The sequence below is a fragment of the Juglans regia genome, chromosome 11 (genome assembly GCF_001411555.2).
Source record: "Juglans regia cultivar Chandler chromosome 11, Walnut 2.0, whole genome shotgun sequence".
Lineage (NCBI taxonomy): Eukaryota > Viridiplantae > Streptophyta > Magnoliopsida > Fagales > Juglandaceae > Juglans > Juglans regia.
The window spans coordinates 2557776-2613373 of record NC_049911.1 but is presented as its reverse complement, the minus strand read 5'-3'; the positions used below and the strand labels follow the sequence as shown (position 1 = coordinate 2613373).

Genomic DNA, 55598 nt, shown 5'->3' with positions numbered 1-55598 from the left:
TAAATTTACAATCGATATCTAATTTAATTTAGAATTTAAAAATATTCAAATTTAAATTAATATATTCAATGCATTTAAAGTGATGGGGCATATGTTGTACTGGACGATAATACTGGAAAGATAGCTGCTATTATATTTGATGAAGTAGCATAAGAGGCATTTAGTTGTTCAGTAGTTGAGTTGATAAAAAATTCTGGAGAGGTATCTTTTAAAACTTTTATTCAAAAATTGAGTTTGATTATAATAAGTTAATTAAAAACAAAATTATGTTTTAATTAATTATGTAAAGCTATTCATTTTTTTTTTTTTTTTGGTAGGAACATCAACCATATATTAAAAGCATTGCAGAAAAATTATCAACAAAAATCTGGAAGATTCAAGTTTATGCAGATCCAGAGAAACTGAAGGAGAAAAAAAATAAGCATTTTAATGTCCTCTCTATCGAAGTAATGCAAAATGAGAGAAATGCTGGATCATCATCTTATAATCAAAATTATCTCAAATAACTTTCATAAGACTATGGACGACGTTTATTTATAAGATCATGATATAGTTTCTATTAATACTCTTCATTTACTTGTGATGTTAATTTATACGAAATAAACATTACATTGTTATTTAATTAAACCAAAAAATAATATCCTTATTAATAAAAAAATAATTCTTAAAAAAATTAAAATATAAACTAAGCAAGTGCATTGCACGTTACTTTTACTTAGTATATATTATATATATATATATATATATGTATGTATATGCATGCAATTAGAATGATTATCATAAGCGTAGGTAACAACCAGCTGGAATATTATTAGATGGGAATTAATATTGCAAGAACTAGCAATTATTAGCGATATATTATCATGTAGCTAGATCAGATTACATATGCAGCAAGTAGTACTTCTTAATTCTAAGCCCTGATCACCTGTTTGGATGCGCTTAATTCAACATGCTCGATCGATCGGAGTTAGATGTGCACTAACAATTAAAAGTTCAAATAATATAGCCAACACCCACCTAATTGTCTTGTCCTTTCCTTGATTTAAAAGATTGCATATTTAATTGAAACGGCATGCCATATCTTGGCCGGCCATGTTATTTACCTTAAAATAAAAAATTGCAAATTAACAAAGACCGACCTACTACATTTGCAACTGAGAACAGCGTGTCCACATATCTTGACACAGTTTTGGAGGATTACATAAAGATATACAGTTTATGGTTTTATTAAAAATGATATTTACAATAGTAAAATGCGTAATCAGGGTCTATATTAAAAAAAAATCAAATTTTTAATAATAAATTTTACTATTTTTAAAAAAAGTTATACAATTGTTATAACATTTCTTTACACTTGTTGAGTTCCAACAAATTGACAGCTACGAATAGAGTACGTGGGTTATGCCAAAGTCCTTGGCCTGATTGGCATAGAAAAACTCTACTCAACATCTAGTTCTTGGATCGCACTCCACACTCCTGATGTGGCGAATCCTATTCCTTACCGATTCATTAGTTTCTTCAAGATTTTGACTTCTTTCCCGCTACTCACACTTCTCTCCCTCTCCATCACCCCGAAAATGAGCCCTACCCTCACCCTAGCCAGCGACGCCCCTTAGCATGCCTACGCCACTCACCCTAGCCAACGAAGCTCCTCAGCAAACTGACACCCCTCATCCCAGCTACAGTTCTCTCTCTCTCAACCCAAATCTGCCTCCAGACATCGCGGGCCAAACTAGATCTCTCGCATGGACACCAAGTCACCAACCCAGATCGTATGGTAACACCATTTTTTCGAAAAGGTTAATTTTGGATAGATCTCATGTAATTTCTTTGCACATACGAAGGTGCAAAAGCTGTGAGGAAGCCTTGGAGGTGTTCATGAAGGAAGCCTGCTTCTTCTTCTTTTCTTTCTTTTTTTTTTTTTTTTGTTTTTTTTTAGGTGGGGGCCAAAAGCAAGAGGAAGTCATTCTTGAAGCAGAGTTTTGATGGAGGTTTTGGAAAAAAAGATGACTTCTGATTGAGGATTTACAAAGGAGGCGGCAATGGATCCACATCCTAGGGGGTTTTCGAGTTCCATTGATGCAATCCAATTGGACAATCAATCTTTTTCGGTTCTTTCTAATCAAAATCCTGTTTTTGGACCCAGATTCATCCACAACAATTTCTAGTATAAAATCATTCCACAAACTGAAGAACAAAAGATTTATGTTCATAAGCCATAAATTAGAAAGAACAAAGGATTACAATTTCTAGAAATTGCGACTGACTGTGTTGATTTATCTGGTTGATTTATCTGTGATTTCTAATATACAACTGATTTGCAAAAAAAATTACACGAGGCCAAAATTAATCTACACGTCCCAATCCAACGAGAGCTGGTTGAATTTCATCCAAATTCAATTTAGCTACCTATTTTTCTTCCACTGATTTACTTTCGTTGGTAGTTGTCAAATCTTGAATTTTTCTAAAATTTATGAAGAAGTGAAGAAAAACATGTGCGGGAGATGAACCTTCTGGACAAAGAACCAAAACACACATTTATTTTTTATTTTTTAAGAAAGAAAAAAAAGCTACATAGACTAGAGTGCGGAGGTTGCGTGAGCAATGGACAATTGGGTAGGCTAGCAAAACCCATTGGCATAACCCCAATCTCCAAATTGGAAGTCGGAGTTTAAAACCCCACTCTCCCAAATGTTAAAAAAAAATGATAGTTATCTTCGGTTAATTTGAGAGAAAAAATTGATTGGAGTGGTAATGGTAGATGAGTGAGATGACGGAACAGAAGCCATGGCTAACGCATGCTCTAATCATAGCCATTAACACTTGATGCTCCACACACATACAAAGGGAGCGAGAGAGGTTTTCCTTTCTATTCCAGTAAACAGAAACTCAAAACATATCAAACCACAAACAGAACAGAACAGAGAAACTTTATATACAGATAGAACAGCTACCACACATGAACTACAACCTCTACAAGAACACAGCTCTCAACGGTCGGATAATACACAAGATCTACCTACATAAACAACCACGCATCAGCCGCATACCTCCCCCATTTAGCTAACACCATACACACATAGCAGCATACCAAAAGTACATAAAAGATCAAAGTCCCAACATTTTTTTTTCTGACATTGGTCTAGGAAAGACACTCATATCTCACACATCATAAGGAGGAGGGCTTCTGGTTCGAGCTTTACTCGCCTTCTCGTACACATCCGAGGTCGACCTTCTTCGAAATCGAAACGAGTCTCTACCTCCTAAATAAAACACCAATCAGTGACATGTTACAAAACGAAATAACATACATAACGTTACCCCCATGTCTACAAAAGCAACATATAGATCTTGCAAGATAAGGCGTCCATCTTACCAAAGTTTATAAGGTAATTCTTTTACAACAAAATATTTCATATAAATAAATTTATAAATTAACATAATTTCTATTACTTTATGATAAAAATAATTTCATGTCAATGTATTATTTATTGAAGTTATTAAGACATCAAAGACTCCCACAAGACCCGCTGTCGTGACAAATGCAACTCCACACAATGTTTTAGACTCCATTATTTGCATTATAAAATAAACCACAACTTGGCAATAGTGACTTGCATCAACCCTAGTTAAATAACACAACCCAACCATGGAAAATGCATTATTGGGAGTTGACGTGGACATTTATGTCATTTTACCAACCAGCTAAGAAACTTCACAAAACCACCATTATTATTCCAACGTTACTACACCCACCTAAGGTTGCACGATCTATTCATCCATTAACAAGTACACACACCCATAAAAATGACAAAATTACCCTGTTGGATATTTCTAGACCATCCCGCCATGATTATCTCCGCTTTATTCGGAGAGATCAGGATCTTGTTCAGGGTCATATTTGTCATTTAACGAGGATGGGAGAACAAAAAGTACTGGAAGTCTGAAGCTATCGCTTACCGGAAAAAGGCGACACCGGGGTGGTAGATCCGGCTGGCGAGACCGGAGGCGACCCGTTTTGGTACCCGGGTGGGTTTATTATCATGATGCTGCGCGTAACTCTTATAGCCTCATCCGACGAATCCTCACCGTATGACCTCGCATTTCCTCCATCAGATTCTGAGCAACACCAACCAAGAAACGCGCAATTAACATAAATATCCATGCGTCAGATACTCAACGCCGTCGGATTAAAGAACATCAAATTTTGGTTATGATACACCTCGTTTTCATTAAGCATATGTACGTTTCGGCATGCTTTAAAACGCGCCGGGCTCATGATCCCGAAAGATAGATACGCTTCTAAAATTCTAAAAGTAGCAGTTCAAAGAATTGTTGGATGAGAGTGCTTCATCAAAACAGTACTAATTTTGGCAAAGTCAAATTCAAAGCATATAAGTTCCTGATAATCGATTAGAATTATATTCATTTCGATGACTTTGGTTTAGTTCGTTATTAGGACGGAAGGAAGATGACGATATAGCCTCCACTAAATTACGCCGCCGGCTAAGAATAGCAAAACACTGCGTACCCTTGCCGGATCCAGATCGGAAGGAAAACGCAGAGTGCTTCCGGAGCTTCCCGAGACCTTCATCCGGCCGCGGACCGGCGATTGTGTCGTCCCACAGCTGGTCGAGTAGGCCCATAGCGCACGCTAGCTAACAGCCGCTTGGCGTTTGTAAGAGACTCCGATGCTCGGAATAGAGGAAATGGGCTATAGATAGAGGGTGATATTTAAGGAAGGTAGGCGTTATAGGTCGAGCAAGTATGAGAAAAAGAATGCGATCGGAACCGTCGATTCGGATCTGGTGGAAATGAATGACTTGGCAAGTAGATCGACGAGCACGTATTGAGAGATAAGATCGAGTTGACAGGTGGCCCCTGAAGAGTCTGAAAACTTAATGGAAAAGAAAATGGGTGTCACGTGCCTTTCAAAGAAAATGGGAGACGTCTGAATTTGCAAGTTATTTAAGTTCATCTCAGTTCATCTCAACTCATCTCATTATTATTCAGTAATTTTAACTCATAAATCTCACTACTATTTACAACTCATCTCATTACTATTCACAATTTATCTCAACTCATCTCAAGTAATCTTCGAATCTAAACGTCTCCTAATGAAAAAGAAAATGGGTGTCACGTGCCTTTCAAAGAGATGTGAGACGCAATGTCACGTGATGAGTCTGTTTTAACATGGAAAGTCGAGAATGCCTCTTTCTTTATCCAAATCACAAGAAAATAAAAGTTGCAATGAAATTACAAAAAGGGACCAGGGCCTAGACTCTACTCGAGTTTTAAAAGCAAGCCGCCATGTTAGAGATAAGTCGAATCAGTCGTCGCGATAAACAGATCAAACGTCGTGACATCTTAGCCAATGCTTTTAAAAGAATTGTCGTTGTCATAATTAATAACATAATTATATTTTCCTTTTTATTAGTTGGGAAAACAATGGAATTTCCTTCCTTTAAAACGTCTCCATTCTTTGACGCTATAGATCTTTTGGTAATTATATTAACTTATGTTCCAATTTTCTATGAATGTGAATATAGAAAGATAGTCACATGGTGTGTCGTATAGTCGTTTTGAAAAAAATAAATAAATATAAAATTTACATGAAAAGAAATTAATTTTTTAATAATAAATTCTACTCTTTTTCAAAGTGCCTGCACGGCATTTACGTATTTCACGACTGTATATAACATTATTCTTTTAATAAATGAGTAATATTATGACATCTTTTTCAAATTTGCAACAAATTAAATGGTGTTTTATACAACACCGTTTCATCAATCCATCGTGATCATTTTTCAATTAATTACATTCTCCCAAATCACAATATTTAACTGTGACTTTATCTCCTCAGTATCCAAATTAAATTTCTCACTTGAAATCATATATGAGTCGATAGTGGTAAAAGGTGCCGATAGTTTGGACAAATCATTGCAATTTTTTTTTTTTTCTTCTTTTATATATTTTTTAAACATCTTTAAATATTTAAAAAAAATACATAAATTCACTAATAACCATTCCTTTAACCATTAAGAAAAAAATTAAAAAAAAATAATCGATTCAACTAATCGGTTGAACCATTGGTTCATTTAGCAGTTCTCATCATATATAATCCCTATATTATAAAACTTTCCAAAAAAAGAACCATTTATATAACTCATATACTAACCCTTAAACGAAATTAAACAAATATATATATATATATTAAAAAAAAAACAGAGAGAGAAAAGACAATACATAAGTCGCTATACCATCCTTGATCTAGATCTGTCTCCCAAATAAAGAAATAGATAGAACAAACTTAGTGGCAAAAACTTAGGAAGTTGAAAACAATGCTCCCTATTTTCTCTAGTTTTTTCTTTAATTTTTTTTTTGATTTTGTGTGCATTTTTTTTAAAGTAAGACGAAATGACAATTTGTTGTTCTCTAAAGCCTAGCGACCACTACGAGTCTCATCGCAAGATTTTCAAGATACTGATCCTTCAAACAAGCGAATAATCTCGTCAAACAGAACGACGTGTGAGCCACAAGTGCAGTAAAAAAAGAAATGAAAAAAAAAAAACGATTGCATATAATCATTTTCAAAACAGAACATATACTGATATTCATCATTTTGATACAATCATCAGACTCTGTTTGGTGATACCGAAATGTTGCAATGTCTTGTAAGCATTGCTCGTCTAGACGGTGCTCTCAGTTTTTTAAATGGTGTTAAAATATTTTTCTTTACAAATCTGCAACAAATTTAAACGGTGTTTTATAATTTGTATTATGTTTTAAACCATTTTAAACATCATACAACGCCACAATCCTATACAACGCGTATAGGACACTAGTCCAATTCCTTGGATAAAATAATTTTCAAGTGCTTAAATTTTTAGGAAACTTCATTCAACCCATCTATAAAAATAATATGTATTTTTTAATGAAATGTCATGGGATACTTTCTAACTTAAGTTTGGATAGTGAGTTGAAAGTTAAAAATTGAACAAAATATTATGATAATATAATTTTTTAATATAATTTTTAGTTTTGAGATTTGAAAATGTTGAATTGTTTATTATATTTTATTTGAAAGTTTGAAAAAATTATAATTATTAGATAAGATGAGATCAACTTATTATACAAACAATAGACATTTAAAAAGCATGTGCTTGACACTTTCTTAAGAGACATGTCACTTTTTGAACTCATTTCAATGTTTCAAATTTTGTTTTGGTGATCATTTCGATTTAAGTATTTGAACGAAATATTTCAGTATCAATATGTTCCGATTGTTTATTTTGAAATTAACTATATATACATCATGTATATATAAACTGATAACTAATAAAATAAATACATAAGTATACATCATGCATTTGTGATGTGTATACATATATATATATATGGAAGAATTGTTGATTTATAAAATGAGTATACATTGAAAACATTAAAAAAAAAATAGAGATATTAGTTTCAAAAGATAATATTAAAAAAATCACAAATTTGAGTTGAGAACAAATAATAAAAAAAAAGTAGAGAAATTATTAAAAATAATGATATTAAAGAAAAGAGAGAATGAGAAGACAAATTTAAAGTTACAAACAAATTTAAATTATATAAAGACCTTTTAAATTTTAAAGTTAATTAAATATCATCTAAATTTTAAATTTACAAAAATGCCATCCAAATTCAAAAAAATTATAAAACTGTCATTAAAAATGTCATTCAAATTCAAGTTAATTACAAAACTGTCATTAAAAAAGCTCGAAAACGGAATAAGATCTAGAATGCCAATTTTTGCTGGAATGGTCAAAACAGGCTGAAATTTAAAAGAAACAGAATGAGAAAGTATAATATACATGATACTACACCGGAACGAAAAAATTCGAACCAAAATGGAATTGAAAACAATGTTATCGATCCAATTTGAGGGAAGACTATCATTTTCAGGCTACTTGGATCTTATCCACCTCACTCCAAAGAACCACCATCTCTGCCTAATTGGAGTGTGAAGCAACGCACAACGTGTAGAGTGGGGTTTGAAATTTTTGATTTGAAATCAACAACCATCTTCTTTAAATTTATTGTTATAACACATCATTGTAGCTACTTTATCATCGTGGTCTCTTTCCTTGAGCTACGGGTCAAGATTCCCTCTTTAATACATGAATGGAACCAAATCTTCTACTAACGAAAGGAACGGTTTCACCTATATTAAATTTCGATTTGAATATTCTAAATTTTTTATCCGAAATCGTTTGGATAATGAGATGAAATGAAATGAGTTAAATAAATTATTATTAATATTTTAAAATTAAAAAAAGATAAATTATTTATTATATTTCATGTGAGAATTTAAAAAAATTATAATAATAAAATAAGATGAGTTAAGATAGTTTTTACATCCAAACGAACCTGCGTAAAAGATATAAACACAGTAAATAAGACTTGAGCAATGATAGCCATACCACCCACTTACAATTTTTCTACAACTTTTTAATAAAATAATATTTTTTAAAATTTTAAATACATCAAATCAAAATCAAAACTAAAATAAATATTTAAAAAATATATTATTTTATTAGAAAGTTGTAAAAAAATTGTACAGAGCAGTAAGGATATCATTTTTCACCAGACTTATAACATTTATTAAACATTTAGTTGCTACCCAATAAATTCACTATGACTGCCAAAAATTTTCCAAGACCAAGACTTTGACAAAAATCCTAAAGGACCTAAATCTCTTAAATAATTTAAAAAATGTTATATTAACATAAATGTAACAATTTAAAATAAAGAATAACATTGCTGATTCATATAGCACAAATGCCACAAAAGCTCCATAATAAATATAAGTGCTTGTTTGGTAAAAATCTCTAATATTAAAAATGATAAGTAATAAATATGTGTGTTTAGATAAAAATAATAAATCATATAATATGTAGTGTGAAAATGATGAATATCATTTTTTAATATAAATTTACCAAACGTACAATTTTTTCTTTAAAAATCTTCTAGGCCGTCACAAGCTTTCAAACGGAAAGCTCAAACCCAAAGCACAAAGTGCTTATAAAGCACGTAAAAGCTCGATACAACTTTCGGCCCAACTATAGGGATAGCTAAGAAACGTGGGTCTTGAGTAATACTATATAAGTTGTGAAGTAATTTTTTCACAATTCTTTTGAAAAAAAATAAGATATATTATTAAAAAATTAATTAATTTTTTCATGTAAATTCTGTATTTATTTATCTTTTTTTAAAGGAATTAAACAGCGCTTACATATTCTACGATTGCAAATATCATTTCCCTTCAACGAAAGTAATCCTAGCACCACAACGATGACAATCACGACACCTCCGCTGCTGGCCGGATACAAACCAATTTTTTTTTTTTTTTTGACATCAAGAACAAAGTCCCGATTAATTCCAAGAGAGCACGGGTCCCCATCCTCTACAAGGAGTTTTCCGCATATGCACCTTGGATAATTCAAAGCAATTTTCCCCCTGTCCAATGGCCACTATAAATTATTTGCAGTTAAGAGGATTTGAATTTTAGACCTGGAGGGATCACATGACCATAAAGGATAAGAAAGTTTATGTAACGGGTCACACATGATATCCCATGGTCAAAGTAACACGTTAATGCTAGCTTGGTCTACAAAGTAACATTCATCAAGAAGTTAACAAAGACAAATGATACAGTTCATCAATCCCAATTTCCAGGAAACCAAGGTACTCATGATCACATGGGGCAGCTTGAAATACTAACCCCACCATCCACATCCTTTGATCTCCCCCAAGTAATCCTCATACAACAAAAAACTTCTAGAAACTAATGAATACATTTCAGTTTATAATGCGAAAGAAAATTTAAAGCAACTTGACACCAGCTTCCCTCAAAGAATCAATGACAGCTTTGACCTTACCATGATATCTTTGTTCTCTCTTCAAGTGAACAGCAACAGCTGGGATGTCTTTGAGCAGTAGGCGCTCCCCCAATATTTTTCCGATCTTTCCAGCAGCAGCTACATCCCGAGTAGATTCCATGCTTGGTCTCAAGGCCTTCTCCTGTGAACTTGCAGAAGAGGCAATAGTGGCGGTCGGTGCGTGTATCACCTGGGTACTCACATACTTGTTTGTAAAGTGCATCTTCAGGACGTAAGGCTTAAGATAGTTTGTAATTCTTGGAGGCCTAACAGGCGGAGGAATAACCATTCTGTTTTGCATATAGTATAAGTTGAATCATAATATAGAACCGGGTAGTATTTGTAATTATCTGAAATAGCATAACACTAAAAAGGACGTAATGCAAGTAAACTACCATGACCTGCTTTTTTTTTTTTTTTTTTAGGTAAAACGACGACCTGCTTTGTTCTTGATTGATTTCTTAATTATTTATCCAACACATTAAAATTTTGAAATCTTAATACCTTTTTCCATGTGCCTGTTAAGTTCAATCCCTCCTTCCCACCCTCCCTCCCTCCCACCCACAGCCTTTTATAATAATAATTAAAAAAAAAAAAACAGAAGAAAGAACAGGCTGTTGTCCCCTCACAAATGTTCTTCAACCTATGCATTGATAGAGGTCATACACAATTACCCAATAAATCCCAATTCAGAGATATAGAAAAAGAAAAAGAAGTACTGATCTAGTACTCCAAAACCTTTCAAACCTATAGTCACTAAAACACTAAGGGAGAACAATGTATGCAGATTAGGGCAGGTTTGAGAGATGAGAAGAGAATTTTGTGTTTTGTCTTGAAGTTTAAAATATTATGTTTTAATATTATTATTGTTTTGAGATTTGAAAAATGTGTATTGGAATTTGAAAAAGTTGAATTGCTTATTATATTTTGTATGGAGATTTGAAAAATGTGTAATGATGAGATGAGAATTTTGTATTTTGCCTTATGTCCCAAACCAGACTAAATAGCTCAAACCCATCAATTTATACAGCTCGGACAAATCCATTTAAAAAAAAGACACTAAGGAATAAAATGATTAAAAAGTCTTCTATTCAACTTGAATTCATCTGCTCCTTTTATGGTGATATCAACTTGATCAATATATTTAAAATATAGGAAATAGGCGGACATTATACTAATAATTATTTTAATGCTAATTTGCTGCCAAAGATGAATTACTGGATCAGCCACATCATAACATGAGGAAATGGTATATATCATACGGAAGAGTAGACAGAGAAGCACAAGAGGAACGACGAACGAAGCTTTAGCCTTTTCTTTATCACGGGCTATCCATCCACACAGAACTTCATTTTATGATGAGTAAAAATACCAGATTTTATTAGAAGCGATAGGAGCACAGCCAAATACAATGGAAGTAAACGATGAGACAATGCCTAGTTTAAGGAAGGGAAGGAGAACAAGAACTCTTGGGGGCACCATCCACTCAGAACTTCAATCAAACGTTGAGTTTGCAAGACATAAATTTTGAAAACCAAACTAACCGTGCAAATCTAGTAGATTTGAGGACATGGGTTCTTCGTAATTCGATAACTGAGAGAGCAAAAGCCTATATTTTACTTTAACCTTAGCCCACCGTTTGGTCCCCAAGAAAACAAAACAAAAGAAACCGAAACTATATTCACATTTGGAGTCTACCAATCAAAAAATTCCACATTTGGGTTCCAACCTTGATCAGATTACTCTGTTTTCAGAAATCAAATCAGGGGAGAATACGAGGCTCGAAATCACATACTTTCTTTTACCCTTTTTTTTTGTCCTTTTTGCGTCGGTCTCTTGGGAATAAAAAAGAAAGATAAACATTCTTATCAAGAAACTTGGAAAGCAAGGGAGGTAAATGCAGAGATACCTGCCAATGGGTTTTGCTGGAGCACTGCTAAGTGCTAAGAATGACGCAGGCCGCAGAGTATAGGACACAGGCGGCAGAACAGAGAACTCACCGAAAATGCCCAAAAGTTCTGTCTCGACCGGCAAAACAGTGAGAGGGGCAGAGAGGCATGGGTATTCTGATGTCGGGGTGGGTCGGAGTTGGGCCAGCTTTTATCGAACCCTTGTGTTTTTAGAAGTGTTTTAAGTCCATTTACGCAAATCCTGGCAGTGGCAGCTTTCTTAACGAGAAATTGGGCTTCCTAAGGTTGTGTTTGGATGTTGAAGTGAGTTGAGTTGAGTTGAGTTGAATTGAGTTAAGATAATAAAATATTATTAAAATATTATTTTTTAATATTATTATTATTTTGAGATTTGAAAAAGTTGAATTGTTTATTATATTTTTTGTTGGAATTTGAAAAAGTTATAATGATGAATTGAGATGAGTTGAGAGGAGTTTGACAACCAAACGAAACCTAAATATTGACCAAGGCATGTTTGAAGTTGCTTAACGCCTAGTTCGTTTTTACAGATAAAAAGAGATAAAATAAGGAATAAATCTTTACAATTTTTTCACACTTTATATTTTATATTTTTTTTAATTTTAATTATTTTTTCTTTTATTAAATATTTATTATATGAATAATAAATAGAAAATTTGAAATAATTTAAAAAAAATAAACTTAAAAAAAATTTTAAAAAAATTTAAAAAAATTTAAAAATTTAAAAAAATATGATGTGTGAAATATGGTATAAGTTGTGTAGCAAAACTCATAAATAAGATAAGTTAAGATTAAAATTAAAAATTAAATAAAATATTTTTTCATATTATTTTTATTTTAAAATTTGATAGAAATGAATTGTTTATTTTATTTTGTATAGAAATTTAAGAAAGTTATAATAATTAGATGATATGAGATGAATTATGAGGAGTTGTGAAAACAAATGAGACTTTAAGAGTTTAAAAAAAAGTAATTCTACTCATCAGCCACTATTCACTCCCACCCCTACAACTTTTTCATATGATGTAGAGATATTTTTCATAGGATATGAGAATATTTTTCATAGGGTGTGAGATTTGGGATAATGAATAGTGGCTGATGAGAATAATTTTTTTAAAAAAATTATTTAAATAGTCTTAAAAAAATTTTAATGGAAAAATTAAATTATTTGAATGTTACATATTAAAGAATTTTTTTAATATCAAGTAAGTTAAAAACTACGTTTGAGGAAAAACATTATTTTGAGGCTTTTTCTCAAACGTGTTTTTTGAGATAATCTAGAATATAGTTCAAATTTTAAAAAGGTTTTCAATGAATAAAAATATCCATACAACTTTAAGATAATTACAGCGTTCAAACTTTTAAGGATAGGATTATAATTAAAAAAAAAATCAAATGATCGTCATTTTTACTTTGAAAAGTATATTTTCTATTTGTTTCCAAACAAATGTAATATATTTTAAAGTGCTTTAAACATATAGTTACTAAATAATAAATAACTTTTTAAATAGTAAAACTTATTACTTAATATATAAGTTATAAGTTTTAAAACTATAAGTTATATTTCTATCATAATTATAAACATGCACTAAATATATATACGCATATATATTAAGGAAATTGAAATTTCCTTTATAAAACAGAATATAGAATGGCGGAAAAAGGTTCCAGTAGTACAAACAAAAGGAAAACAACAAGAAAAATCGTCAAAAAGAGTTGGGCATAAATCCCAAAACATGTGAATCTTAGGTCGAACACATGAAACATATAAGAGGTTTGGATAATGAGTTAAGTTGAGATGAGATGAGAGTTAAAGATTAAATAAAAATTAAAAGTTTTTTAATATTATTTTTATTTTAAGATTTAAAAAAATTATAATGATTAGATAAAATGAAATCAGTTGAAATCAATTTGAATCCAAACAACCTCCTTGTCACGTGAATGAGAAGGTTCTCCAAACTTAACCTATTTTTGTGGGTATCCTGTAACCTCATCGTTGCACTTTATATCATACATTACATTATGACTTTGTGCACGCAAAGTTTCTAAAAGTTGGATCCTCGTACTAATTACAGTTCAGTTTCAGGTATTTTTATCAAATTTATGAGAAAGGGGGATGACAAAGACATCAATGCATGAAGAAATAATGCATTCGTCAAATTCCATTGTACAGATGCACAAGCAAAACGATTGAGGTAGCTAGCTAGACTTTCATGGAAGAACAGAACTCAGCAACTAAAGCCATACCAGTACTGCATGCTCAGACGAAATGTAATTATTTTAGTATATAAAAGAACAAAAATTTTATATATAATTATTTTTACGTATTCTTTATGTATTTTATTAATGTGATTGACTGTATATTTTTTTTAAATATAAAATAATTATTTTAATCAATAACAATCAGTAAATTGTACAAAAAAATATCCACCTCGTACTCTCCCTCCCCTCCCCAAAACCAACAAGGCAACACTGACGACTCCACCATCCGTCTCTCTCTATCCCTTTGATAATAATAAAAAGAGATATTCTACGCATCAGTCGGAAGCTACAGCACATCTCACATCAAATTTTTTTTTTTTTTTTACACTCAATACGTTGAATGTGCTGCAGCTTTCGGCTGATACATATATTTTCTCTAATAAAAAGCTTCCGTCGAACACGCAACCCTGACGTGCAATTCCTTACGTACACTATGGTTATGCTGCGGTGCCCCAAGTGCATGCATGTGTCCCTCCAGCATGCACCAGTACTATTGTCTCATTCACTGCCATCACTACTCCTTGTGTCAAAACAGTCATAAACGCAATTGATGGTCATATTAATTAATTATAAGGTAGCTGGCTTAGCAGGGAATTTAATGTTATGTTTGGGACATTAATTTCATGAGTAGAAAATATATAATTACCCGCCTTAATTAGTCCTAAAATTTTTTATATATTATAAGGTACCGATATTAATTCTAGCTACTCGTACTTAATTACATGATGCATGGTTAATTTATTTATTAGGTTCCTAATTAAAGCACTTTTATCATAATTAAGATCCTTTAGATAAGACACTACGAGAGATTTGATTTTTAGAGATGAAATCTTTTAAGAAATTTTGTCTCAAAAAATAGATGCGATTTTTTATGCGTTTTGAACAGATAAGTATATGTTCGGACTAGATTTTTTGTGATGAAATATATCGTCTCAATAAAAGAAAATTGTTCTGTTTGAATGATTACATAATTAAAGCCTGATCTCCAAATAAGAGAATGAGTTGGAATCTCCCATTTATATATATATATATATATATATATATATATATAAATAATACTCTTATCATGAGTGCTTGGCAAAATAACTTAAACCCATAGCATGACTTGATGGGTTTGCTTTGATCATGTTCCATTTTATATTCAACTGTATGCGCACGAGATCACATGTTAGTTAAGCAGATTGGAAAGCGAAACACTCTTATCTACTTATCCATATATGCTATCTTGATCGATATTGATGTGCATGTTACAAAAGATATTGGGCGTTAATTAAGGCGCTGAAATAGCATGCTCTGATCTCATGAATAAAATGCTGATTAACAAGTTGTTCAACCTGCTGCATGGTTTGTGCCGAAGTAAACATAAAAGAGTTGATGATAATTGTACTGATAGCATATTATAATAATTATATATCATTCATTTTCTCCATTTCCTACCCTTTATAATATATCATCAGTACTGTTAATGTTTCATGAAGTACGTCATTACATTTTTCAAAGCAAATATTAATGCATAACAATATAGATCACCATAAACAACATGAGGACTAGGAATTAGGGAAATTGAGGAAGATTGTCGATCGTCGTTTCTATCATGCATGCTATTTCTATATAAAAAGATGAAGAAAATCTATTTAGCGGCAGAAAGAATCCAACAAAACTGACCCATGCATACGTAATACATTGGCCATCACTAATCAAACAGTTGATCAAACCGGTAAAGAATAAGATTCACTTGGCGGGGCAGTGTCAAATTCACCGTCAAATCTATAATTAGGGCATGCTATCACTTCTCAGAAGTAGTACTGCAAAACCCACATGATCTCAGAGCTCGTATTTGCCACTCTTCAGCATGAATTGATGTTATAGGCCAGTGCCCTTCACGCAATCTTAAAGGAGAGATCAGTTATATATGGTGAATGACTCAAAAGTTTCAAAGTGTTCTCAAAGGGTTCAATTAATGTTTCACTTGACATTATGAAAATCCATCAAGAATGGGGGCCTGGCTACCTTTTATTTTTTCACAGCAACACCTGGAGATTCTTTGATTGCTTCTCATCTCAGATGGGTCTTTAAAGATTGCCCACTCCAAGACTCAATCTCTTTTTATTCTCTCTCTCTCTCTCTCGAACTTCTATATAAATGCAATGGGCTTGTCTCTCGGTACTAGCTACTTTCATGCATTCCCAGCACAATTGTGGTGAAGAAGATAGGCATCATGGTTACAGTACTGGGTGGGTAGCTCTTGCTGGAGAAGCAGGGCACGTGCAAGTGCAAAGCTTTGGCTCAACTTCAAACGTATAGCCATAGATAGCTGAACTTTGCACGTGCTCCCCTCCTCCAACATGGGTTTCTCACCTTTCTCCTAGCTGCATATATGATATAATATGTCTCCTTGCAGAAGCAAGCAGTATACACATATATTATATATATGACATATGGGATTTTGTAAGAAGGTACGTACGTAATAGCCAACTATATACCTTAAATTTTCTTTTCCATACATGTCTGCGATCACCGCCTTATTTAACCTTTCTCTTTTATTTTGTACTCCGGCCATGACCTTTTTTTCCATGTTGGAATGCACACCTCTCAATCTACTGTGATCATCAGGACCTTCATTTTCAGAATAGCAGTACCTTAATCATGAAGCGCTAGGGCCCAGACTCGGAGCATTTAACATGGACCTTCTGCATTCCAACAACTAATATTAATAATATTGTACAGGATGTCGCTATAGTACGTACTTCGATTGTGTTTTTTTTTTTTAATTCTAGAAATTAAAGACACTGTAAGGTGGAACAGTACGATAGCTCATATTACCAAAAGGGGATTCCCATTGCAGATACTTTGATCTTCTCTAACTAATTCTTTTTACTTCTTTCGACTTGATTAATTCTGAAACGTAGAATACAAGCTAGCTAGCATAAATATTAATGGGTATAGATTCCAGTTAAAGGAACTAGAGATCAGCTAGATAGTTGGAGTTTACGAGTGCAAATGATATCTCAATGCCAGAGCTCAAAAAGAGTACGTAGATGTAGTTATTATTGTCTGCAGAACCATTTCAAAATCATTTTCCGTTCAGAACATAAAATATTGTGACGTAATATCAATAACCATTTCATTCAAACAAGGATATATAATCATATAAACAATAATTTTTCAATAAATTTATATAAAAACTATACAAACTTAAACAATATTAATGCAGTTAAGCTTGGGTAAGATGTCGCGGATGAGCCAATACGCCATATATTGATATGCTTTCTCAGTCAAATGAATTCCATCCCAGCTTATGTGTTCTTCGGGATTTGGACAAACTGGTACATTTGGAGCTCCGCACATTTTTGTCATTCCAAAATTGTAATAGCCTCCAGCACCACAACAAGACTTTTGTACAGATGCTACATCAAATCCTGTCCATTGACAAACAAACAACGTTAAATTAGCAGATTTCTTTCGTATAAAACTCTTATCATTATCTGATCTGTGCTCTATATTAGATCGAGAAAGACTTACCAAGAAGAGGCGCATGTTGGTAAACCCATTGGAATGCATTGTAGTAATCGCCATACGCTATAATCACATTAGGATTTTCTTTTCTTAAATCTTCAATGGCTTGTTTCAGTTTATCATTGTGATATGTTGAGAAACTATTCAACCACTTCAAGCAGTGAAACTCATCATAAGCAGCCGCATTGTTGGTTTGGAATGTTGTAAGATAGATTGGGAAACAGCCTATTGGGAAGTTTCCGGGGACGACAACTCGAACAGCACCATAACCAATGACTCTCTGCTTCCAATACAATAGAATTATGAATTTATAACCATAACAAGCAGCAATTTTGCTAGCAAAATTTGGGAGGAAATTAAACGTACTTTAACGGCATCCTTTATTGCTTGGACAACTTCTGGAACCATGGCCTTGACCTCCTCAACGGGTTTGCCTTGGAAGAATGCATAGTTATAATCATTACCTCCAATTTCTCCCACCATGAATAAGGCTTTCATGTTATGCTTCTTGACACAATCTGTCAATCATTAAAGACAAAAATAAAGTGAAAAATGGGTAGACATCCAATCCAATTGTACATAGATTGCGAGCCTTATCCAAATGAGACTTACCTTGGTCGTTGAAACAAGCTATATTGAAATGGGAAGACATCCAATCCAATTGTACATCAAGAGAGCTATTAGTAACCGGAGATAAGATATTCTTCTTTGCCAGAGCATTTGTAGACAAGGCAGTAGAACCAGCCACAGCAAAATTCTCTCCTAAGCAAGGTAGAAAGAGCGCATCCTTATTCAAATAAGGATGAAGAAAGGGAACTCCAACCGCCAAAGCTGTAGTAATTACATAATGCAATAAGTTTTAGTATAATTTGATTCTAACCCTAAAACCCACTATATATTAATGTAGTATATATGTGAATTTGAGTTGATAAATCAAGTCATTAATATCGTCAAGAATCTCATTCTCTACAAATAATAATAATAATAATAATAATAACAACCGCATATCAATAAGCAAGAGAGGAAGAATCTCACTTTAGTCCCTTACGCAGTTATATTTAATTTATATGCTTATTACAAGAAAGTATATTAAATAAAATATGGGGAAGGAAAATAAAAGCTGAAAAAAAAATGATAGAATGAAATAAGCAAAAAACAGAGGAACTTTTTTTTCTATCAAATATATGCAAATTAAATTGGACGTAAATCCACGTACGTACGAATAAATTTAATATCCATGATTTCATTGTTTTCGATAATTTTATTAACTTAAAACAAATCTAAAAAAATTATCTATTTTTGAAGAACAAAAATTCTCTAAACGAGATTGCCTAGTTTGGTTACAGATAAAATAAAAGTTGAATAAAATATAGTTAGAATATAATTTTTTAATATGATTTTCGTTTTGAGTTTTAAAAAAGTTGAATTATTTATTATATTTTTTAGATATGATCTGATCTCATCTACCAAACAAAACTAGGCCAACAACATTCAATCCAAATCTAAATATACCCTAGAAAAGATTCTAAAGAGAGAAAAAGAAAAAATAAGTAGATCAAAGGGCATGCAATATTATGAAATATAACGAACTGTTTTGTCAATGCTCACTGTTGTTTCCTTATTTTTTTCTAAAACAAGAGCTTGTTTTGAATAAAACAACGGCACGCAAACAGAGCGTAGAAGGTAAAGGCAACTAAAACTAAAACAAAGAATACAGTAAATACAATTTTTACCTATATAATCTATCATAAGCAAACCATTGGAACATCGTCCTGTTGCGCTCTTGAAGAAGGTCTCGCCGTATGGAAGTCGAGCAAAGGGTAAAGCCGAGTTCTCGCGAACCAAATTGCCTGTGTCGGACATGGAGTCGCCGACGTTGTATATCGCATTAAACTTACAAGCCATAAGAGAGTGTGCATCAGTCGTGCACTGAGGAAGAAGGAACAGGAGAAGAAGTGCATTGAGGGTGAGAATAAGAGATAAAACTGTTTGTGTGGAAGTCATTGCACAATGCTCAAACGGAAAAAGAACCAGTAGTACCCTAATCTTGAAGATGAAACTTGGGAATAAGATGAGCAGCATCCATGAAGGTATGTGCAAATATATAGGGGATGTTGTATTTTTTTTTTTAAGTGGTTAAGGATTTAAAAAAATGAATGGAAAAAAAAAAAAAAAGAACCAAATAGTCTTGTTGGGAGTCATTCTCGAATTACACTCTTAGTCGGTAGGTTAGGAAGGGCTCGTGTAAATATATAAGACGATAGGGAATATTTCAAACTTTCATGCATCCGATTCCTACTAGGACTACAAATCCTAACTTCAAAAGGATTTTTTTATAATCTCTTTCGAAATTCAATTATAGCTCAAATTTGCTTCGGTTTTTCGGGATGAAAGCTGGCCTCCTATAATTAATCACTTATATAAACACGTAATCTGGTTTTTATATAATGATCAAAACGGGGCTAATTTAGAAATTGATACAGATATGGGCTCCCAACCATACCCTTTATCTAATTAACAATTTCTACGAGGTCCCTTCAACCGTTCATAGTTTATTTTCTGCATCTCAAATTAAGTGTGTTTGATGCCACACTGTAACTAGGAAATTTTCATGTAACAGAAAGTTAAATCTGATCTATTAATTTCTTTTTGGTTTTTTAAGGGTATTGATCGAGTTTGAATTTTTTGCACTTGTTAATTATATATTAGCTTTGACATTTTTATGTGTTTTCATTTATGTTTTAATTTACGGATCGTATAAAAAAATTTATTGGAATTTGAAAATTGAATAGTAAATCTATTGTTAATATATATATATATATATATATATATTTCATAAATTTCAAGCTCTTCTTTTAAATTTCTTTCTTTTTCTCTCTTTACATTCGTATTTGTATTCGTATTCATCTCATCATTATAATTTTTCTAAATTTTCATACAAAATATAATAAATAATTCAACTTTTTCAAATTCTAAAATAATAATAATATTCTAATAATATTTTATTCAAATTTCAATTAAAATCATCTCATTTCATCTTACTATCCAAACTTCACTGAAGTGCATTTAAATATTGAATAATGTTAGATACAATTTTATGCATGCTTTCATGACCTCCCTTTGAAAAAAAAAAAAAAAATTAACTTATCGCTCAAAAATTATATCTAGCCTCTTTTCAATCTTTTTTTTAAATGGAATAATAGTTCTCATAAGGGACGGACCTACATTGATGCTAGCCCCCCCCCCCAAAAATTCTTAAAAACTTGTTTTAGTATATAATTTTTTAAAGATGTCCTAATATAAACATAATTTACCTCTCCAAAATATTTTCTAAATCTTACTTAGTACTTAGTTGTTTAGGTTTCTTTTAGTATTTTTTTTATTAATAAAATCTCAAATGCTCATTTTTTTTTCACATCTCAAAAGAGGCAAGAAAATATATTAATCTCTTTTTATAAGCTATTTGGTAAATCTACAACCTCATTTTTCCTATTTATTTACACTTTTATTTTCAAGTCTTCTACTAGCTAATTTATTAATTTGGATTAGTTTTGTTAGTAAATATATATGTACTACCATCGAATTAATAATTAAGAATGAAAGTAAAGATAAAACCACATAGCTAATTTTTATCGTTTGTTTCAACAACTCTAATATAGCTATTTCTATCTTAATTTTTAACGTTCACTTAAGTCCAATGGAGCTTAAGTGAGAGGTTCAAATCGACGGCTTGAATAATTTAATTGTCCCTAGATAATTACCTTATATGGTTAATATTAAATATTAGTGACACACTTTGCTACCTTAAATATTGGTTACTGTTCACCCTACATACGATACACTTTGCTAATCACCCCCCGCGGCACACCAAATCTTAGTTCCACCCCTGCTTCTCGTTGATAAAAACTCAATTTCATTGGTCATACAACATTGCCCTCAATACATGAATGGGACATTCCTCCATCCAAACATATTCGGCTCGAGCGAAAGTGCATGCCTAGCCAACAAAAATTATATCTAGCGTCTTTTCAATCTTGTAGAACATCTAGGAATACTATTTTTAAAACACCTTGGAGGGGTCAGCTTCATCTGACCCAATATAGAACCTTCCACTTTTGAGCAAAATGCATAAGTGAAGATGAGCTTTCTCAAAGACATCTGAGGAAAGAACAGTAGCCTTAGGGGTCCAATCTACAATGATATTCATCACACAAAAGAAAGCAAAATGTATATCAGAGCCATTCAAAATGGCCGTACCCCTCCCCACAGTAAAACTTGCATGCCACTTACAAGGAAAAGAGATGGGAGGGAGGGACTCATTGCTCCGCCACGACACCCCGAAACCCAACTAACAATTCAAGATAATAAATAAATCAGTGGATGGAAAAGCACCATTTAGCAATTTGCAGAACACGCTTTATTTTTTATTCTTCCACCAACGTCTGTATATAAATTGTCCCAATGTCACCACCATAAAAAGCACATACTAATAAAACACTACCCAAAAATTGAAACTCTTCCGACAAAGTATAACTTTATCCTCCAATGACCAATAGAAGAAGGAAATAAAAATAGTAACACAACTTGAAACCTAAACTACAGAAAACATCGCCATCTCAAAGCTTGTTTTGATCGACCAATGTTTAACACTTGACTTCCTTTAATCCATAAGCAAAGTAGATAAAGGTCGGATCAGTAGCACCTTCCTTGTAGTATGCAAAAACCAAACTGCCATCATCATGCATGCTTTCCCCCACAAAACTGCCACAAAGATGAGCCAACTAATTAATACAGTTTTCCCATCAGACACAAAAACAGAAAAGATTAGAGAAGATTAGAGAGAACATACAACTGGAGATCACTGAGCTTTGAAAGGAGGAACTTGGTCGCTCCCTCAATGTGCTTCTTAAACAACTCTTGCTTCTCTGTCTCCAATTTGGCTGTTAGATTCTTGATGTACCTCTTCATGAATGTGATAAACTGCTTCTTGTCAAAAGAAGGTTGTTCCTGCAAAAAAAAAAATAAAGCCACAAGTTTTAGATCCAGGGAAGAAAATCAATAAGATAATAGACACTATAAGCAGTGAGCTTTCTCACCTGAAGCCTAAAGGTATCCACAATGTCAACAACCTTGACATGTTGGTCATCGACACCTTCATCTTCATCTCCACCTTCTGCGGAAGGGTTAGCTCCAATGTCCACATCAACAACTCCTTGCACAACCCACTGCATAAAAATGTATTTTAGAATCATCCCCACAAAAGACAAAATAACAGTAGCAGAAGTTCAAGCTCTCCATCCTTCAGCAGCACAAATATTAATATGACAAAAACAATTATGGTGAACAAAAAAAAACAAATCAACAAGTTTCAACCTTTCCTTCCACTTCCCACAGCATCCCATTCTCAATTTCCTTGTACGGGAATGAGTCCGAGAGAAGCTCATCACCTGAAATTCATCACTACAAGTCAATCCAAAGGTCCGGTTGTGGTTCAGAAATATAACTAGAGACGGGTTTTCTCACAAAGGTATCATAAGAAGCCACGACCATAAAGAAATTAACATAGGAACTTTAGCAGCCAGAAGAAACTACAACCATGTATTCCCAACCCACAACGTATGAGGTATAATTTACATTGTTTGCGTGTGTGTCTGTGTTTCAGAAAATAGATGAGAAAAAAAGCAGCTTTAACCGCCACAATTTGACAACGGAAAAAATCAAATTAAGGAAAAAAATGATTCTATCAGATCTGATGGGATGAATTCCCCAATCCTAAACTTAGAAACAAAAATGAAAACATTCAAATCCATTAGTACTTTCCTTCAATTAACCCACACTACAAAAAAATTACCTTCTTACTCTTAGAAAGAGGCATTAATGCTCTTACCATTAGCTACACGGAAAGATCAAGAACAGCGCTGAAAGATATTATAAAGAGTATGAAAATTAACTCCAAAAATTAAATTTTGCAAACAGAACCATATAGTAACCGTCCGAAACAAAGAAGACGATAGTTGCAGAAACTAGTTTTTGTACAAAAAACAAAATAGAGAGATAGAAAGTTGTACCCGTGAGAAGATCCTGGTACACTAGCATGGCTGAAGATTTTTTATTCCTTAAAAAATCAGAGAATGGATCTTTGAGAACAATGAAAAAGCAGAGAATCAAAGTGGAAAAGCGTGAGACGGTGAGGGCGTGAGGGAGTTTCACAAGTTCAGAGGCCGTGAATCTTTTGTACTGGTGAGGGCAACGCTGAACCTGAAAGAGGAGTTCCGAAATTACCGTATTAGGTCCCGTATTTGTTTCAAACTACCAGTAGTATTTGACTAGGAGAGTCTTTTTTTCCTTTTTTCGAAGGAAATTAGTTTGAGTAGGAGTCAAAAAAAATAGTTCGCGTTAGATGGCATGCCCTTGAGCATGTTGCAATTTGGTAAAATCGAACTTGGTATTTACCATCTGGTTTTGATTGTTAGCAAAATTAAAAGAATAATATTAGATGAGTAATGCTACTTATCATCCTAACTTTCATTATATTTTCATCATTTTATAATGTGGTATTAAGTGATTAGAAATTATTTATTACATTTCACTTATAAACTTATCATTTAATGCCACATCATGGGAGTTGGGATGATGAATAGAATTTTTCATATTAGATATAGTTTTAAGGTGTGTAAGTCCGTATATTTTCTTTAAAAAAATGTGAGGTTCACTATTAAAAAATAAATTTTTTTTATATGTATTCTATATTTGTCCACTTTTTTCAAAAGTAGTAGATAAAACTTATACATTTTAGGATTGTAAATATTATTTCTCAAATCAATATGACTCAAAAATAAATAACAATTAAATTGAATTTTGAACACTTTCTCTTTTGTAACATAGTCTTTAACCTTTGATATTTCTTTCAATAGTGATAAGGAATAATGAGGAGTTTTGAGTTTTAGCCTTTTGTCATTCTCTCGTGCTTAAGATTCATTTTAATTATTTGATCAAATTAAACAGTCTATTAAAAAGATATAGACGACAAAATAAATAGAGATATGAGAAATAATATTTATAATCTTGAAGTGTACAAATATCGTACAATTTCTTTAAAAATAATAAATAAATATTAATATTTTAATAGTCCTATTCCTTGTAGTAGGCTTAGCTGGGATAAGAATAAGAATGGTGGTTTTACATCAAGTTGATGATTGATCCCTTTTTTTCTTTCTTTTACACCGATATGACTTCAAAAACAATTAATTTTGTATTTGGTTTTAAGAAAATTATTGTTTATTGAATAATATTAAATATACTTATAAGGTGTGCAAACTCTGCATAATATTTCCTCTGAAAAAAAAAATAAAATTTATTATCAAAATGTAATTTTTTATATGTGCCTCAGATTTACCTACTTTTTTTAAAAAATGAATGCGGCCCATGAGAACTTCCATACTCTAAAATTATAAATATTATTTATCTTATTTTTTTTTTTTAGTGTGAAATTCTCATAAATAGTTAGTTAGAATCATTTGACCGAATTTTGGGATTATATTCATAGGAAAATGGACACAAAATCTGAACCTTACAATAATTAAATAATTAGCATTTAGTTTTAATCTGAATTCATATGGAAAATAAAAAATATATATATATTTGTAACATTTCGTGGGTAGGTTTAAATGGTGAGATGAGAATTTTTTATTTTAGATTAAAACTTAAAATATTATTTTTTAATATTATTATTGTTTTAGAATTTGAAAAGATTGAATTGGGAGTTAAAAAATTAAATTGTTTACTATATTTTGTGTGAAAATTTGAAAAAATTGTAATGATAAAATGAGATGAAAATTTTGTGTCTTATCTCACTCGTCAAGCATACATGTGTTACTACTCTTAAAATTTTCTCCTTAAGCATGAGGTACAAAAGACCCCATTGTTAGGGATAAAATGTGTTAGGCCCAACCCACTAGGTGACCCTCTTCAAAAGGACGAGAGAAAAGAAATGAAAGATAAGAGCCAAAGCACACGAAGCTAGGCCAGACACGTAAATGTGAAAGTGACATAAAGTTAGTAGGAGATCAACCACTTCTAAGGTCTCAATAAAATTGGACCTCCCTAAGACATCAAGGAACTTCTCTCGGAATGTTTCTTTTATCTTAATCCAAGGGACTCTAGAGGCATTATTTTCTCTAGGCAAGAGGGTTATTGACCTCCATTGTACAGTGAGATACGAGAGACCGTAAAAGATTGTACAAATAATTCATTATAGTGGATTTGTCCTTCAAGCACCCCGTAGACATAGAGTTAATGCTGAATTACGTAAATTTGTGTATTTTCTCTCATTTATTATATTATTTATTATTATAGATGAATGTAAGAACTCCGCATCGATGCGCCACCCACAATTGTAGGCCAAGAATGGCTCATTCCTTTTCGACTGGGGCAAAATTTGGCATCAACACTTGTAAAAACACACAAAAATGACTCAAATACTCAATAAACCACACATCATTTAGTAAATATAATATAAACATAAAGGTTCCTAGAAATCATGCGTACTCATAGCTACATAAGTAAATAACATGAACATAAACTAATCTATGCATGAAATACCTTCTTGTCTTTCACTTGTTATAGGTTGGTACCCATTGTCGACTCGCGTGAGTTAGGATTAGTGAATTTTAAAATATTATGATTCTGCCAGTGGCCACAAGTTTGAGAATCCATACATAAGAAATATACACTGTGTGCATTATCGACGTATACATCCTAGCAATGCAATATGCCCCTTAAACTTATGGCACCGTCTTCATATCATAATATAAATCATTACATATCTTAGCATTTATACTTCATCATAATTATACTTTCTTGTCATATCTTACCTTAGCATATCATAGATCTCAAAAGAAATCGTGCCTTATCATACCATAAATGTAAAAGGAAATCGTAATCTTTCATAAAGTATCGTGATATATGTTTCCTCACATAAAATAGTGACATTTCATAAATATTTTAATACATGGCTCTTCACATAAAATTATAAATTTCTATAAATATTTTGACGCTAACTCTTTACATAAAATCATGGATTTTCTTAAATATTTTTATGCATATCTCTTCACATAAAATCGTTGTTTTATAAAATAACTTAATGCATGTGTCATGCAACTAACATGAAAAGTATGCACAAAATTATTGCATTTATAATCTATCATGACAGTCAAAAATCATTTCTTTCATGACTTGGGTACATAAAAATGGGCTTCAATATTAGATATACATGTATAATATTTTTATAAAATACATGTTGTTTACAATACATACATGTAAGGATATGATCATGTTATTTATCTCATAGCATTAATCGAATATTTGCGGAAATAGACACGTAACTTACATCAATTTTAATTAAGCACATATTTTATAATTAAAATCTTAAATTCTAAAATAACTTAAATTTCCATAAACCTTAAGTCCTCATAACCCTAAAATCATACTGACTCCATAATATTGATATGAGAATACCTGCAGACCGGTCTGTCTGCTATTCTCCAATAAACAGGCCACCAATAATTGGGCGCCACATATACAATTTTTTTTACTTACTCTACATTTGCCTACACCCAATGAGACCCATGATCTGCTATTCTCGTGCCTTATTCCCATGCCTCACTTCTTTGTCTTCCCCTCCATCCCATTCCCAAATGACTGAACTCAAATATCATACTGGAGGTAACTCTACCCCACGACAGAACTTGAATCTCATCCCGAAGGCAACACAACCCCCCGACGGAGCTCGACCCAGACGGTGGCATGGAGGGAGCTCCATTTCCAGAGAAAGCTGTGAGATCTCCACCCTTACACCGAACTGATTTTCAGTATTTCTCAAATTTACCCGTATTTTTTTTGGCTTCTTGATTTTTTCATACAACTTTCTTCTTTTCTTGGGCCTTTCAAATTTATTCATACAAGCCATAATTTTTTGTTTGCCCCTTTCACAGTTTAAATAGAAAACAAGAATAAATTCTCAATGGGCGATGTTGTGTGAGAGCTTCTTTAAGTGTGAATTTGGTGCTTGGTTGTAATTGTTAATGTAAATGGGTGAAGAAGAAAGAGGAGAAACTGATTGGAAGCCTCAGAAAACACGATGCACAAAAAGTGCTTGTTAAAATTTCTAAGAAGGAAAATTATGCCTAAAGTGGAGAAAATTTATGATCAAATTGTCGGTTTGATATTGATTAGCGTTGGCATGAGTTTATTAACAATCCAAGCATGAATGTTAACGTGTTAATGTAGCACTAATTGTAGATGTTAATGTAAGTGTTAATGTAACAATTCAAGTCCTACCAGTTTGTATACCGTTGTACATGTTAATGTAAGTTTTTATACCTTGTCGCGGTAGGGTAGCATTTTTTTAATACCATTGTACATGTTAAAATTAGCATTGTTTTTTTGTTTGCATTGCCAGTTTTTTTTTAAATGAAAATATTTTCATTGATATGAAGGATTACACCATACAAAGTTTTGACATCTGGATGGCCATCCTCTAACCAAAAATGCTCACTAACATCAGAAATAGCTAGTTTAGCTGCTGTGTGAGCAGCTCTGTTAGCAGGTCTATGAACAAAAAGCAATTGACAAGTTGGGTTGGAAACCATAATCTGCCATTGACTTTATCGAATGCTGCATCAAAATTTACTTTGACAAAATGGCAATTAGGGGGCTTCCATATCTTAGTTAGACCTCTGCTCATGCATCCTTTAGCTCGATTGTTGCTAAAAGATATTTTTATAATTAATTTTACGTGATCATACTTGTCATATGAGAGATGACATTTTTTTTTAGCACCAACATGCTAGTTTCTTTTTTTTGTCATATGGGAGATGCCAGTTTTTTTTTTTTTTGGCACCAACATGTTAGTTTTCATGCTAGTTTCTTTTATGCACCATCTGTTAGCACTGTTAAAATTGATGAATTTTCAATATGATGATAGTCAAGCAGAAGTTCGGGCTCTCATTTTGGTTCAAGTTCTTAGATTGCAAGAGGGGAAGACAAAGGTAGCTTTGAGAGACCACTTTGCTATTGTGGCTGCCAAGCGAAACTACGTATTTCTGGAAAATATAATAGCTTTGGTAGAATATTTTACAATTGCCCAAACTATAAGATGGGCAAACAATGTAGATTTTTTGAATGGATTGATCTTCAAAAAGAGCAAAACAACTGTTGTAAGACGGCCTTGGAGTTAGCTGAACGGAGGAACGACAATGTACTTAATGAGCGGCTACGCATCGAAGAATCCAAATTTAAAACAATGGAAAAGAAGTACAAAAGAGTCTTGAAAGTGCTAATCTTGTCCTGGTTATTTTTTATAATAGTTTGTGGTATTATTGTTATGTATCCAAAAAATTACAATGTATCTCAGTCAGTGCTATGACTCATATAACTTGTTGTACTTTAATGTAATGACTACTCATCACAATATATTCTAACAGTTGAATATTGCACATCACAATATTTTCTCGAACTGAAATATTCAATTCCAGAGAAATACAAGATGGTTCCAATAGAAATACAAGATGTCTACAAAAAAATACAATATAGTTCATTTTTCATGTTTGGTTACAATTAACAATATGGCTCCCAAAGCTTGCTTCAGCTACCTCAAAAAAGTAATTTAGCTTCTCCTCCTCTGACTCAAAACCCTTAGCTTCTCCTCGCTGTTCTCAAAAACCTACCTGGAAATATCACAAGGTCCTCAAATTTCTTATATTAAAAATACAATCAAGATATATCTAAAGAGAAGATGGAATATATCACATGCAAGATATATTCAAAGTTGCACTATGAATCTAAGTGTTCTAATATGTTGTCAGTTGTTGGCCCAAAATCCCTACAAAAATAACAACAAATTTTATTACTTTCTTTAATTTAAAACTAACAAAATACAAATAACTACAAAGCTACTATACCTCACTGAAGGAAAATTATTTTTAGCATATCCCTCATTCTTGTAAATGTTACAACGTTTTTTTTTTTTTGTTTGTGTTTCCTTTGGGTTCTTCACTCTTAAAAACTTTGGGCGTCATTTTGTGGGCACCAATGGAGGATCCTGTACCGTTTGTGAAAAGTTGGATATAATTTGACTTCTAAATATTTGATCTTCATTGTGGGCACTGTTTGTGAACATTCTACGTGATCTTCCATTGCAAGCAACTCTCTGTGAACCTTCTCCAAAGCAAGTATGAAGTGATTGTGTTTTTCAGTTGACTGTGATGCAAGTTCGACAATGTTATAAAGTTGTATCATTGACTTGCATTTTCTCATCGTAGGCTCATCTTGTCCTTACTGCACTTGGTCATCAGAACATGGTATCTCGAGAATGGGTTGGCTCTTAACATTAATAATCCATATGTCAAGAACATAATGTTGTGGCAATATATTTAACTTTGTTTTTTTGCAGAAAACACACAAAATGTGCCTACAAAGAATCCTCATAAACTCCTACATATGACATGTACATGTAACACGTCCTTCATCACCCTCTAGTGTCATGTGGTAAAGAGATGTTTCTTTACCATGGGTTGTCACTCCATATGTATTGGCCTCACCACTCATATACAATTTTTTTGCTTGGTATCGTAGACTATTGAACAACTCATCTTGGAAGATTATGAAAGACTTTCTTGTAAACAATTGCCGTCTCCTCTTCAATTTTAAAAGATGTCTTTATTATCACCCACGTAGATTTTGTCCGCACACCATTCTCTTTCTCTTTAAAGTAACGTGCATCTAAAACTTTCTCATACTGATGCACAAAGTCACTAACCATAGTGCTTGAACGAACATAACCTTTGAAAAATTTGTTCATATTTTCACTCCTCTGAGTTGTTGACATATCAATACAAAATGTCGAACGTAAGTAGGCCGGTACCCACTTATCCCGTTGGCTATAAATATTTTGCAACCAAATATTTTCTTGTAGGTCATACTTCACCACAATCAAAGCTCATTCTTACTCGAACTCATCAGTAATAATTGTTTCATGTATGCAATGACGAAAATCTTTTTGAAAGCCACATGATTATAAATCCATTAGTTATGGAAGATCAACAAAGCTAAAAATAAAGAAGAGCATTGTTATGCAGATAAAGAGGCAAAACATCTGCTTCAAGCTTGGTGTCTAATAATATTAAGACGCTTTTACTTTAACAGAATTATAACAAAAATTAAATACTAATTTATACTAGGCTTAGGATTTTAGTAACTTAGTTTATTACAGTTTACAACGTTTTCAATAAATTCTGAAAACAAAGCTAGCTAAGCTAACTAGATACAAACCAGAGAACAAAATGTAAACCGTCCCTGCCCTACACCCATGATGTGTGTAGTTCATTTTTTTTCTTCAAACAAATCAACAATCTCTTGGCCAGTAGTAAAGATTTATAATGTAAAATCTTTAAACTGAAAGCTAAACTAGATCCCGAAAATATAATGTGAAGTGAACTCTTTCAAACATTTTGTCAAAAACCAGTAGTGTAAAGATTTATCATATAAAAGAGGAGAAATATCTGAGTAACACCAAGGTCACTGGAGTCAGCCATGAACAACTGTTAGTTGGTGGGCAATGGACGGACCAATGGTAGCGTAGTGGGCGATGAAATTAAAAATGGTGGACTGGTTTTTTATGAAGTCGGTGTTTGCGAAATTGGCCAAGGAGGACAATGGCGGCCTTCAGGTGGTGGATGCTTGCGGCGGATGTTGGCGGCGGGGGCAACTATTGGTGGTGCTTTGCTTGGCGACGGACGACGCATGTGGGCATGAGAATTGTTTCATGAAGTCGTGCGCTTGTAATTGAATGAAAGCTTGCAGATGGGGGATCACGGTGGCAGGCCTAGACAATGGAGGTTCACCACAGTGGTTCCAGCATGCTATAGAGGCGTTCTCAATGCTCTATTTTGTTGTATAAAAACAGGGGTTACGTCGGTGGTTTCCTACCTTGTTTATGGCTGGGTTTGAGCTGGGTCTCTTGGGTTCAACGGTGGAAGTTTGGGAGGAGTTCCACCATACGAACTGGGTTAAGTTTACTAGATAGGGACATGGGCATGTGGATGGTTGTATTACGGGTCTTACAGTGCAGAGCCTCCATGTGTTACGGTGCTTCAAGGTTGCACTCGATCTTAGACTCTTAGGGCAAGAAGGTTTTGATAGTGTGGACGGTACGGCTACAGCGTTGTGACATTAGTTCGAGGGCTTGGAGAAATTGTCGTGCAGCCTACACACACATATTACGTATATATACAGAGTTTCTGGGTTGAGCAACCCACACCACACCCATGTTAAAGAAAAAAATATAAAAAATAAAAGTAAGGGTGTAATATAGGGCTGGTGAGTATAATTTTTCATATATATTTATATATATGTATATATATGTGGTACCCTAGGGTAGAGGAAGGAGACGTCATGTGTATGGAGCTATGTGGGCATATATATTAGGTTTTCTTTGCAACTAGTTTCGGCTTTTCATTGGAGTCTTGGCCCATCACACACGTACAAGGGCTCTGACCATTGGTGTAGAATCGAGCAAGATTTTTTTTCGGTCCAGGCCAAAATCCGGAATTCGAATGTATCGTTATTCATTCGGGTGTAATCTGTCTGGGTTTTTTATTATTTTTTTTGAAGTATTTTTTTAACATCTTTAATTATTAAAAAAATAAAAAAATATACAGTTTCACTAATAATCACTTATTTAACCATTAAGTAAAAAAATATAAAAATAAAAAGAATAATAAATGAGTGGTAGGAGCTATTAAGCTTATCATTATCCTTTCAAATCCAATAAACCTCAATTGAACTTTTATAAATATTAGCCTATTAATATCATTTATCTACTAAATCTTAATGGATCTTAAAATATACTTTTGGCCCATGAACTTAATTAAAATCTTCATACAACCTCATTAGGCTTATTCAAAATAGTCCATAATTTAGAACCAATAAAATTATCTTTCTTTATTAAAAAATAAAATTATCTTTATTAAATCCCGAATAATATTAGATCGGACCCAAATAATACTAGATCGGAATGTTACAGTTTTATAAGCTACACACCAGTCTATTCCTATCCAAAATCCACTCAAAATTCTAATAAAAAGTTCTGAAAAATCTCAATTCCAGCCTTTCAAGTTCAGGACACGTGTGCAAAAAGCAATCAAAATAGCAAGTGTGGTTGATTTAAGATTGACTTGGTTACACAAAATTAAATTATTTTATCTTGTATAATTATTACAATTTTCTTAAACTCCCGTATAAAATATAATAAATAATTCAACTTATTTAAATTTCGAAATAAAAATAATATTATAATAATATTTTATTTAACTTTCAACAAAACATCTCATCTAAACTGCGTAACTAAACAAGACATGATATTAAGATATAGTAAACATCTTTAAAAAAAAAATCAACCCAATAAAATCTAAAATTCACACAATAAAAAAATTTTAGAAAACATTTTTTAAAAAGTAAGAGAAAAAAATCTATTTGCAAAACTTTTTTTTATACCCAATACAACATTAAAGTGTATCCAAAAGTATAGGTGTTTTAATTTTATTTTTTTAAAATAATTGTAACGATTTTCACACCAAATAGTGGGTTTATGCACTAAATTTACTTTATAAATTGTAAAATTCAAGAACAAATTCAAAAGTCTCCACTTCCAAACTACAACTCGGGCGATGATTAGAAAGACAAGGAACCACCATCGATCCCACTTCAATTTTATTATTCTTCTATTGAATCTTGAAGTGTTTTGTTTTCTTTTTAATTTGAACCGTCTTTAACTATTTTTTGAGATTTATTTATTTTTAGATATTGGTTTTTTTTCGTGTTCTAACTTCTTTCCATTTTTATTTTTTGGATTTTCTGAATCGATTTTTGCCTTTCTAAACTACTTTCCATATATTTCTTTTTTTTTTATTATTATTATTTTGGTGCGTTTTGATTTTTTGCCATTTTTCATATCTTGAAAGATAAAGACTAATTTGTCTAAGCAAGAGTAAAGATTTTATAGAATTGCTACGTGAAATCTAAGCTTTAAAGTGAGAAAGATTTTAGTGTAATACTACATACAGTCGTAGAGTGCGTAAATTTCATGCAATCGTTTTGAAAAAGAATTGAGTCTACTGTTAAAAAATTAAATTTTTTTTTTTCATATGGATCTCGTATTTTTTTTTTTTTTAAGAAATTACATAATTATTACATACTTCACGATTACAAATATAATTATTTATGATATAAAAATAAGATTATAGTCTAACGGTCAAATATATACAAACCGAGCAAGAACTGTTTATAAAACAAATTCTCCCCATTTTACGGTGTTGGGGGAGATACGATGATGCCAAAGCTTTAAATTTTACCGAAGTTGGTTTATAATCTAATAATTAATTACTGTTATAAAAGTTTATGACCATCTAGACCCTTAATTCTGGATTCAAATTAATCCTAACAATATTGCAAAGACTTATTGTTTGTTTTTTAAAAACATCTCATCTCATTTCATCATTACAACTTTCTCAAATCTCCACACAAAATAAAATAAACAATTCAACTTTTTCAAATCCCAAAACAATAATAATATTAAAAAATATATTTTAACAATATTTTATTCAACTTTTTAACTTTAATCTCAACTCATCTCATCTCATCCCATCTCTGAAAACAAACGGCCCTAAATTAAGAATTTCAGGTCAACTTCAATCCAACCGTATCAATTGAGTCACTTTGTCAAATTTTATTGCATTTTTAGTCACGGAAACGTCAATCCTCAAATACAATCCAACGCTCCCAAATCAATCTGAGCCGTGCATTTTCTTCTATAAGCCAGCGGTTATTTCAATCTTTCTAGCAACCAAACCGACCCCCAGATCTGACGGTGTACATTCAGAGAGAGAAATGGAAAAATAAAGAGCAATTAAGAAAGAAATTTTCATTCATTCAATCTACAGATTTTCTATCGAGATTTTCTCGTCTTCGCATCCCATATTTTCGTCTCTCCCCGCGATAAAGCATTCATCCAAGCCCAAGATTCGAGCGTGATCAGAACGGTACTGTTTTGGTGGTAAGGGTTTTGGTTAGGGTTGTATACATGGGGCTCGGGAACGACGACGTTGCTGTGGTCGATGATGGCTCCGATGACGGTGGAGGAAAATGTTTCGGGTCGGTGTCTTGCTCGATTTGCCTCGAGATTGTGGCCGATAACAGGGACAGATCTTGGGCCAAGCTTCAATGCGGGCACCAATTCCACCTCGGTGAGTCAGATTTTGTATTTATCGAATACTTATGGTCGTAGGGTTGTGATTTTCGTATTCGTTTCGTAATTATATTTAGAGTTGTAATTGTTGAGATCTGGGTATATTTTGGACATTCAGGCTGAGGCTAGGTTGAATTTCGGGTTCGTGTTGATGGGCTTGTTTTGTTATTGAGAAAAAAAAACCTAAGAAAAATGGAAGAACGTTACGTTTAACTATGTTTCAACCGAGCTTAATAGTTATCTGTGGCTAATTGGAGCTTTTGATTTGTTGGGTTTGACATTATGAGAAACTGGAGGTTACATAATTTCAGATTAACTTACATATTGTATATTTTCTGAGCAATTGATTGTCAACAGAATGTGATCTATGCTAGTTGTCTGAATAACGGACTTGACATTTTGGAGTTCTACATTTTTTTAAGATTTTTTTGTTGGTGAATTGTGTTTTGATTAAAATGATTGTAGTTGGATTGGGCTTTTTGAGATCAGGAGAAGATGATAGATGAGAGGAAAAAAATTTGATCCTGAGGGCTTTTTCAAATTAACTGGGTATGGTTAGATTTACTTTAATTCGTCATGTTGACATTTTACAATTGACAAGTTGCAATGTGTTCGAGGGTATTGCCGAGGGCTTGGTGTGGGCAGTTAGAAGATTAATATTTTTTTATAGGCAAAATAAAACTTTAACGATAGAAAGATAGGCGTAGCCCAACTACATGAGTTATCAATAAAGTCACTAACTAAAATCCCAAAATATATAATTTCAAACTATCAATAACCTGCCCACTGTTGCCTTCATTTATTTTAATTATTAAAAAAAAAATAACCTGCCCACTGTTTGAGAGTTATTGAACATCTTGAAAATAGTGATTACTCGAATTGTTAGAACAAGTATATAGAGCTAACAGAACAGATATTAGAAGGAATTCAACAACTCTAAAACTTAGCTACCGTCTAGATCAGTGTTTGCTATCCTTTTGTTTTCGCCCACAAAGACTACTCCTAATTTATTTTTACAAGGGGTATACAATCTTCCAGTGTAAATCTGAAAAGTTGTAGTATATTAGGACATCAATACTTCATGGACAGATTCCCTATCATAGTCATTTAATTAGAAACTACATCTATTTACCATTATGTGTTCAATAATTGAAATATGTTACAGGCCCAGTGAGTCATATTGTGTTTGTGATGTTCACTTAGGCCCCGTTTGGATATAAGAAGCGTTTCATCTCATCTCATCATTACAACTTTTCCAAATTCCCATAAAAAATATAATAAACAATTCAACTTTTTCAAATTTCAAAACAATAATAATATTAAAAAATCATATTTTAACAATATTTTATTTAACTTTCATTTCAACTCATCGCATGTCAACTCACTATTCAAACGACACCTTATTGTGTTGTGCCCTTTTTATGAGTAGCTTGGCTTAAATATGGTTCTGCATAAATTACGTAGATGTGTCGTGTTTTTTTTTTTTTTATAAGTAAACAATTGTATTAATAAGAATAGGTATAGCTCAAGTACACAAAATGGTATACAAGAGGTAACACCTATCTAGGAAGAAGCAATGGAAACAAGAAAGTCATGAACACCAAGGCCATTAAAATCCAGCCCATAGAAATAAAGTTCTAATAAAAAAGAGATCTAAGTTCCTCTATTGTGTGCTCTTTGTCTTCGAATGTCCGGCCATTTCGGCCCTGCCACAAGTACCACAAGATACAGATAGGAACCATCTTCCACATGGCTTTGATTTGTGGAATACCTCATAGATTTTTCCAGCTGGCCAACAATGCCCCAAGCTAGCTCTAATATGCAAAACACTTAATCCCATAACGCTCTAGCAAACTCACAATCTTACCCAAAAAAGTAGTCCAAGCAAAAAATGCCGCTTTGGGTGGCGTCTTATTTCGCCAAATCCTTCTCCATCGAAACTGACTGTTTGCGATTGTGTGAGAGACTTATAGAAAGAAAGAACCGAGAATGTACCTTTACCTATGGGTACCCACCACAACGTGTCAGCTCCTTGAATGCTCAGTTTCATAGATGTCTCATTTTCTTTATCACTAGTCTTCTCTATCTAGCACTTGCTATGAGTTTTCAGTTGTCACCCAAATATTATCAATTAGTTTTTTATAAGACAGTTGGTTGATTTGCTTATAAAAAAAAAAGTTTTTTATAAGACAGTTTATAGCACAAAGGGCACAACTCAAGTACACAAGATGTATACAAGAGAAAACACTAAACAATAGGGAAAATTAATTGATAAGCACTTTTGTTAAGGAAATCAGTATTTTTATCTTCTTCTACTCATACTCATAAAAAAAATCTTTTTCTACTCAGAAAAAATTTTCTTCTTCTTTTTCATCAATACCTTGTTGCTTTGGGCAGCAGCTATAGATTTTAACAGGCTGATTTTTCACGATTTCCTTGTATACTTTCCTTCTAATTGGGTATTTATCTATGTCCTGTCACCTGTGTAATTGGGCTATGCATTTTTCATTTTTTTTAGTAAAATTTCCTATTACTTGATTTTTTTTTTAAAAAAAAAGGATTTTATGTGTTACATATTGGTGCCTTTAACAAATGTTGTGCTTGTTGACCAACGTCATTTTAGTTTAGTGAATATTGTGTAAGTTAGCGTTGCTTGTATGTTGTCTTTTTCTTATGCTTGCAATTATAATTGTTTTTCAGATTGCATTGGTTCAGCATTCAATATAAAGGGTGCAATGCAGTGCCCTAATTGTAGGAAGATTGAGAAAGGCCAATGGCTTTATGGTAATAGCTGCCGATCTTTTACAGAGTTTAGTATTGATGATTGGACCCATGATGAAGATCTTTATGATCTAAGCTACTCGGAAATGGTAAAGGGAGAGAATTTTATTGAATTGTTACGTTTATGCAGCATATCATTGTGATTCTTTTTTGTACTGCATTCTCGCTGTTTCTTATCTACCTTAACATTTCTGTGTTGAAGGTCACTTATTAAGTCACAATATACCCATTGTTTAACTCATTTACTTTTCAATTCCCTCCATATTTCACCATAGAAATGTATTGTAGTTCTTTGTTCATTCATATTGAGGCTGCAAATTACAAGATGAACATGGTACTTGCTTCATCATTTACATACTCATACATTAAGCTAGAGAGCAATGAGCTAGCTTAAAGCATTCCACCATTAAGATTTTTACAAGTGATCAATAATTCTATTAAAAAAAGCAAGGTAAGAGCCCAAGCACGCAGGTTGTCTATGAGAGAAAACCCTAGCTAGAGTGTGAAGCTGATACAAGGAAATCGTGGATGCCAAGTCCATTAAAATCTATCACTTGAGCCCATAGGAACAGTGTAAAAGAACTTTCTTTTTTCATCTGTGGTCCACTCATGATCTACAAACTCTCTGTTATTCTGTTACCTTCAAATGTACCATAGTAAACATTTAGGAGCCATCTTCCATATCGCTACAATTTGCGAGCAGCCATATAAGCATCTTCAAGATGCTAGGAAGTATACTAAGAACTTTGTTTTTTCATCTGTGGTCCACTCATGATCTACAAAACTATAGTAAACATATAGGAGCCATCTTCCATATCGCTACGATTTGTGAGCAGCCGTATAAGCATCTCCAAGATGCAAGGAAGTATACTAATCTTCTTGTCATGACCCAAGCTAGCCCCACACCAAAGAAATTATTCCAGATAGCTAGGCTACCTCACAGTGAAATAGCAGATGGTCTATATCTTCCCTGTCCTTCTACACATACAGCACCCATTGACTACCATGATCTGACATTTCCTTAGGTTGTCACCACCATTAAGATTATTGAAAAATCACAAAAGAAACTCACATGACTGAGGCAATCTTTGTCAGCTTTCCTAGTTGCTCAAAAGAGTCTTCAAGCCAAGTATTTGGCTTCCTTCAAGCCAAGTATTTGGCTTCAACGTTTTCCAAATACTTGACTTACCTGACGCGATATAAGCCATCTTCTCTGGAGTTGCTTGGAGAACTTTGCCATCACCAGGTTCAAACTGTTGTTATTCCTCTGATATCCTTTAGGTGGTAGATGACATTTTCAAGAGACTAAGTCTTAGAAAAATTGCAAAAATTAACATCAACTGTAGGACCTTAGAGAATGATGTTTAGCTATTATATTTTCAAGTGCACTTAGCTGTTGATGTTACTTCTAGATAACTTTGGGTTCAGGATTTCTTGTCTTTAATTTATCGTTCTTAGAATGTAATTAGGAGTTCTTATGTATACTTCCTGTGTACAAAGGCTATGCCTATTTCATTCATCTATATAATATCTATCTTTTACTGATAAAAAAAAAACTTCTAGATAACTTTGGAGGGATGTATATGTACGATTCTCTCTTGTGTACATTCATTGACTCCATTTCATTTTTATAGGCAATGTATGACGCAGAAAGTGTGGTGCGTGCGTGCAATAGATAAAGAAATATATGTAGGCTAAAATATTTTTTACCATGTTATGGTCAATTTTATTCATTTTCCAAATGCTTTTTGCAGTCATTTGGAGTTCACTGGTGTCCATTTGGTAGCTTAACGCAGCCTCCTTCATCATTTGAGTAAGAATGATCTCACAAGTTAGAGCTTTAATCTAAGTTCTTTGTGCTTCAATATCTATGCTGAAATTCTTTGTTTTGAAGTCCCCAAACTTCAATGTTTCCCCACGTGCTTCTCATTTTCTGATAATTTTCGGTAGTTTTAGTAAGGTAAGTTTTTATGTCACTTTTTTCACTCTTGAGAAAGAGAAAGGTGCAAAGCAGAGGAGATAATAATCTCACAGGTGGGTGGATGAAGGTCTAGGAAGAGGTGCAATCACTGTCAGTGCCAGATGATGGTAAAAAGAGCATGTTAATGCTTTTAAAAAAAAATAAGGAGCCTGCCTATAAACAAATATTCCATGCACTGTCCCTTTTGCCATTTCAATGTGAATGTAAAGGGGACCGTGTTTATTGGCAAACACTTCTCAGCTTGACAAGAACTACCATCTTGCCAATAAATGCTGTTCAGGTAATATCCTGGAGAGATCCCACATTTCTTGAGAGAGAGAGAGAGGGAATTTCTTGTGCTTTGTAATGAATCCAAGGGGTTCAAATTGCAATATTGACTAGTCCTTTTGGTGTATAGATCTAGATGTGCCAAAGATACGCCGTATTAGTTCCCCCCAATAGGAATATATGAAAGCAAGGGCAGTTTCAAGTTAGATTGTTCTATCCAGTATTGTCTTCTTATCTTTTCAAAGTGCTTTTCAGAGTAGAACTCTTTCCTTTTGCCATTTTAATGAGAGTGGCTTTCTTTGTTTGGATGACAGCTCTTGGGAAGATTCTTATGATAATCTTAGAAAGAGGCTTGTTGTAGTTGTAGGGTGATGGTATATGTGTGAGAGGAGTGGCGAAACAATTGATCATCTTATTTTTTCGTTGTGAGATAGCTGGTGCTCTATGGAACACAATTTTTGGCTTGTTTGGACTCAGTTGGGTGTAGTGGTGCATCTTTTGTCATGTTGGAAATGGAAGTTTTCTAGTCCTGACAAGGTTTACTTTGTGGAAGCTGATTCCATCTTGCATAATGCGGTGCTTACGAAGAGTAAAGAATGAATGGAACGTTGAGAATTGTGAGAGATGGTGCAGAAGTTAAAGATCTTTTCTTTATAACCCTGTACCAATGGATGACTAGTCAATTTTGTTTTTCGATTTTTATTTTTCCAGATTTCTATTATTGTTCTTTCGTTCTCTTAAGTTGTTTATCTTGTATATCCCAGTGTACACGTATAATCCTTTCATATTCATTAATCAAATCTTTGATATACAAAAAAAAACTCGTGAATTCTACTTTTATTAGGATTCAAAAAATTGGAAATTATTTTATCCCCTAGTGTTGTGTTCATTTTAATCAAATAAAGATCAAGGCTTTTGTTGTGGTTGCAAATTTTTGTAATGTCAATTTTTTTGTTGAAGAATTGTTATTTTTCTGAAGAGTCGAGAAAACCCAAAAGCTGCATTTTCCAAGCAGATGATATCTTATGTTGAGTTATTCTCTTTTTCTTTCCTTTCCTTCTCTTCTTCCTTTTTGGGTTTTTTTTTTTTGTGTTCTAGTGGAATATTTTCTTCTGCAAAGTGTTAATCTGTTTTTACCAATTTGTCTCAGGGAAGGGGATTTTCCGTCAAGTGCATGTAAGATTTTTTTTTTTTTTTTTGGCTACTGTTCTGTTGAAAGTTTTTGTTTAGGAGTGCCTTTTTGACTGAATGATGATATCATAATGTAGATCATGATCAACTGGGACAACATGCAATCTTTGCTGAACATACAGCTGTATCATCTGCTACTCATCCATGCCCATATGTTGCTTACTTTGGGCCAATCCATCCATCATCCTCAAATTCCAATGGAACTGTTTCAGAGGCTTCTAATTTGAACAATCACTGGGGCCCATCAGTACCTAGTGAGATGCCAGCTTCGTATGCTTTTCCTGGCATGGATCTTCATTATCACGGTTGGGAGCACCATTCCTCTCCCTTCCCTACTACCGGCAGTCGTATTGCTGCAGCTGATCAGCCTTCCATCCTGCCTGCTACTCAAAGGTCGGCAAGGACCAGCTCAGATATTCCAAGATCAGGATCTTTTATGCATCCATTTGTCATTGGTCACAGGTATGCCGTCATAATATGGAGGTTCTGTTGGTAGCATCATTTTTCTCTAATTACTTTTTCTTGCATGTAGCCTGGAGTCTCTTTTGGTAAGCTTTATAGCCTTCAGCCTAATAACATATTTGGTTGAAAACGCAGTTTAGTTAAGGAATGAGTACTGCAAAATTTTCCTTTATATTGGTACAAGTACTAATATCATTGACAGTGGAGGCTCATAATTTCTGCAGTTCCGGTGGTAGACAAGGGAGCGTAGTGGCGTCTTCAATGATTCCCCCTTACCCAGGTAGTAATGCCCGAGCCCGTGATAGAGTTCAAGCTCTCCAAGCATATTATCAGCAACAACCTAACAATCCAACCACCATGCGTACACCTATCATTCCTGGCACCAGGAGATCCAGCAGCCATAGAGGCATGGCTCAGGTAGGGCCAGTGGCTTCGTCATCTGATCAAACTGGGCCCTTTTATATCATCGCACCAGGTTTGTCGGGTCGGAACTTTCAAGAAGCAGAAAGCCCCCTGTCAAATAGGTTTCATCCATGGGAAAGAGATCATTTGCCTTCATTCTCCTCGAGCCAGGTCGACAGAGACTCAGGTTGGGGGACATATCACCAGGCTGCTGGTGGGTCAGATACAGGCATCAGGTCCAGCAATTTCCGCCAAAGGCATGGATCCGGGAGAACATCTGCTCAAAATCGGTGATAAACTTTACTGCTTATCCTTTTTCGGCTGAAGCAAACTACCACTACTATGGTGAAACTAAAAAAAAATATGTATGCTTGAAGTCTGAATGGTCTTGGCAGATGCGAAATACGTGGCCCCAAAAACTCTTTTTTGGCCGGTCACATGGTGGCGTGATGAAATCCTCTTAAGTTTCTTTGCCTTTGCGGATATGAAATAAGATAACATGTTGGGTGGGTGGCAAAATTAGGGTTTGGGCATTTTATCTTGCCATTTTCACATCAGTTTGAACGATCCACTATCTGATTATTTGGGAAGCCCCGATTACGAACCAAATGTGCTTCGTTTTACTGATTAGTGGGTCGCCTATTTATGTCCAAAAACATTGCCTTGTCGCCGTTGCGATCACTTGTGGACTTTATGAGTCATGAACAAACTTGTATAAAAGATTGGTTTGTGTTCGACAATATATGGGATATGCGTTATTTTCCCCAACTTCCTATTGGTTTTGGTCTTAAAGAGGGTTTCAAGTTTTTGAGATCCGATGAACGTTAAAAGCTGTGACTGGAGAGCCCCATGTCATGCCAAACAATTGAAACTGGAACCGATGTTTTTGAAAAAATTTCATATAAATGCTTTGCAAAAAAGTGAATTTTGACTAATAATGAATAATTTTTTTAAATTATTTTTAGGTGAACTTTTTTTTTTTTAAAAGCTTATATCGGACAGGTACAAATAATTTCTCAAAATAATAATAATATGTAATTTCATAATTGTGCATGTGAGAAACCGGTTATGGTATGTTTTGTCTTAGGCTTTAAGCCAATAGATTAGCCCCTGAATTGAATGGGAGAGTAGTCAAGTTTATTTAGAGAAAAGTATATAAAATAACCCAGTACGAGCATATTTTGATACAATGTTGGGATTATTTGTATCGTTCAGTTCAGAAAGATGCAACTATAAAAGACCCTTCAGTGAAATATCGAAATTTAAACACATACTTAGCTACCTCTAGTCTCACATGGTTGGTGTCCTAGCGACCACAAAGAACATCTCACGAAGTAGCACTAAAAAAATTATGCTCAATAGCGATCCTTGGAGTCTACAGATTTGCTCCGTTCAGATCTTGCCTGTGTGAATCATAACCAGGAAATCAATAAAATTAGGATGTAAAGAGAATCCATAATATAAAACAATTACTAGTAAGTGAAGGAGAAAAATCATACAGCTGGTGAGCGAGACTGTGATAAACTTCTGCGACTCCGACTCCTACTGCGGCGTTTATGGTTAGCCTGCATCATACCAAATCAATAAGAAATATCATCAGCAGCAAACATGGTGCAGGTCATGAGGATGATCTCGAACCCTGCACTACAGCTTTAACTACTTTATTCTCCAACTGGTCGTCCCGCTTCTCCCTAAAAAGAAAGAGTACCTCATCCTCTCTGTCTTCCTGTTCCACCGGAGAGGATGAAGCCTTGGCTCCCCTCCCTCCTATCTGTTCCATTTCCAGCATCACCCTATTTATAGGCTTTTCTCCTAATTTTTTAAAATTGTCTATCCACTGGTTTGGTCTAGGCCCAATCTACCACTTTATGGTGACCGATTGTCTACAAGCGCTCCATCACGCAAAACCCTAAACCCCTTAGCCACCGATCTACTGGTACAGTGCAGATAGGAGTGTAAGTTGACCAGTTCGAACCAAAAAACTGACCAGACCGAACGGTTTTGGTCAGTCGGGACTAGACCAATAACACTAATGGTCCGGTCTCGGTCCATTAATTTGCAAAGTTCGGTTTTCGATCCAGTCCCGGGTTATGGTTTTTTGTAGACCAGATCGACTGAAATACATATATAATTATTTTTTATATAGTAGAATAACTTAATTATACAATTTTTATCTAAACTATAATCATTGACCATATATGTTATATTAACTAATGTGCTATCGACAATTAACTAATATATTATATCAATTTTAGTCGAGCGACACAAAACAGAGAAATGAGCAATTTTGAAGAATTTTTCAGCCTCTTATACTCCATTAAACTAAGCAACCAGCAGGAAGATAGGTTGTGGTGGACACAATAGGTAAATGCTCTTTCTCGATTCGTTCTTACTACAAGACCCTCACACAAGAACCCAATATCCAGTTTCCATGAAGAAGGCTATGGAGACATAAGGCACCGCCCAAAGTAGCCTTCTTCGTGTGGACAGCTGCATCGGGTAAGATCCTCACAACCAATAATTTGAGGAAATGAAGGGTGATCATCGCAGATTGGTGTTGTATGTGTAGGAAAGGGGGTGAGTCGGTGGACCACCTCCTTTTACATTGTGAGACAGCTAGGGTGTTATGGAATGAAGTGTTTAGTAGAATAGGCTTGGGCGATGTCCGAGGCAGTGGTGGCAATTCTGACCAACTGGACAAATTTAAGAGGCATTCAACAAATTAAAATTGTGTGGAAGATGGTCCCCATATGCATCATGTGGTGTTTGTGACAGGGGCGTAATGAACAAACTATTGAGGACAAGGAGAGATCGCTAGAGGAACTAAAAGTTTTCTTTATTAGAACTCTATGTATTTGGGTCATTGTTGTTGATTTTGATGGCATGGATCTACATGATTTTCTTGTCTCTATTGAGCCTACTTAGTGCACTTTTTTTGTATTTGTATTGGGCTATGCCTATTTGATGATTAATAATATTTATTTACTTATAAAAAAAACATATTATATGATAAATCATAACATTATATGGAATGATACATACATTAGTTACCTAGTATCTACATCTAATTATAATAGTTACGTATATTTGTTTTTGCAAGATACCTAAGTTACGAGTATGAAATATCCATGGACCAGTTATTCATTAACTATACATAAAATATTAAAATTTTAATATACACCATAATGTATTAACTATTACAATTCATATACAGACTATTGAATATTGAGTACTAAGCTAGTAACATCATTAATATAATTATAATTCATCATTTTATTAATGAATTAATTTAGATAATCCACATTAGAGAGTTCACTTAATTTTAATTTTATTGTTTTATATCATTTTTATCATTTAATTTATTTGCTAAGAAAAGAAAATGGAAGAAAAATGTTGGATTTCTTAGTAAGTTGGGCCGAAATAAACATTAGAAGTAAGGGTGTAATTGGTCCAATCCAAGGGGGTCACAGACTGAAAATTTCGATCCACCCTTTTTCTAGACTCGATCAAACTAATTACCCCTAGGGACTGCACTAGACCAGACCGTACCGTTAACTATCGATTCAATCTGTCCAATTCGGTCCATATGAATTAGGAACATTTTTTCCTCTTTCTTTTTTTTTGGCAGATTAATTAATACAAAAAATTACTTAAATTAGTAAATTTAAAACTAAACGAGTTATTTAATGTGGATTATGTAACTAACGCATTAAAAAAATAATTAATTATAATTATATTTATTAGTAAATTAATACAAAAATAATTAAATTAGTAAATTTAAAAAACTAAACGAGTTATTTAATGTGGATTATGTAACTAACTCATTAAAAAATAATTAATTATAATTATATTTATGATATTAATAATTATTAACTTAGTGCTTTAGTACATTTTGTATATGGTTAATAAATATTATATAACTTCATTGTCCATAGATTATTCATGATTACTAGCAACTTAGGTCTCATTTGTTTTCACAAGCATTCTCATCTCATCTCATCTAATCATTATAACTTTTCCAAATTCTCACAAAAAAAAAAATAAACAATTCAATTTTTTCAAATCTCAAAATAAAAATAATATTAAAAAAATATTTTATTCAACATTCAACTTTTATCTCAACTCATCTCATCTCATCTACGAAAACAAGCGAGGCCTTATGTATCTTAAAATACATTACCTAATTACTTTAATTAGGTGTAAATAGTAGAGTATGTATCTTCATATAATAACATATATTGTCATATGATTTATCATCTAAAATATATTAAATAATTGATAACATATATTATTTTATATTTTCCATGGTGAAAGAATAGCTGAAAATTACATAATTAACTTATACAACTACTATATAAAATAATATATTATATATTAAAAAAATTTATATACAAGTGATTCGGTTTATTTCGGTCCGATCGAATAAAACCACACCTCGGGACTAGACTGATTACCGATTTTTGCAAGGGGTAAGGACCGAATCCGACCAAACCCCTAATAGGTCCAGTCCGGCCTGGTCAATTTTTCCGGTCCGGACCGAATCACTTACACCCCTAATTAGAAGGTATTTGGGGGTTTTTATATGTTGGCCCATTTTGCACTGGCCCAAACCGATAGATAATGGTCTATAGGTGTAATCGATTTAGTCCTGGGGTGGAAAATGGGTGGCGGTCCAGTCCAAGAATCCTCCCATGGACCGGACTGATTTGACCGAACCAATTACACCCTTCAGTGCAGAACCGCAACGAAAATCTTTGCATCACTCTCACGCATAGCTTAGCCCACGTCAAAACGCCTCCAACATCTAGACGCATCGTCTAGTGGTTTCGTCAACCAAAGATGTATTAGATCTGGTCCACCTCATCTCACTATCATAGGAGTGTGGCCTCCACGTGCCATCATAGGCTGGTGTGAAGGAATTTGGCCACCAGTGGTTCAAGCCAGTCGATGCCCTTCTATATCACTATGTTTTCGTTTTCCCTAACCAAAGTTTTTGTGGATGAGGATGTGGTCTCTTCTACGAACATCTCAAGTTAACAAATTGCAGTTGACCACCGCCTCCGTTGTGTCACCACAATTTGTGTAGCGAACTGTAAAAAATCGTCATTTAAGACAGCGCCCTCTTTGTGGAGTATGGGTGGAGACCAATTTTTGTCTCAAAACCAAATTTATTTTTTGAGCTTTACTACTCATCATCCCCACACACCACGCACCACTTATTTTTATTTTTTGTTTTATTCTTCCTAAACTAATTGAATTTTTCTACTCATCATCCATATATCATACATTTGGTAAGAGAAAAAAAAAAATTGTGTGGTTTGTGGTGTAAGGATGATGAATAAAAGGATTTTTTTTTTTTTTTTCTCTCCTTTGCAATGAGTTTGTTGTAATTGGGTGTTCGTTGGGGAACTCCACCCCCTCCTCATGTATCTAGGATCCTTTTATGTTAGTGAAAGGCTTGCTTTAAGGAAAAAGAAAAGCTACTTTATTCACCTTTCAAATAATAATAGGAATAAGCCAGATAAATTTACTTACAGAAGTAACTAGAGATCTGGATTTTGGTGGGGATCTGCAAAAAATCCACGAACGTATTAACCACAATCCTTCAAAACTTGGATACAAAAAAATCTATGCCAGCTCCAATTAGAGTTCCTATAATCAAATAATAGGAGAAACAGAATAACCCCAAATCTTTAGCAGCAGCCAACATTAAAAACACTAACCCAATTTTCTCATCATCACAAGCTCCCATTAAATCTACTTTTCCAGCAGCATATGAGAACTTAAATGGACCGATATGACATCCAGCCCAGAATCCTGTTCTCGAGTCATAATAATGTTGAAGAAATTATGAATTGTCTACACCGATGTATGGTCATGAGTTGAACCAATGGCATTTTCACAGGTAATCCAGCTTTTAAATTGCAACTTGTCTGTCTACAATGATCCAGTCTAGCACCCACTGGCAGACCATGCGTATAGTACATAAGAAATGTTATTTTAGCATTAAGGTTTCCAGAGGTACTCATCAACGAAACATCATTACCTCAACAACAAAAAGAGTTGCAGGCGTTAGAGTACCACATGCCATCATGTTCCTAACATGCAGTCCCCAGGTCGCCGCAATGGTCCATATCTAGCAAACACAAGGTAACCCTCATAAACAATACATGATGACTGACCAATCTTCTAAGCCCTCCTTTCCTAAGTATCCACTTCCATCTTTGAAGACAACAAAGAATGGTGTAGAAAGTTTGTAGAATCTTTGAAGGTCATATTGCCTCGGGAAGAAAGAAGAATAATTTTACAATAACTGTTGAAAGGAACTCGAAAAACAAAAAATTAGCAAGATATCTAGGGCTGAAGTGAATTTAAGACAAAAGAAAAAGAATAACCCTCAAAAGATAGCTCTGGCTATTATTTCATGATGCCGACAAAAAAGAGAGAGAGAGAGAGAGAGAGAGAGAGATAAGTCTTAGGATGTTCATAATCTTGTTTAATTCTCATTGAAAATGAAAAATAAAAAGGAAAAGGGGGAGGATACCGGTTGCATAAAGAAATATCAGGAAGGAAAAAGGAAATAAGAGTGAGTGCAGGGGAAAATGGAAAAGAGAGCCCACTACCAAATCGCACGTATCAAGAATATAAATTCCCCAAAGATTGAGCAAGTCACTGTTGATTATTATCCATTGCCATGTAAGCTTTTACTTAAAGATCAGCAAAAGGGAATATCTAAAGGTAAGTAAAAGTTATGATTAGTGAATTCATCCAATTGGGCTCCCAAGACACTCAGCGGGTAGAAAGTTTACAGATGAACTCACTCCAAAATTTTAAGGATGTACATCTAAGAAATACATCCACCCAACCACATTCGGTTGGACTAAAGCCCAGTCAATTTGAGCCAAAAGTAATGCCAGATGAAGATCAGAAAATCGTGTAGGTAATGGAATTTCGAGAAATATATTAAATTACCGTGTGCCTTGACTTGTATCCAAATAGCTACTTGAATTTCTAATTTTAGCAATCAGCTCCATGTGTCTTCCATGATTTTCAACCAGATTTCTTTGTTTATATTCCGTCCCTTTTTTAACACAAATTTTGTGCAATATAACCTAACACATCACAGGGCACCAACAGGTTCTACGTAAGGCGTGCACATGACACCTTAAGATTCCCTAAACAACCCCCCACCCAAAAAAAAAAAGACAAAAACCCTTGGCGGCATGATTGGGCACTGTAGAGCTGGTAGGACTGTGGTTGAGGCACACTAAGATGTAACAGCACTAGCTCATCAGCACTGAGGCTGGTGGCCCATTTTACCATTTTGTTTCGCCTTTGGATTCTCATCCAGCAAGCCTCTTGTTTTCCCCTTAAGGCTGGCTTCCACTATCAAACAAATTCTATCAAATAGATTGAATTGGGACAGAAAGATTTGATTAAAATCAGGGGAAATGCAGGGCATTGATTGCTAAATTAAAAATCTAAGGAAACTATTTGAAAATAGGCCTAACATGAAGTAGTTTGATATATTCCCTTAGTTCGAAATCAATAAATGATGTATAGCATTTCTGTGCAATTTTTTTTTTTTATAAGTAAAAAATTTATTAAACCACTTAATTAGGCATAGCTCAAGTACACATGGAGTATACCAGAGAAAACACCTAATTACAAGCTAGAGATGGGAAGAGCAGCATAGAAATCATGAAAACTAATCACATCCAATACAATAGCAGATGGCCAAAGTAACAAATGTGTGGTAAAAAATCTCTAATCCCTCCCAATGAACGTTCTCTATTTTTGTGCATATTTTTACGCATGCAAATCAAGAAACATGCAATTGAAAATAATAGAAATTGGAGTGCAACCCACAAGAAAGACCCTGGGGGGGGGGGGGGGGAGGAGAGGAGCAAAACAGACCTTGAACGAGATTCTGATGGAGATTGGTGAGAATATTCTCTCTCTGGAGATATGCTGCAAATACCATATTTTCAATTTGTATTGTTACTAAGAATTAAAACAGAAGTCAAATAAAATATTTATTTTGCTAACCTCCTGCTCCTGCCACCATAGCTTCGGCTGCGACTAGGGCTTCTTGATATATAAGAACTATGAGAATAGCTCCGCCTCGAATCACAGCTGCGACTCCGAGAGTAGCTCCGCCTTGAGTCATACTCCCTCACCTAGACAAACAAATAGATAAGTAAAAGCGAATGAAGAAAAGAAACCATAATTAAGCGCATCAAGCACACATACCCGTATATATGACCGATTAAAAATTTGGAGTCATCCAATTCTTTTATCTACAAAGCAAGAAATAAAAGAACTTACAAAGAGAATAAGACACTTGTTTTTAAAGAAGACTGTAAAGAAAAACCCAATTTCTGTCATACAATGAAAAGTGCAACACCACATAAAAATGTGCATGTATAATTAGAAAGAGTAATGCTAGATCCAGTCATGATGCAAGCACCGCGCACTCATTTTGAAAAAGAGTGGGATCCACTATTAAAAAATTAATTTTTTCATGTGGGTCTCATATTTACTCACTTTTTTTTTTTAATGAATGCATGGTACTTGCACACTCTATGACTACAAATATCATTTATGACTTAGAAAGAGTTTTTTTTCTTATAGAATAATTATTGACTAGAAATAGAAACTTACTGCATACTTCATGTCATCATAATGTGCATAATCCACAATTCCTTTCATGCCTACAAAATATCAGAAAAAAGTAATTGAAAACAACAGATACAATATTTCCAATTCAATATTGTGGATTATTTCCATTCGTAATTGTTTAAACGAATGGACCTAGCATGGATTATGCCGGAAACCGTGGTGAAAATATTGGCATGTTGGACCTCCATTCGAGGCGTGCAATAGATCAAAGAGGTTTGGAAGATGATCCTTATCTGTATTATGTGGTGTTTGTGACAAGAGAGCAATAAGCGGACGTTTGAGGACAAAGAGAGATCTATGGCAAAGCTAAAAGTTTTCTTTTTTAGAACTCTTTATACTTGGGTCATTGCTGTGGACTTTAATGGCATGGACCTTCATGATTTCTTAGTTTCTATTGCGCCTACGTAGATAGGACATAATGACTTTTGTAATTGGCAGTTTTTGCCCATTCATGGATTAATAGTACTTGTTTACTTATAAAAACATATATATATATATTTCCAATTCAAAGGAAGAAATCCACATCCAAACTGAAGACATCAACCTACCATGGTACTCGGCATCAAGTCCTACAGACCCAGCTCATTACACAAACCCCCACGTTCTGATAGAACTCCATGACTCTAAAAGAAAATGGGACTATTACACTGTAGTTCTAGGAAAAATGATGAATTTATGACCATTCATTCACAGAGAAAAACTAGCAATGACTGCAAAGTAATGGATGATAAGTCATGATTGTAACTATCTAACAGGAAATTTTCCATGTTATCGCATGCTCTCAAGTCTGGTCACCACTGAAAATTAATCACAATGAGTATGCTCCAGAAAATGATCTAGACTCTTTCTTCAGGTGGAACTTTCATTCACGTTTTTCAAATAAATTACTACAAATTGCTAAATCATTAAATCAAACTTACGGCAGCTGGGTTGTGGTATTGTCATTCATACACTCACGTAAAGTGTAAGAGAAAAAAGGCATAACAGTTCATCCAACTTTTTTTTTTAAGTGATAACAGTTCATCCAACTTACCACCACGATCACGGTATACTTGAGAGAAAAGGACATCACCAGCTTGACGCATGTGATCCTAAACATTAGATATACAAAATCATCACACGTTTAGTAAACCAACTACTAGAATAAATTTAGAAACTTCGAAAGGCATGGATCTTGGATGCATATAAAGCAAACATGACTAAAAATGCTCAAGCTTACCTTCAGGTCTTGCCATGAAGCAGAAGGAGGTAATCCAGTGACCAAAACTGCATAATCTTGCTATATTAGATCAAGGCATGGCAAACACCGTGTATAACTAGAGTCATATAGAAGGCAACACATACCACGATAGTCAGAATGCCTAGGAAGACCACGGCTGCTACTACTGCCACCATAACTACCATAGCGATCCACTGATGATGAATATGATCGCCCACTATGTGCAAGCTCAACCTTTAAAGGCAGATAAAACCCACAGCATGAGAGAAACCTTAACATAGCAACAAACTTAAATAAAAATAAAAGCAAATCAGCAGGTATTGATACAAGGAAAAGTGTCACTAACTCGCAACCGACAGCCATCAAAGTCATACCCATCCCGGTAATAAATTGCATCTTCTGCGTCATGGGGGTCTTCATACTGAAATACGTGGCAGTTTAAAAGAATTGTATGAGCGAAAGGAAGACATGCAGGGAACAAAAGACAAATTCATACTGATAATAGAACATCTGTGTGAATTTGTAAATACTGGAGATTTCTATAATCAGATCAGAACTCACTTCAATAAAAGCATAGCCTGGGGGTCTTGGTGGGAGCTTCAGATCAATGTCAACAATACGCCCATACTGCATTGAGACAGCAAATCCATAAGTGGGAGTCAGCAGCAAATATCTTTACACAGCTAGGAGATTAACTTTAATGAAATAAATCCCTCCTACACTTATCCTTACAGATCAAATGCCTATTCTAAACTTCACATCCTTACAGAAGTCGCTTGTTCATGACCAAGAAATGCAGGGCTTTTTTGGAACATCCAGTTATGTACTTTAACAAGCGTCACATATCCATTGGTTTATCAAGAGAAATATTAGTATCTGACACAAAGAACAGATTGTTCTAGATATCCATCCTACCAATCTGATAACCCGTTAAGTTGCCCGTCAATACTAAAAACCAATCACTCCTATAGCAACCGTGTATCAATTTAAAACCCCACTACCAAGCTCCTTCCTCCTTTACTCCAACAAAAGCTTTTCTTGGAAGGGGGGAGTCATAAGCTGTCAGCTTTTATCCGAATCAACTGATTGCCATTTTGATTTTCCACTAATGAATTAATGGATATCTATAAATTTCTAAATTTCCTTCCTTTTCCCCCAAAACAAGCACGGCCTCAATGGAACCAACTGAATCAACCAACAAAAGGTACACCCACAACCAATACGTATTGGCCCTAGCAATATGCTGAAAGCAACTCATTCACAGCGCCAAATCCCAAGACTAATTTATATGATTTTTTTATATGTAAAATATTTTGCTGAGAAAATAAAAGATTACGAACAAAACATAATTTTTTTACTGAAAAGAATGTAATCTTCTGAAGACTAAAAACTGTTCACATCGCCGAAAATTTGTGGGGAAAGACGTGTGTCCTAGAAGCGTACAATCTGCGTCGAGAAGTGAGTTGTAAAGAAATTACAATACCTTATAAAACAGATCTTCTACTTCTCTCATTCGAGTGTCACCAGGGAGATTTCCAACATAGATGGTACGGCTTGAGCGGCTGCTCATTTTTTCTTTCTTCACCTAAGAAGCAAAATTTTTAAATAAATCAAAAAACGATTTAAACCATTCATTAGTACTTCTAAAAATAACATTGAAATCATTATAGATAATTTCCATCAGATACGTACTAATTGAACTTCATTCAACCGCAAGAATTACGCATATACAAAAAAGAGCCGCAACATTTGATTTTGTTTTTCACAACAAGAATTACGCATAAAAAGATAGCTTCATCGATATAATCCAAGAAAAATTATATTTAAAAAGAAAACGAAAGAAGAAAAGAAAACACATGCATTTATCACAGAATCCAAGTAAATGTAAAAAATTAAAAATATATGCAAATAAATCAAAGTATGTAAACTACTGCCTCGATGAATTGATATCCAGTGCATGAACCCGAAAAATTTAAAAGAAAAATAAATTAAATAGTTGAATTCTTTTTTAAATTTACCTTTCGCAAAGACGGGGGGAGAAATAGGAGTTGAGAAAGTGGGGTCTTGCCTGGAAAGATTTGGGAGCTTCTGGAAGAGAGTTCAGGACTACTTAGGAAGGAAGGACCTTCGGGGAGGGAGCAGTTTGACCAAATTACCCTTACGTTACCGAAACGCCATCGTCTCTCTTCCCCACACGGCTTTCTATCAAGTTTTTCAAAGGAGGAAAAAGTAATATCAATTACCAGTACAAATTCCTACATTTCTGGTTTTTGTACACATGAAGATATCATTAAACAGGCCAATTTGGCACATGCAAAGGAAGAAAGGAGTGCACATCCTTCCATCGAGAAGAACCACGTTACCAAAAGATAAAAGGTTTATCATATTAAGGGTTCGTTTGGATTTAAACACCATCTCATCTTATTATTATAATTTTTTTTTAAATATAATAAATAATTTAATTTTTTCAAATCTTAAAATAATAATAATATTAAAAAATAATATTATAACAATATTTTATTTAACTTATCTCAAATCATCTCATCTCATATCATCTTATTATCCAAACGAGCACTAATATCATCATCTCGACTCATATCATCATTATAATTTTTCTAAAATTTTACACAAAATATAATAAACAATTAAACTTTTTCAAATCTTAAAATAATATTCTATTAATATTTTATTCTACTATTTACAAATCATCTCGACTCATCTCTAAATTCAAATGGGAGACATTCATAAATGTCTTATTATTACAAAGTTGTATCGAGAAAAACACTAATAAATGGTCACAAATCTGAATTTGTTGCAAGTGTATGCGCATCAATGACCACAAAGTGTGACCCTTAATGCATAGACAAAAAGGAGTTTCAAAACGAAGATGAAATAAGAGATGCTAATTAGAAGGCGATGTTTGATAATGGTTAGATGTTGAATATAACATTTAAATTTAAAAGGTAAAGAAAATATCAAAACATGAGCAAGGAAAATTGGAAAAGAATCTTAAAGGAGAGGGGAACAAAATAGGAAAATGTAGATGAGATTGCCGACTAAACCAAATGCTCATATGCATAAACAAGCTTATTAGGCATAAAAACAGAAGAGACCCGCGAAGCTAAAGATAAAAATAACTCAAGGTCATCTCGTACTTTTTATAGAAACTTTCACATTTGGAAAAATGGGTCGAAAAAACATTATAAAAGCTATTTTTGGGTTTGAGAGCTTAAAAGGTATTTTTAACCGTCTAAAAACTATTTTATAGAAAAAAATAATATGTTTAATAAATTTATAAAAAGTAAAACGCTAAAATTATAACTTTTTTTTAAGAAACACCACATTGAAGCTTTTGTTAAAGAAAAGATCTATATGCAATCTCCTATGTGCAGTCGCCGTGCAACATATCTACGTGGCCCACCATGTAACATCGCATGTGTTTGGTCGTTCAGAAAAAGTAGTAATAATAAAATAGTTGTTGATCGTTTTGCATAAAATAAAACAAGGGTTTGTTGACAAACCCTATAAAGGAAATCGTATAGGTGTAACAAACCTGATTTACTTGACTAGATAAGCTGTAGTCTATCTCCTATAAAACTGCTACCCGATAGTATAGGAGCCTCTTGTTACGATATTTGAATGTTTTTGATTTGGAACTAGCAGGATGACGCTGGGTTGAGTTTGC

General features: G+C 33.7%; 6 protein-coding genes across 8 annotated transcripts; 1 reads left to right on the top strand and 5 right to left on the bottom strand.

The window, feature by feature from the left end:
* Positions 1–2852: 2852 nt before the first annotated feature.
* LOC108999631 (dormancy-associated protein homolog 3-like) lies at positions 2853–4721 on the bottom strand. Its single transcript, XM_035682871.1, has 3 exons — positions 4532–4721; positions 3961–4119; positions 2853–3263 (listed from the first exon to the last, which is right to left on the bottom strand). The coding sequence occupies exons 1-3, from the start codon at positions 4644–4646 to the stop codon at positions 3163–3165; spliced, it is 375 nt and encodes a 124-aa protein (XP_035538764.1). The 5' UTR covers positions 4647–4721; the 3' UTR covers positions 2853–3162.
* Positions 4722–9602: 4881 nt separating this feature from the next.
* LOC109012700 (50S ribosomal protein L18) lies at positions 9603–12030 on the bottom strand. 2 transcript variants are annotated; one of them, XM_018994477.2, is made up of 2 exons: positions 11830–12030; positions 9603–10210 (listed from the first exon to the last, which is right to left on the bottom strand). In XM_018994477.2, exon 2 carries the CDS (start codon positions 10207–10209, stop codon positions 9865–9867), a length of 345 nt encoding a protein of 114 aa, XP_018850022.1. In that variant the 5' UTR covers position 10210; positions 11830–12030; the 3' UTR covers positions 9603–9864. The 2 variants fall into 2 exon arrangements, with proteins under 2 accessions (XP_018850022.1, XP_035551435.1); XM_035695542.1 differs by having other exon boundaries at positions 11834–12030.
* Positions 12031–17305: 5275 nt separating this feature from the next.
* On the bottom strand, positions 17306–19640 carry LOC109012740 (GDSL esterase/lipase At5g03980-like). The gene is made up of 5 exons (XM_035695609.1): positions 19360–19640; positions 18239–18457; positions 17993–18144; positions 17633–17906; positions 17306–17529 (listed from the first exon to the last, which is right to left on the bottom strand). Exons 1-5 carry the CDS (start codon positions 19628–19630, stop codon positions 17306–17308), a joined length of 1140 nt encoding a protein of 379 aa, XP_035551502.1. The 5' UTR covers positions 19631–19640.
* A 2393-nt stretch (positions 19641–22033) lies between these two features.
* On the bottom strand, positions 22034–23912 carry LOC109012701 (translationally-controlled tumor protein homolog). 2 transcript variants are annotated; one of them, XM_035695465.1, is made up of 6 exons: positions 23695–23870; positions 23478–23544; positions 23000–23073; positions 22723–22851; positions 22476–22633; positions 22034–22387 (listed from the first exon to the last, which is right to left on the bottom strand). In XM_035695465.1, exons 3-6 carry the CDS (start codon positions 23021–23023, stop codon positions 22270–22272), a joined length of 429 nt encoding a protein of 142 aa, XP_035551358.1. In that variant the 5' UTR covers positions 23024–23073; positions 23478–23544; positions 23695–23870; the 3' UTR covers positions 22034–22269. The 2 variants fall into 2 exon arrangements, with proteins under 2 accessions (XP_035551358.1, XP_018850024.1); XM_018994479.2 differs by lacking the exon at positions 23478–23544 and having other exon boundaries at positions 23695–23912.
* Positions 23913–34539: 10627 nt separating this feature from the next.
* Positions 34540–42780, top strand: LOC109012702 (E3 ubiquitin-protein ligase RFI2). The gene is made up of 6 exons (XM_018994480.2): positions 34540–34926; positions 37629–37798; positions 39464–39522; positions 41108–41133; positions 41226–41610; positions 41835–42780. The coding sequence occupies exons 1-6, from the start codon at positions 34764–34766 to the stop codon at positions 42304–42306; spliced, it is 1275 nt and encodes a 424-aa protein (XP_018850025.1). The 5' UTR covers positions 34540–34763; the 3' UTR covers positions 42307–42780.
* A 336-nt stretch (positions 42781–43116) lies between these two features.
* LOC109012703 (serine/arginine-rich splicing factor SR30-like) lies at positions 43117–54036 on the bottom strand. Its single transcript, XM_018994481.2, is given in 15 exon segments — positions 43117–43415; positions 43512–43577; positions 47548–47581; positions 49930–49983; positions 50062–50192; positions 50266–50288; positions 50291–50312; positions 50677–50726; positions 51728–51785; positions 51914–51960; positions 52039–52147; positions 52260–52334; positions 52475–52540; positions 53397–53498; positions 53932–54036. Coding segments are annotated over 14 exon segments (870 nt in total). The 5' UTR covers positions 53484–53498; positions 53932–54036; the 3' UTR covers positions 43117–43367.
* Between the last annotated feature and the right edge of the window lie 1562 nt (positions 54037–55598).

What these genes read in the sequence shown, in the direction of transcription:
- LOC109012702 (XM_018994480.2), top strand. Translation starts at nt 34,764, where the DNA reads ATGGGGCTCGGGAACGACGACGTTGCTGTGGTCGATGATGGCTCCGAT. An exon ending in ATCTAAGCTACTCGGAAATG is followed by an intron (nt 37,799 to 39,463) that starts GTAAAGGGAGAG and finishes TGCTTTTTGCAG; the next exon opens with TCATTTGGAGTTCACTGGTG. An exon ending in CCATTTGTCATTGGTCACAG is followed by an intron (nt 41,611 to 41,834) that starts GTATGCCGTCAT and finishes TAATTTCTGCAG; the next exon opens with TTCCGGTGGTAGACAAGGGA.
- LOC109012700 (XM_018994477.2), bottom strand. Translation starts at nt 10,209, where the DNA reads ATGGTTATTCCTCCGCCTGTTAGGCCTCCAAGAATTACAAACTATCTT.
- LOC109012740 (XM_035695609.1), bottom strand. Translation starts at nt 19,630, where the DNA reads ATGACTTCCACACAAACAGTTTTATCTCTTATTCTCACCCTCAATGCA. An exon ending in AGCTTGTTTCAACGACCAAG is followed by an intron (nt 18,145 to 18,238) that starts GTAAGTCTCATT and finishes AATGATTGACAG; the next exon opens with ATTGTGTCAAGAAGCATAAC. An exon ending in CAATAAAGGATGCCGTTAAA is followed by an intron (nt 17,907 to 17,992) that starts GTACGTTTAATT and finishes TATTGGAAGCAG; the next exon opens with AGAGTCATTGGTTATGGTGC.
- LOC108999631 (XM_035682871.1), bottom strand. Translation starts at nt 4,646, where the DNA reads ATGGGCCTACTCGACCAGCTGTGGGACGACACAATCGCCGGTCCGCGG. An exon ending in CCGATCTGGATCCGGCAAGG is followed by an intron (nt 4,120 to 4,531) that starts GTACGCAGTGTT and finishes GGTGTTGCTCAG; the next exon opens with AATCTGATGGAGGAAATGCG. An exon ending in CCCGGTGTCGCCTTTTTCCG is followed by an intron (nt 3,264 to 3,960) that starts GTAAGCGATAGC and finishes TGTTTTATTTAG; the next exon opens with GAGGTAGAGACTCGTTTCGA.
- LOC109012701 (XM_018994479.2), bottom strand. Translation starts at nt 23,722, where the DNA reads ATGCTAGTGTACCAGGATCTTCTCACGG. An exon ending in GTACCAGGATCTTCTCACGG is followed by an intron (nt 23,074 to 23,694) that starts GTACAACTTTCT and finishes GATGAATTTCAG; the next exon opens with GTGATGAGCTTCTCTCGGAC. An exon ending in AAGCTCAGTGATCTCCAGTT is followed by an intron (nt 22,388 to 22,475) that starts GTATGTTCTCTC and finishes TCTTTGTGGCAG; the next exon opens with TTTTGTGGGGGAAAGCATGC.